We start from the raw sequence: 72089 nt of genomic DNA on the forward strand, positions 1-72089 counted from the left end.
AAAATTTTCAAAAATTTTCAAAAAATTTCAAATTGTGATAAATTTTATAATTTATAAAAATATTTCATATTTTTAATTTTAAAACTTTTTAAAATCATTTACAATTTTTCAAATTTTTTTAGAATTTTCTAGAAATGTTAAAAGTTTTACGAATTTTTTAAATTTTTTTGAAAAAATTTAAAATTTTTTAAAAATTTTTCACAGTTGTTTTAGTATTTTTTATAATTTTATAATTAAATTTTTATAAATTTTAAAAAAATTTAAATATTTTTAAATATTTTTAGATTTTTAAAAAATTTAAAAAAAAAATTTGATTTTTTTTTATTTTTAAAATTTTTCATTTTTAGGATTTTTTTTTTAAAAATGATGTGGTATTAACGATATGGCGCTGACTAGACTATTGTTTTATAGGTGTAAGAATCTTATTGGATACTCATGCTATGTTAGTAAAGTTGAGTAATGACGTTAGTTTTATGTACCAACGTAATAACGGATTTGAACATTAAAGTACTAATGTGATAGAAAAATTATTTAGATAGTAATTGTAGACCATTAGAATAAAGACCTTAGGATAAATTTAAAATAAAATGGTACCATTATTCGAATGGGCATGTGGGGATGCTATAACTTTCTCCATATGTAACCAAACTTCAAACCCTATTCTGATTAGTAGACCAAAACCTATTCTTTTAGGGACCTTAGTCAAACTCAAGAGCTTCTTAAAAGGGTAGATTCCTTTGGTAGCCAATCACACCTAGTTAAAAAAGATTGGTGGCGACTCTATTTGTTAAGTCTAGCTATAGATTTTTGGATCTATATGTTATGATAGTTTGGTGACTCCGCTGAGACGTTATAGAGAGTCAGGCCATAACATTTTAAATTTATCCTATCCTTTAATCTAATGGTTTTAAATTGTAATGATTATGTTATCTGTTTACTAATATTTTTGTCTTTTCTATCTTTTATTTTTGGGGTTTGAAACCAATATGTTCTTTCACACACACATTGTCACATGTAATTGCATTACATGAGCTCTATACCCGAACTCCATCTTTCTTAAGAGAGAGTAAAGTACCTACGCTTTCGTGAGATGATAATCTTCACAATGGCTAATGAAATACTCTCACTCAAATTGAATCTTTTCCATTGGTAGCCTATGATGGGTGAAGATTGGACTACCTTACTAATTTGTGATGGACGATGACATAAGAAATAATTTGGGAACCTTTAGTGGTCAAAATCACCTAACCCTACATATAGTGTATACTTAAGAGGCCAGCCTTAAGATAGAGCCATTCCTACTTGTTAATAGATGTAACCCGAAGATAGGACATAAGAAAGAATGATTTATGATCTAACTATTTTATTTATTTGACTTTTATGCATCTGTATTATCATGTCATGCATCATTTTCATTGTCATATGTAACATTATGCATCTGCATCATTCTCATATTAGATTTCATCCATGAAAATGTACATTCCACTTAGGATGCATCAACATACCAAACATAAAGCATAGCATTTCTAATAATGACATAAATTATGGTACTCAAGGTTCAAAGATAGTTCTACCAAGCAAAAACCTCACTCATCAATACAATACAAAAGCTCAAGCCAAACAGATAGAATAAAAAAATTTCAACCATCTTGAGAGGATAGAAAAAATCTAAGAGAAGCTTAAAAGAGAATTGAGTAAGATTCTAGAAGCTTTGAATAAGTTAAACAAGAGGAAGAATATTGAAGAAAATCTAGCCAATAAGACCATCCGTTACAAAAGGTGACTGACCTTATATATCATTTTGGTTTTGGGTCACACCAAGCCCAATCCACTCAGGATGCACCATCCTAGTAGTTTATATATCTAGTAGGTATACATATCCTGAAATGCCATCAACTTCAAATTTAGAGCAGTACTAGAGCTATGTAAATCTTAATTTTACTGAAAAAGTAGTAGAACCAATACCACTCCCTAACTTGGATGATTTAGAAGAGAAAGATAAGTTAAAGCCTAAGGAGAAAGAGACTTTAAAGGGCTAAAAAACTGAACAAAAAATGAGCTTGTTAGAAAAAAGGTTGTAGGCCATAAAAGGCATTAGTTTTTATGGTTCAGTGGATGCTACTGGGCTCTGTTTAGTCGTAGATGTGGTTATTCTTTTGAAGTTCAAAGTTTCAGAGTTTGAAAAATATGATGGTACAAAATGCGCAAAGACTCATATTACCATATATTGTAAAAAGATGACTACCCATACTCATAATGAGAAGTTATTGATGCATGTATTTTAAAATAGCCTTACAAGCTTTGCTGCTAGGTGGTATGTTCAGCTGGACAGGACTCGCATTCGTTCTTAAAATGATATGGCCTATGACTTCATTAATCCGTATTGAGATATAATAGATTTAGCTCTTGATCATTTTTTTTTGTAAAATATGAAAAACAAAGTGACTAAATCATTTCAAGAGTATGCCCAGAGGTAAAGGGATATAACTACTCGGTGTAGCCCCTTATGATTGAGAAAGAGATCACGATATTGTTTATCAGCACTTTAAAATTTTCCTATTATAAAAAAATGACAAAGAATGCAACAAAAAATTTTGTCGACATGGTGATATCAGGCAAAATCATTGAGAATGCCATTAAAAATGACAAGTTAGAAAGAGGAAAAACTAAAAAGAAGCTAAAGAAAAGAAAGACTAAAACTTAAGTCGTAAGCCTTGATAGACAGTTTAGGGGATATCAACCTTATCCATCAAAAGGTTATTCCTTATACTATCTTGTTGTGAACAATATCTCACCCTACCCATACCAGCCTTCTCTACAACCATTTTATCCATCAACATACTAGTCCATTTTTAGCCCTCAAGCTCCTATATGCAGTCTTAACATTCAATTATCCATAAAGACCTTAGATTCATCTTGCTAACCCAACAAGTGGTTCATGAAAGCTACGAACTACTCGAGAAAACATATATTTGACCCAATCCTCATGACTTATATGGAGTTATATTGAGAGCTCTATAATAACCACTTAATTGCTTCTAGTCGTTTGGAGCTACTCAAGCCACCTTATCCCAAGTGGTATGATCTTACAGCTCATTATGATACCACTATAAAACTACTGATCATTTCATGGAGAATTACACTATCCTAAAGCATAAAGTGTAATGACTGATCAAGGATGGAATGATTAACTTTAACCAAAGAAAAATAACAATGTCTAATGTTAGTGGTAATTCATTGCCCAACCAGAATGTTAATGCTTCAAGTGAAGGTCAATAATGAGTGTGATCTAAAAAGACTTGGAGAGCTACAATGAATTAGGGGGCATGATGTCAATAACAATCCTTTACTTGATCGTGTGGGGCATAATTTTGGAAAAGAAAAGGATGTTAAGGTTAGTTGTATGTTGCTTGCCATTCCAGGTTTTCTTTCAAAGTAATGTTAGGAATTCTTTTATGTAATAAGATTTCATTTTTTATCATTTCAATAAAAGGCAATGATGATGCATTTCATTAAATTTTCTTTTTTTTTCGACCATTATTTCATGCTTAATTTTTTTTCACATGTCTTTTTATTCCTATTTTCAATGAAGAATGTTTAGATAATAATAATAATAATTTTGAGAATTCATTCATATTGATCTAAAGAAACTATTTGAGCAAAAAAAATTAGCTACTAGCAGATGTGAAATTAATGTCTTGAAGATGTGCAGTCTTTTATAAAGATCAATGAGCTTGTTTTTATTTAATTGATGATATTCAAAGAAAGCATTCATGTTTGATATGAAAAATTACCATTTTTCTTTTACCATTTGAAAAACCATTCATTGCTACCCTTTTGAGCTTATTATGATTTTTTTTTTTAAAGAACACCGATCAAATATCATCCTTTACACTAGGAGGTAATTTTTGAAAAAGAAAAAAGGCAAAAGATCACAAAAGGTCTCAAAGATAGAAATCAAAATAAAAAAAAAAAAGAAAGGAAAGCAAAACAAAGGAAAAAAAAAGAAAAGAAATATAAATGCCATATATGATTTGGGGCAAAGTAATGATAGTCCTTGAAAAAGGAAAAAAATAATGAAATGATGTGGAATGGAGCAAAATACCAAGTTGTATCAAGTGATGAGAAGTGGTCATTTGGTTTTGAAGCCTTTAAACACATGTTTTGAGCTTATTTTATCCATTTTTTTCATGACCCCTCACTATAGCCTACATTACAACCTTTAAAAGTCTATTTGGATCAAATGTGAATGTTCAAATTAAATAATCATATGTTAGGTTAAGGTATGCTTGTATAAAATAATGGAATCATGCTACGTTGTTTTAGAGATTGATGTGTGAGAGATATCGTTAATGGATGAAAAAAAAAGAAAAAAAAAGAGAAAAAGTGAAAAAAAAATAAAAGAATGGAAAAGAAAAAATAAAAAAAGAGAGAAAATGAATACTTAAATTGAAAACCTAAAAGGGTGATTTGGGTAGAAAAGTCTCTGAGTTGAGAGTTGGATAAACAATTCACATAAATGAAAGATCAAAGACATCTGAAGATTTCTCAAAGTTAGGGTAAAATTCAATGAGCTCAAAATGACTTCAAAAGTCAATGAAATGAGTTTTTAAGAAAGAATTTTGGATTAATGTTAAGAATTGTCTAAGTATTCATTATTTGGACATTGTCACACCATTCAATACCATCCATATTGATATGCTTTGAGTTTGTCTATTTATTTTTGTACCAGACTCACTCCTTATTGATTACCTTTATTTCAATTCATGTTGTGCTCTCTTATTGTTGCATTCCGAGAATAAATTGAAAAAATGTCTGATTGTATTATAGGTGTCAAAAATTGAAATCATGATGAATAAATGATAATGTGCATAAAAGATTCTTGCATTCCTTTAAAAAGAAATTCAAGATGATAAGAGGTAAAAAAATGAAGAGATGTCTGAAATAAAAAGATAACACATGTATGGTGATGGATTGGTCGACATAATTTGTAAGATGTGGTCAAATGATAAAAATAATATGGATCAATGAACGAATGGCTAGTGCTGAGAAGCCTGTGGATGGTGATCAAGTGATGAACATAATATGGATCAATTGACAGAATTTATTTTGAAATTACTAGTGCTGAGAAGCTTGTGAGTTAGGATTAAATGATATGGGGCAATGGATGAAACTTTTTCTGGAATTGTTAGTGCTAAGAAGCTTATAAATGGTGATCAAGTTATGAAAATAATGAGGATCAGTTGACGAAACTTGTTTTAAAATGCTGAGAAGCTATAAAAAGGAAAAATGTGAGATGGTGGGGTTTTGAGATCCATGTTACCACATTTAATTAAAATTTCATGACATTGACATCCGCATTACATGCAATGTGTTTGCATTTTTGTTTGAAGAATATTTAAAACTTTTGTTTGGCTATGGACATGCATAAACCAACAAACATTTGAATCATAATATATGGCATTTGCATTATTATAAGAATTTAGATCGTTACATTTGCATCATTGATCATAACATTCATTACATATAAAATTTTAACTTTGATCAAAGTTTGAAAATCATCTAGAAAAGAAATTTTGAATATTTTGATGAAGTCTTTTCAGACAAGATTGTGAATCCTTAAATGAGAATCTTTGAGACTTTTTGAATTTCAAATGAGAATTTTTAAATTTTAAATGAGAATCTTTGAGTTTTCAAATGAGAATCTTCGAGTTTTAAATGAAGATCATTGAGATGTGAAACCTTGAAATTTGTCGGATGTGAATCTTCAAATTCGAAAGAGAATCTTTAAGAAGAACTTAAATGAGAACCTTTGAGATTTTATATGTGAAACTTTAAGATTTATTGAATGTGAACCTTTGAACTTGAATGAGAAGCTTTAGACTTTTGGATGTGAATCTCCAAAATTCGAATGAGAATATTTAAATGTTGGATGTGAGCCTTACAATTTGCATGCAAATCCCTGAATTAAAAATTTGGATGAGAATCTCACAAATACGAATCTTGAAATCTTGCAAATCTAAATTCTTGCATATCTAAAATTTTGTGAACCAAATTTTAGTGAATTCTTATGAAGCTGAAAGGTTTTTTCGAAGCAGAAACTTTGAATTTCGAACTCAAATTGTGAGTCTTTGAGTTTTTATTACAATTTCATCAGACTTGATCTATGACTTTCTGGACATAATTGTCGATGAGCTTTATTTTTCAAAGTTGTTAAGCCTTTGTTTAGAAAAGCTTTATTTATTTTCGAAAGTTATTGAACCTTTATTTAGAGGAGCTTTATTTATTTTTTCAAAGTTGTTGGACCTCTGCTTAGAGAAGCTTTATTTATTTTCGAAAGTTATTGAGTCTCTACTTAGCAGAGCTTTATTTATTTTTTCAAAGTTGTTAAGCTTTTACTTAGAGGAGCTTTGTTTATTTTTCAAAGTTATTAAGCTTCTGCTTAGAGGAGCTTTATTTATTTTTCAAAGTCGTTGAGCCTCTGTTTAGAGGAGCTTTATTTTATTTTCCTAAGTTGTAAGCCTCTGCTTAGGGGAGTTTTGTGTCATTTAGCCAGTTTGAGTGTTTGATTTAAAAAAAACTAAAACTAAAACAAAATAAAAATGAATGTGTTGGGATAATCATATGTAGTATGTCTACGTCTTTACACAATTCTTGTTGCATAGGAAATATACAAAGAGGGATGGCTGTAGACACCCTAATTGGTCTGGGCTCAAACCCATTGGATCTAGTTCAACAGGGTCCGAGCCTAAACCTATTGAGCCCGGTTCAATAAGGTCCAGATTCTTAGGCCTAGTCATACATTATTTTACATTTTATATTTATTATTTATCTATTTACTTAGTTATTTATTTATTTTTGGGTTTATCTTTTTACTAGTTTTTATTTGTTTTTTATCTCTAATTTTTCAATTTTTTATTTATCTCTAATTTTTCTAGTGTTAAGATAATTAAAAAAATAACTAAAAATAATAAAATTTTGCTGTGGATTGGTGTTTGAGGAATTGGTGTTGGTTTCAATATGCAATAGGATAAATATAATGGGTTATGATAATGGGAAAATCCAATCAAAGTGGACTTAGAGTTAATTAAAAACTCTTATGATTGCCTTCTATAAAGCCCACTGATTAGAAGCAACAAACATAAAGAAATAGAGAGAGATCAACAATATCATACACAGAAACGTGAATCAGAAGATTACAGCTGAGAAACACAAAAAATAGAAGGAAATCACACAAAAAATGCAAAAAATATACTGCAAAAAGCAAAATGATCAGTAAAAATAAAAAAAAAATTTGAAGATTTTTGGAAAAATTTAGAAAATTCTCAAATTCTGGTGAAAATTCCTAGTTTCGGTGAATTTTTCGACACCGGTTAAATTTTTCAATAAGTTTTTAGGCTTCGGTTAATTTTTCAGTGAACTTTTGATGAACCAACCCAAATTCCAACAAGATTTCTAGAATTCAATGAGGGATTCGATCGAAGTTCATCCTGGTTAGAGAGAGAGGGAGAGAAAAAAAAAGGGAAGAAAGAAAGGGAAAAAGAAAATTTGGTGGAAAAAGACTAGATTCAAGCTTTTATATTGACCCCAAAATGACATCGTTTTGGTGTTTATAAGGCCCTAAGATCCGCGTGTTTTTGTTTAGCTGACTTGACCCGATCGCAACATGATCTGTCGATCCACCTCCCAACCAGACCTTGCTACTGAGTTGAGTCGATTGTCCCTTGAGCCGTGTTTCGAGTCATTGTCTGTGCCTGCAGCCAAGATGATCTCTAGTCGTCCAGTCAAGTCGAGCCAATTTTTTGGTATTTTATTTTATTCTTGTATTTTTATTTATTTATTTTTAGTATATTTATTATTTTTGTATGATTAAATTTTTTTAAAAAAAGGAAAAATTAAAAAAATAAAATATATTTTTTAGAATAAATAATAATTATCCAATGATGAAATTTATAAAAATTTCAAATGGTAAATTTTTATAAAATTCTTAAGTGAGAAATTTTATCTAAATTTGTCCTAAATTATGGAATAATTTAGATAAAATTTTAATAATAACAATTAATATTTATTTTCAATAAAAAAAGAAAAAAATAAAAAATATTAATAAAAATTTTGGAATTAAATACAAATTACCCAAGGATGAGATTCCAAATGGTAAATTTTTAAGAAATCTCTCAGTGAGAAATTTTTTCTAAATTTGTTCCAAATGGTGGAATAATTTAGATGAAATTTCAATAAAAGTAATTATATTTTTTTCTAAATTTGGTTGAAAATATTTAATAATTATCTAATGATGAGATTCTTAGAAATTTTAAATGGTGAATTCCTAAGAAATTTTAGGTGAGAAATTTCTTTAAATTTGTCTCAAATGGATGAAGAATTTAAATGAAATTTCAATAAAAAAAATTGTCATATTATATTCTTTTTGAAAACAAAAAAAAAAGGAAAAGAATTTCTAAATAGGTCCAAATAGTGAAAAATTTAAAAATTTTAAGAGAGAAAATATTTCTAATTTGGCTCAAATGGTAAAATAATTAGATATATTTTCAAAATAAGAAATAAAGATTAAAAAATAATTAAACATTTTTTTCGACGACGGAGCCTTCTCAAGAAATAAATAGGATTCTTGAATACTGTTGAGGTGAGAAAATATTTTTTGAGAGTTCTACCAGATTGATGGAGAATCTTAAGAATTATTTTCAATATTTAAACATAAAAATTTAAGACCATTAGAATAAAGATCTTAGGATAAATTTAAAATAAAATGGTACTATCATTTGGATGGGTATGTGGTGGTGCTATAACTTTTCTCTTATGTAACTAAACTCCTAAACCTTGTTTTACTTAGTTTATTCGATTTTGATAACATTTTTTGGGCTTAAGTTGACTAATTTTTTGTTTTGAATGAGCTTATCATTTCAATGGTGAATTCTTCTACTAAAAGAGCATATCTATGACATAAAGTCTTTTTTTTTTTTTTAATTTCAAACTTTAAAATCTTAATAAATTTCCTTATAATTTCTTTTTATTTTTTTAAAAATCTAAAACATATTTATCAATTTAGAATTTATCTATTACACTCTAATTTAAAAATTATCTATACATGCTAATTGTCATCTAATAATCCTATAAATATGTTGTGTTACATTATTATTAATTTTTAATTTGTAAATTTTTGCACAAATATCTATGTAAGTGTTTTTCTTAACCTTGCTACCATTCACCCTAAATAAAATTTTACAACCCTCTTTTATACATCAATTTATCCATCATTTAGAGGTATTATCAAATTATGGTCCATCACATTGATTCATCTATAAAAAACCAAAAGTCTTCATTCAAATTTTCTAATGAATTTTTTTTTTTGACATTTAGTTTTGTTTTCTTTTTTTCTTTTTTAATCTAGAATAGCATTATGTTATCTTTGAACGAAAGTTTAAAGCCTTTCATTCAAGTTCCTTCGTAATGGCCTTTTTCAATTATAAGGAAAAAAAATTGTCCAAATATTTAGTAAATCTTAAAAGTGGGTGAGAATTGTGATGCTTGAACTTAACTCATTGGTTTATACATAAACATGACGTCTAACAAGTTTGAAATTTAAGTATGAAATTTAAAATTTAACATTTAAAATCATTTTTCCTACCTCAAATTGCTTCTTCGTAAAAAAAAAAAAAGGTGGGTGAGAATCATGGGATGAGAAAGACTTGTTTGGTAATGTAATTCAATATTCAATGACTCTTCTTATGTATAAAAATTAAAACTAAAATCTTTAAAGTAGTATTTGATATGTGGTGATAACTCCAAAAATTATAATAATTTACACGTGGTGATTACATTATTATGTTTGATAAGTATTTGATGATCTTACATGGTAATGATTTTGGATTACTGGGAATAATTAGATTATTGTCTTAAAATGTGATCTAATTTTCATATAAAAAGATGAGAAACTTTTATTATCAAGATGAAATGATGTATAAAATTAACAATAATCAATAATAATAATTTAATATGTAAATAAAAAACTTGCTTCTTCTTAAAATTGTAATTATTTTATATTTTTAAATTGATATTTATTGCAACAAGTTCAAAAATACTTTTTTATTTTTAATATTTTATATATAATTTAATTTTTTTGTTTTTCTTTTATTATTAATTTAATATTCCTTTTATTTTCTAATTTAAATATTCTTTACATAATTTATATTATAAAAATTAATTTACCTATTAATAAATATTTTTATTAATTTAATAATTTAATTATATTATTTTATAGAATAAATAGAATATTACTAATAGTTTATAAATTATTATCTTTAAATAATATTAAAATTATTAATTTATGAAATATTACAATATGCATGATTATTTTTGTATTTTAAACAGAATAATATTTGATTTTTAATAATACCAAATACATAGATATTTAATTCTTAAGAATTAATGATTGTTAACCAAAGAAAATAATTTCAAATCATGAGTGATAAGATCAACTTAATAATAAAATCACCTTAGTGATTACATTGCCATGGTAATTTTATAAAAGAACCCAAACCCTACCTAAATGATTTAACAGAATAGATTTTGATCAAAACTTGCAAATCCAATCTGAAAATAATAAGGATTTTCATCTTACTTTGTACAAAATTGAATAGGCCACTCTTCCTAAAACCACCCAGTCACAACCACCTCTACTCTCAACATCTGCTTGAATATATTGCCAAGGATCCCAAAATACACCAACAACAAAGCCTACAAGAAAATTATATTCCACACTATAACTTTGATTAACAATAAAATGCTAGTGAAACCTTCCCTGCCATAAAAATTTCGACCAGGTGAATCTGAGCTCGTAGAATTCATCGATGGTGCTGTGATATTTACCATGGTTCCATTCCTACCAATGCTGCATCATACATCAACAAATAAATCAAATGAGTTTTTGACTATTAGATTATGAGAAGGATAAGCTTTTAACATATTCATTTTATGCAACAACTAAAAAATCTAAGCCAAATGGGTAAATTTTTACCTCCCTGGAAAAATACAAGAGCCATGACCTGCAATAATCAAAATTGATATTAGATTTCTTCCAATGTAAGCTTTCAATCTAGAAAAGAAGGTTGCATTAATGTAGTAAATACAAGCTTTTAATATATTAGTATCTATGCATGCTATCTGTTCATCTTACTTGGATCTGTTGTTGTAATATCTGCAACGCCATTGAAGTCACATGAATCAGAAGTCTTCCCCATCCGGTGATAGTAAGTGTCAAATGCATAAGTTGCATGTGCAATCACATTGTCTGGCTCATAACATGGTTTTCCTTGCAACAATGGTAAGCAATCCACTTTGCCAGGCCCACAAGCCCAATCTAAAGCAGCCTGCAACATCTTTGGATCAGCACCATCCTTTGCAGTACAATAAGTTTGGTTAGTAGTATCATTTGCTAACAGCGATCCTGACCCCGTCAAGCGTAATATATAAATAGGGTCACCATTTGCATCAAACAATCCCCAATTCTTCTCCGAGGTTGGCCCTGTTTTCATGTCCTCGTTATAGAGTTCATAGATGTAAGTACTAACAGCAATTCCAGGGCGCTTAGGAGTTCCAGTTTTATTTATCACATGGCGGATCAAGTTGCTGTTGTAAGTGTTGGCATTCTCCATTGTTGCATCTGGTTCATTGGAATCACCTTTTGATGGCCAGCCAGTTTCAGTCACTATAACAGGAATGTTGGTGAAGTTCAGAAAAGCCATGGCAAAGTATGCAGCATCAACCACAGCATCAAAGACATTCGAGTAGTGGACAAGTGTGTTAGAGTCGACAGCTTCCTTGGTTGGAGATAGAGGCTTGAAAAGTGCATAGTCTAGTGGAATCACACCATTTGATTGCATATAGTCATAGTAAGGGTATATATTAAGCATGACAAATGAGCCTGAAGACTGCAAGAAATTGAGCATAGGGACCAAAACTGGATTCCATGAGCGATTGAAGAAGGCTTGGGAAGGTGGGAAAGAATCAAGGATTATGGAGGAAGAAAGAGGTGATGAAACTTTGATTTGGTTGTCTAAATTGGATGCTACGAGGGCCGAGTAAATGAACTTCATGGCATTCACAAGGACTGGTGCTGCATTAGGAAGAGTAGTTAAAACTTCAGAACCTACACAAATCGCTGTGATGTTGGTTGCAGGATAATGTGCTACAACGTTCCGTGCGACCCAATTAGCTGCAGTGGCATTTGATTGTCCAATGCCAAGAAGTTGCTCATTGGGGATTGAGACCATAACTCGAATGCCTGTGTTTGCAAGAGCAACTAGCATGCCTCGGTCAGCATCGTATAGCCTAACATGTCGGATTTGCTGAGCTTTTAGGAGAGCAACTACTTGAGTTGGGTGTGGCATGTCTGATAGGTCTGTTCCTATATTCACTCCAATATATGGATCTGCAACAACATTAAACTAAAATAATTGCTACACATTCAAATTTTTTAACACATTTTCCACTAGTACATTGATTGGGCAGCTAGTTATTGTACATTTAAGTTCCCCCAAAAGATTTGTTAAAGAGCAATGCATCTTCGTGATGCAATTAGACTGTTATTGTCAATCCTTTACAATCATTAAGCATGTTCCTTGGGTTAAATTCTCCCAAGTAACGATAAAATAAGGTAAGGATGTCTGATTCTGACATCATTTTAAGGACAGTGCGGCAACCATCTGAACTGTTCTTTTCTCACAAGATAGTCCTTCACCACAATAGAAAAACCCTCATGTTCACTATAATTCCAACAAAGAAACTTCTCCATCTAAACTTCCCTCAGGAAAAAAAAAATTATACTGAAACATGGGTTCTTGCTAGCTACATCAAAAAGATAAAAGGAAAAAGATAATGAAGCATGGTATGTTCCCTATTCCAATGCCAACAACATGCCTAGATCCTGTAGCCTTTTGACCATTTTCACTACCAAGACAAACGGTAATGCCACTGCCAGAGATTTTTTTTTTTTAAGATTAAAAAAAAAAACAGTAAAGGACTAGAATTAACCAATGAAATCACCTCTAGAATCTAGCTGGAAGACAATATTAGAGGCACCTTGGTTTTGGGTTTTCAGTTTCCTTTTCCTTATCTAAATTCAAAAAAAGAATGAAGTAGTACTAGTAGAAAATATGTAAAATGTCAGGGGCAAATATTCCTCAAGTCCCCCCAGCATGAAAGCTGGCTTCCACAATATGCACAGAAAAATCTCTGGCCCGCATTAAAATAATTGAGTCCCCCTTCTATACTACCTTTCTTTCCAGTAGAGTTATCAGTTATGTATATGTTTTGATTAGCTGACAAGTAGGGCATACATATATTATTTGTTTTTCTTTAACACCCCCAACCTCCTTCTGTCCTTAGTTATAGTTATTCTGTAATTTAATGCTTCCAACATGCTAAATTCCCAAGGCAAAATCAAAAAGAAAAAAAAAATCATAGACAGATAAAACACATTTTCTAAGACCTTTTTAACTCTTTTAAGTTACTTTAGTTCATGTTCATCAGATTTCTAGCACTAAAATGACAGAAAAAAATCCAGACAATGCGAACCCCTTTCAAAGGACATTTGTTAAAGAATCAAAGTCTTAGAAGAAAGTATCAGAATACTGACTAGACGCTTAGTTGCCAAACCCCTTTTAAGAAACTTGTCAAACAAACATTAATGAGGAAGGGAGAAGAAAAATATAAAGCCTTACCTTCATCAGCTGTTGCTTGAGAAACTGCCAAAAGAAGAAGAAGAATTAGCAAAGCCATACAGAAGACACCCTCAAAAGATTCTGATTTCTGATCAAACAAACAAGACTCTAACACGGAGAAAGAAGACAAGAGCAAGGGATCTGGAATATGGCAACTACTAGAAACAAGTAGAAAGGAAGTGGGGCAAAGGTGTAAGAAAATAAGAGAAAAAGAGAGAGAGTTAGGTTGAGGAGGAAGAGCTAAACTATAAAGCTGTGATTTCTAAATGTGAAACTGGTAAAACCAAAGTAAAGAAATGGGGTAAAAGCTAGGAGAAACAAAAGACATAAATAAACTCAGAACTGTCATAAAACATGTAATAAAATGAACAGCAGATGAACGGTTAAGATATCATCTGCAACATGTTTGACAGTTGCAGCAAACAATGGACAGTATCTTAAAAGGACTTTTTGTTATGAAAAAACCCAAACCCAAAACGCCAAGGCAACTTTTTCTTTTTATTATTAGGATTTTATTTCATTTTGTTGGATTTAGGCATTTAGCCGTTGCAGCTTATATTGCATTTACAGGCCTTTTTTCAGGTTTTGGGTACCAATAGATTTTAGGGGCCTGAGACAAGGCGTATAGTTTTGGGTTTGTGGCGTACCCCTTGCTTAGATACAAACAAAGGACAGTGGCTATGGCTATAGCTCTAATGGTCGCGGTAAATCCCATCAGTTGGTCTCAACGGTCATATTTTTTCCGTATTTTGAAAATGGTTATTATTATTATTATCATTACCTATAATAATTCGAGATTCTTTACCTCGATAATGAATGATTATTTAAGGATATAATCAAATCAAGTTAAATTAATAAATAAAAAATTTAAATTCAAACTTGACTCTTAATTTTCGATTCGATATTTTATTCGTATTTGATTGAATTTTATTTTTTCAATTCAAATTTGATTTATGATCGAAATCGAGCAATTCGAGTTTGTTTGATTAAGTTCGATTAATATATAAAAATAAATTTTATTTTATTTTTTAAGTTCAAATTCGATTTGTGATCAAAATCGAATTACTCAAACTTGTTCAATTAGACTTAATTAATATATAAAAATAAACTCAATTTTTATACTCAACAAAAACTTGATTATTTGTGCTCAAGTTCAAAATAAAGATCTTTTATAATTATTTTTTATCAAATTTAATAAATATTATATTTTTAAAATAATAACAATAATAATAATAATAACAACAACAACAACAACAATAATAATAAAAACTTACACAACAAATTATTGGAAGAGTATGCAAGAAAGATATTCTAGTGACACGTAGGATATGTTACGTATTCCACAAAAAGGAAGCACAATCAGAACTACCATTCTGTGAACTCTCCATGAAACTCTGCACCATCATTGCCAAATTAAACAGGTAATAAACCAGTCTCTTCACTCTTGATGACAGTAGCAGCAGCAATGCCAACCTCATTTACCAACTAGACATTAGTTGACTGGTCTATTCATGATAGCAACAGCAATGACATAAATATAAACTCATCTATTGAAACTATCCTAATGCATCTAAAAATTCAACAACATTAAATTCAGAATCCACAGTAAGACTCGTGAAAGACATTATACTCACACAACTAGGACGTTTTCATGAAGGAAAAAGGTACCAAGCTCAAGTTTAAAACCAGAATAGAACTGAGAATTTCAAATAAGAAGCTCCACAATATATTGCATTTTAAGTTGCTCAGCCAAACCTACAGAATAGGACAGTATAGGCCACCAAACCTATCAATTCTATGCGTAGCAGAAGTTTTGACATCAAAGAGCAAATAAGTACAAGTAACATATTGATCAAAATCCTTTTTTTTTTTTTTTAAAAAAGGATATTTATCTTGGAAACCGATCTTTAAAGCTCCAGTCAACCTATTTGCGTGCTTACATATCTAAAATTACCACAAGGAAACATTAGATTACACATATATTCATTTACAGGAAAAAAAAGATAGGAACTTGCAAAGACCACATTGACAAAAAGAATTTAAACATGCATATTTAAGAGTCCTACATATGCCTTGAAAAAAGACAAGCAACAAACAACAAACAACATAGACCACGAAATGCCAAATTGATTCAGATTTAGATGCTCCCACCAAGTAATGCCCTATCAACAATGTTCAATACAACAAACGTTCCCAGAAACTAGGAGCAATTGGGGCGCAGTATGTATTATATCCAATGACTTATTACCAAACTTATTATATACTTGAGAAATAAAATAATATGGCAAGACGAGAATTATTTGCATGACAGTTGGGAAATTGAAATTTTAAATGAAAGGGTAATAGAAGCATATAGTTAATTATTTAATTACTAACGGAAGAAGTAAACTGCACTCCTACTCATAAAGACAACAATTGCACCATATCCTAAAACTCCAGACAATTATTGGGACCACTTGTACAACAAAAAAAAAAAAAGGAAAAGAAAAGAAAAGACTCGAAAAAAAAATGAAACTGCATTTCCAAAATCCATAAGATCAATCAACAGAAAAACTTCTATTTCTTCCCTCCCAAATTACCAGAAAGAAGAAAATATATCTTTAACATTTCATTATTAGATTTGAAAGAGAAATCAAAAGACAAGAATCCTAAAGTGCAAAACATCAAAGTGCACCACCTTTACAATGCCTTAACGGGTAATTTGGTGAAAGAATAGGCCTCATCAAATCACTGTTTCTTTTAGTATCAAATAATACATGACTACCACAATGCTAAATGTGCCTCTTTGAGACACAACTTCCATTTTTATTCATTGGTTTAAGAAAACCAACATCAATCTATTATGAAAACAACAGGCATACCCAATTAAGCACCTGTTTGTCTTGAAACTCTCAAATCTATAAATATCCAGCACTCCAATTAAGAACTTTGAGTCAGGATCCTGACCAATTGAACTATTGATCTTATCGACGATCCTGTGAGAATTAAAAAAGGAAACCCACAGTCTCAAATAAAAGTCCAAAAAAACTGAAATAATAAGCACTGTCAACTCCAAAATACTAAGGCAGCAAGAGTGAACCATACCCGTCAAACAACCTTAAGTACACAATTTTAGCCAAGGCATCTCCATTAAGAGCAGTAGATTCTGGATCCAGACTTTTTGGAATGGCTACAACTGTAAAGTTCACTTACTATGAAAAATCCTTTTGTAATTGTGCAAAAAGGCAGCACGCAGCAGCCTGCTCCAACTTTGATTTGTCTTGAATTTTTCAACTTGATTTGTTTAGGATTTGAGTTGGCTTTGGTCTAAACTAGCTTCGAAATATTGGAAGAGAGTGGGACTCGGGAGGAAAGGATGCTGCAAGGTTTTTTGATGAGATGAAAGAGACGGGAAGAAAGAAGGAAAGAAAAAAGGGTAAGAAGAAAATAAAATTTTAAGGTTTTTTTTTTTTTGTTAAGGGTAAAATAATAATTTTATAAATAAAATAATAAATATATAATAAAAAATTTTGATTAGGCTTGTGTACTGTTAGAATAGGATATTGATACGCTTGAATTTGACTCACTCAATAAGTTGAGCTGTTTCGAGCTCGATTCGATAATTATTGAATCGAATTTAAGTTTTAATTGAATCGAATCTGAATAATTTACGAGTATTAATGTATCATTTACATCGTTATAATTATATATTTTAAATGTGAATAATTATATCTTTTGATATATATATATATATATATATATATATATATATACACTTTGATTTCTAATTAGATCAAGAAAAAAAGGAGAATTTTTTTCGGGGTTTATTGAAAATGATTTTGATCTAGCTCATGACTTATTAAAACTAAAAGACATTCTAATGGGATTCTCACGAAAAGAAAAATTGCAATCAATTTAAAATTCTTTTATATATATAATACAAATGAATCTTTGAAAATATTAAATATTGAACTTTAATTATTGAAAAAAAATTCAGCATTCTATTAACTGTTAGTGATACCTACTAAAATATTATATATCTATATAATTATTTATAACTATAAATAAAAATTAGGTAGATGATAATTTACTATAATTCCGTATTGCTTTATTTGACATTTGGATACAAGGATTTGACATGTATATTTAAATTAATCAAACCATTTTGTCAAAAATAGAGAAAAAATGTGAAATAAGAAAGATATAATAATTTAAAATAAAACACTTCAGTGCTTGGTAATTTAAATGAAAATTTTTTGAATATTTATAAGGTGTAAGGGAAAATAAAAAATGGTGTAATCGAATAAAACATAATCACATTGGCAATAAATAAATTAATAAATTAATAAATATCAATAATAATATCATTAGTGGATTAACATATAAAAATATGTAGTTATTTTTAACTATTGATATGTAAATGTTGTGAATGATTTTTAAATTTATATTTTTTTTATAATTACATTACAAGTAAAATATTTTTACATATAATTGTTTAAATAAAATTATATAATATGACATAAATAATTATATGATTTATTAATAATTTTTATAGAAATTTAATCAAAACTTTTAATTTCATTTTAATATTATCTTTAATAATAGTTTTATTTTATGATTACGTGTCATTCTTAAAAGAATTTAACAGCATAACATTAATATACTTGTTTTTGTTATGTGAACATTAATGCAGATTAAGTTTCATAATAAAATATAAATATTTTTAAAAAAGATTTTATTAAATCTAAGGGATCAAAATAAAATAAATATCTTTTCATTAATATTTACTTTATTTTTTTCTTTCTATCTATTATTATCTCTAATAACTATACATTGTTTCTTTCACTCTTGCCCATTTTACTCTCTCATTCCTTGCTACATGTTTCGTCTCACAATTTTTTATTTTAGGTTTTATTTGGATAAATAGTAAAATTAATTTTAATAAGATTGAAAATAACAGTGAAATTAAGATTAATTATTATAATGATATGATTAAAATCAATGATAAAATATATATTTGAATACAAAAGATAGGTGAGATGAGAATAAATTAACTATTAAGAACTTTATTTTAAAAATTTATTGATAAATTATTTATATATATATTTTAATGTTATTTTAACATTTTAAATCTTTAATTTTTATTTTCAATTAAAATATTAATACATATTATTTATTTACTATATAATAAAATTTATTTATTTATTTATTATATAATAAAAAAATTGTTTATTATATTAAATCACCAAAGTTATTTTAATATTGTAAATAAAAAAATCAAATGTAAAACAAAGTCATGGAACTATAATTGTAATGGCAAAATTAAAAAAAAGGAAGAGAATCATGGGCAAAATTAAAAAATAAAGGTGCGGTGGGTGCAATTTTTTCCACTAGACCTAAAAGGTCCGGTGCAAAACTAAAGGCAAACATGTCTTGGTTTTATCTTCCAAGCATCAAAATGGTGAGATTGAACATAAAAAAAAAAAAAAAAAATCAATTGCAATTAATTGGTACTCTAGTGGGATCCAACTGATCCCTTAGTTCACCCAGCTTATAAGGTTTTTTTTAAATAATGAGAGGTAGTCGATCAAGCTAGACTTCTATTTTTTTTTTTTTAATTTAATTGCTATGAAAATATTCAAAAAGCATTACTCTCCGGACTTTATGTTTTTAGGTGCATTTCTTGTATCTCGTATAAATAATTAATAGATAAAGCCACAAGTCTAGTAATTATTAATGAAGTGAAATGGATTTTAGGAATTTTATAAACGATCAATATTTTAGTTTTTTTTTTTTCTAAATTCTTTGCAAGATGAGAAATTTTGTATTAAAAGAAAAAAGTATGTCCCTTGGCTTAATGGCTAAAAAGTTTTAAAAAGAACATGAAGTTTTAATTACGAGTTAGGACCTCCCCCATCTCCCTAAGGGCTATGCCCTCCTATAAATAATAATAAAAAAAACCTTAAAATATGGAAATCAAAGAAGTAAAAAGCTAGAATATGAGTAAAGAGAAGAGAAAAAGAGAATATTCCAAACTCAACCAAAAGGAAAAAAATAATAATGGTGATGAATTTATATTTAAACAATGATTTTTAGCTGCCATTAGATTAAATCATCAATGGTTATAAATTGATATAAAATTAAAAAGTTTTATATTAGTGTAAGTGTAACCATTGTCATATAGACACCATTTTTTATCTGGATAGATAAAGATAATGCTTATAGGAAAATTATCAATTACAGTGACAATGAATTTTTTAACTTTACAAATAGAATTAAGATGGTAATGCATGTCTTTAAGTATATATTTAAAAAATAAAAAAAAAACTAATTTAAAAAAAAGGGACATGTGTCATCATTTTAATCTTACTTGTAGTGTTAAAAAACTTTACTATTAGTGTATAAAATAATTTTTCATATTTAAGATAGAACGTAATCAATATTATGTAATTAATCTCCCTTTTATTTTTGAATGAAACATGATTTATTTGGGTTTTATTTTGAATGAGTTGGACATGTTTAAATTGAGCCCAATTAAGCTTATCTTGATTAAACTAAATTCATCTTACATAGAGATGTCAAATGGGTCGTACTGGATCGTCATAGACCATTGAAATATTAGCCTATATGTTAATCGATCGTGTCAACCTAGCACTATTTTTTAACGTTCTGTATTGGTATAAACCATGAAGGTTAATGGTATAATCCAACACGACACATGACTGGTAACCTTATGGGTTGTGCCATGTCAGGCACAGTACTATTTTTGTATTGAGTGACACCAAGCACAGCCTATTAATACTTTTTCAAAATTTTAATTATTTTTTTAAAAATTCATCTAGTATTATTAAAAATAATATATGATAGATAAATAATTACATAATGAAATAAAAAAGGATACATAATTTATGTTGTTCGACAAAATGTCTATATTCACGGAGAAGGATAATAGAATTCACTAAATAAAGATATTGAAATTACAATTCTAATATTTAAAAACAAAACACATACACACACACATATCATCTATTCATTGCCTAGTAATACATATATAACTAAGGTTTCACCGACTGGTCCATATATCAGAAGTAAGTGAAATTCTAGAGGAAATTTTTTGTAAACTAGATATTAAATTTTCTTTATAAGAAAAAATATTTTAAAAGTATTTGATCTAATAGTATTTTTTGAAACTGTTATATAAGTGGGTAGTATACCATTTCTAATTAAATTATTAAAACATTCATCATCTATAAAAATAAATGGTTACTCAGACTACACTATAAATTTAGCTAATTGATTATGCCAATTATCTTGTGAAAAATGAAATGCACCTAAAGACCCATTAGGATGTTAATTAAGTGTAGTTTATATGGGATCATTAGAAATGACAGATGCAACCTCATGTTTTTTTTTTTTATATCTTTTCAGATGACCAATCTTTGCTTTTGTTTTACAATTAAATCATCAAAGGATAGACTAGGAATGGCTCCCTCGAACACCTTCTTCGAGTGATGAACAGTCAACTCAGAACTGCTATGAACAAGGGAAATCCAACTATTTAATTAAAACAAAGCATTACGATGGTCCCTGTGGATGCTCATGCAATGTGATTTCTTTCTAGTGCTTTGAATGTCAAAGTGAAGATATTCAACCAAGCACGGGTAAACGGTGGGAGTAAATATGACTCTCTTATGGTAGCCAAATGCCTTGTCATCTAATTAGTGATGCACATGAATTTGTTTATCGAGCAAGTTCAAACAGTTATGACTGTTTGAATAAATATTTATTTCAAATATTTATGATATTTTCTTTTGTCATAAAATAATTTTTTCTATTCATACAAGTTTATTCATAATAAAATAATATTAATTTATTAATATTTTAAAAATTAATAGGTAGGAGATTTAAAAAATAAATTTGTTTACCAAATAAGTTGAAATAATCATGACCATTTGAATAATTATTTACTTTAAATCATTATGATCTTCTGTTTTGTCATAAAACAATTGTTTTAGTTCATAAAAACTTATCCAAAATAAAATAATACTACTTTATTAATATTTTGAAAAGTAATAAGCAAGAGATTTAAAAACTAAAGTTGTTTTCTAAGCCAGTTTAAATAGTTATGACTATTTAAATAATTATCAAACTCAAATCGTTATGATATTTGCTTTGTGATAAAACAATTGTTTCTAATCATGCAAACTTATTCAGATAAAAATAATACTAATTTAATAATATTTCCAAAATTAATAAGTAAGAGATATAAAAAATAAATTTGTTTACCAAAGTAGTTCAAATAGTTAAGAGTATTAGAATAATTATTTATTTCAAACCATCATAATCTTTTGTTTCGTCATAAAATAATTGTTTCAGTTTATACAAGTTTATTCAGAATAAAATAATACTAATTTTATTAACATTCAAAAACTAATAAGCAAGAGATTTGAAAAAATAAATTTGTTTACCAAGCAAGTTCAAATAATTATGACATTGGAACAATTATCTATTTTAAATTGTTATGACCTTTTGTTTTGTTATAAAACAAATGTTTTTGTTCATATAAGTTTGTTCGAAATAAATAATATTAATTTATTAATATTTTAAAAATTAATAAGAGATTAATTAGCTATTTCAAATTGTTATGATCTTTTGTTTTGTCATAAACCAATTGTTTCTGTTTGTACAAGCTAATTTGAAATAACAAAATTCTAATTTATTAATATTCCAAAAAATTAATAAGAGATTTAAAAAATAAATTTATTTTCCAAACAAATTCAAATAGTTATGACTATTTGAACAATTATTTATTTCAAATCGCTATAACTTTTTGTTTTGTTATAAAACAATTGTTTTTGTTCATATAAGCTTATTCAGATTAAAATAATAGTAATTTATCAATATTTTGACAATTAATAAGTAAAAAATTTTAAAAATAAATATGTTTACTGAATAAGTTCAAATAGTCATAACTATTTGAATTATTATTTATTTCAAACCGTTATGACCTTTTGTTTTATCATAAAATAATTGTATTAGTTCATATAGGCATATTTGAAATAAAATACTACTAATTTATTAATATTCCAAAAATTAATGAGTAAGAAATTTAAAAAAAGAATTTGTTTAACGAACCAGTTTAAATAGTTATAACTATTTAAACATTATCTATTTCAAATGGTTATGACATTTTGTTTTGTCATAAAACAATTGTTTGTATCTATACAAGCTTATTCTCAATAAAATAATATAAATTTGTTAATATTTCAAAAATTAATAAGTAAAAAGATTCAAAAAATAAATCTGTTTACTGAGTAAGTTTAAACAGTTATAACTATTTGAACAATTATCTATTTCGATTAGTTATGACCATTTGTTTTGTCATAAATCAATTGTTTCTATTCATGCAAGTTTATTCAAAATAAAATAAGAATAATTTATTAATATTTCAAAAATTAATAAGTAAAAAGATTCAAAAAATAAATCTGTTTACTGAGTAAGTTTAAACAGTTATGACTATTTGAACAATTATTTATTTCAATTAGTTATGATATTTTATTTTTTCATAAAACAATTGTTTCTATTTATACAAATGTTTTTGGAATAAAATAATATTAATTTATTAATATTTTAAAAATTAATAGGTAGGAAATTTAAAATATAAATTTGATTAGCGAATAAGTTCAAATAGTTATAACTATTTGAACAATTATCTATTTTAAATCATTATGACCATTTGTTTGTCATAAAACAATTGTTTCTATTCATAAAAGCTTATCAGAAATAAAATAATACTACTTTATTAATATTTTAAAAATTAATAAGCAAGAGATTTAAAAACTAAAGTTATTTTTCGAGCTAGTTTAAATAGTTATGATATTTTGTTTTGTTGTAAAATAACTATTTCTGTTCATTCAAAATTATTCACAATAAAATAATACTAATTTATTAATATTTTAAAAATTAATAAAATATTTAAAAACTAAATCTGTTTACTGAATCAGTTCAAATGGTTATGACTATTTGAATAAACATCTATCTTAAACTATTATGATCTTTGTTTTTTCATAAAATAATTATTTCTTTTCATACAAACTTATTCGAATTAAAAATAATACTAATTTAATAATATTTCAACATTTCAAATCGTTATGACTTTTTATTTTTTCATAAACAAGTTGTTTCTATTCATACAAGTCTATTCGAAATAAAACATTACTAATTTATTAATATTCCAAAAAATTATAAGTAAAAAATTTAAAAATGAAATATGGTTTTTAAACACATTTAAATAATTATGACTACTTGAACAATTATCTCATTCAACTAGTTATGCCTTTTGTTTTGTCATAAGCCAATTGTTTCTATTCATACAAGTTTATTCAAATTAAAATAATATTAATTTATTAATATTTTAAAAATTAATAGGAAAGAGATTTTAAAAAATAAATCATTTTACCGAACAAGTTAAAATAGTTATGACTATTTGAATAATTGCATATTTCAAGTCGTTATGACTTTTTGTTTTGTCTTAAAAACATTATTTTTATTAATACAAAATTATTCAAAATAAAATAATACTGATTTATTAATATTTTAAAAATTAATAAGAGATTTAAAAATTAAATCTTTTTACAAAATCGGTTTAAATAGTTATAATGTTTTGAACAATTATCTATCTCAAATTGTTATGATCTTTATTTTGTCATAAAATAATTGCTTCTTTTCATACAAGTTTATTTGTATGAAAATAATACTAATTTAATAATATGCCAAAAATTAATAAGAAATTTAAAAAATACATGTGTTTGCCAAACTAGTTCAAATAGTTAAAACTATTAAAACAATTATCTATTTCAAATTGTTCTAATATTTTGTTTAGTTATAAAATAATTATTTCAGTTTATACAAGCTTATTCAAAATAAAATAATACTAATTTATTAACATTCGAAAAATTAATATGCAAGAGATTTAAAAAAATAAATCTGTATACCAAACAAGTTCAAATAGTTATAACTATTTGAACAATTATCTATTTAAAATCATTATGACCTTTTATTTTGTCATAAAATAATTGTTTCAGTTGATAAAAGCTTATTTGAAAGAGGACAATACTACTTTATTAATATTTCAAAAATTAATAAGCAAAACATTTAAAAACTAAAGCTGTTTTCGAGTAATTCAAATAGTAATGACTATTTGAACAATTATCAATCTTAAATCATTATGATATTTGTTTTGTCATAAAACAATTGATTCTAATCATACAAGCTTATTCATATAAAAATAAACTAGTAAGAGATTTAAAAATTAAATATGTTTGCTGAGCTAGTTCAAATAGTTAAGATTATTAGATTATTTATCTATTTCAAATCGTTCTGACCTTTAACTTAATCATAAAATAATTGTTTCAATTCATACAAGTTTATTCGGAATAAAATACTACTAATTTATTAACATGAAAAAAATTAATCAGCAAGAGGGTTGAAAAAATAAATTTATTTACCAAATAAGTTCAAATAATTATAGCTATTTGAACAATTATCTTTTTTAAATCGTTATGATTTTTTGTTTTGTCATAAAACAAATATTTTTTTCTTATAAGTTTGTTCGAAATAAAATAATATTAATTTATTAATATTTTGAAAATTAATAAGTAAGAGATTTAAAAAATAAATTTGTTTACCAAAATAGTTCAATTAGTTATAACTATTTAAACAATTATTTATTTCAAATCGTTATCACCATTTGTTTTGTCATAAAATAATTGTTTCTATTCATATAGTCTTATTCAAAATAAAGTAATGCTAATTTATTAATATTCTGAAAATTAATAAGTAAAGGATTTAAAAAATGAATCTGTTGGCCTGACTAGTGCAAATAGTTATGACTGTTTAAACAATTATCTATTTCAAATCGTTATAACCTTTTGTTTTGTCAGAAAGTAATTGTTTATGTTCGTACAAGCTTATTTGGAATAATATAATTCTAATTTATTAATATTCTAAAAATTAATAAGAGATTTAAAAAATCAATCTGTTTACCGAATGAATTTAAATAGTTATGACTATTTGAACAATTATCCATTTCAAATTACTATAACTTTTTGTTTTGTCATAAAACAATTGTTTTTATTCATACAAACTTATTTAGATTAAAATAATATTAATTTATTAATATTTTGACAAAAAGTAAAAGATTTTAAAAATAAATATGTTTATCGAATAAGTTCAACTAGTTATAACTATTTAAGTAATTATCTATTTAAAATCGTTATAATTTGTATTTTGGTCATAAAATAATTGTATCAGTTCATATAGGCTTATTTAAAATTAAATAATCCTAATTTAGTAATATTCCAAAAATTAATGAGTAAGGGATTTAAAAAATAAATTTGTTTACCAAATAAGTTAAAATAGTTAAGGCAATTTAAATAATTATCAATTTCAAATCGTTATGATATTTTGTTTTATCATAAAACAATTGTTTCTATTCATATAAGCTTATTCTGAAAAAAAAAATAATATAAATTTATTAATATTCAAAAAATTAGTAGGTAAAAGTTTTAAAAATAAATTTGTTTTCTAAGTACGTTCAAATAGTTATGACTATTTTAACAATTATGTTTTTCAAATAGTTATGACTTTTTGTTTTGTCATAAACCAATTGTGTATTCAAAACCAATTATGTATTTGAAATAAAATAATACTAATTTATTATGATTCCAAAAATTAATAAGTAAAAGATTTAAAAAATAAATCTATTTACCAAGCAAATTCAAATAGTTCTGACTGTTTGAACAATTATTTATTTCAAAACGTTATGACCTTTTGTTTTGTTATAAAACAATTATTTCTATTCATACAAGCTTATTTTGAATAAAATAATATAAATGCATTAGTATTCTAAAAATTAATAAGTAAACATTTTAAAAAATAAATATGTTTTCTGAACACATTCAAATAGTTATGACTATTTGAGCCATTACCTATTCAAAATACTTATGACCTTTTGTTTTATCATAAACCAATTGTTTATATTCATACAAGTTTATTCATAATAAAATAATATTAATTTATTAATATTCTAAAAATTAATAGGAAGGATATTTAAAAAATAAATATATTTATCATAAATAATCATGATCATTTGAACCTAATCTATTTCAAATCGTTATGACTGTTTGTTTTGTAGTAAAACAATTGTTTCTGTTCATACAAAATTATTCAAAATAAAATAATACTAATTTATTAATATTTTGAAAATTAATGAGATTTAAAAACTAAATTTGCTTACAAAACGAGTTCAAATAATTATGATTATTTAAACGACTATCTATCTTAAATTATTATGATTTTTTTTTATCATAAAATAATTATTTCTTTTCATATGAGCTTATTCGTATTAAAATAATAGTAATTTAATGTTCTAAAAATTAATGCGTAAGAGATTTAAAAAGTAAATGTGTTTACTAAACCAGTTCAAATAGTTAAGACTATTAAAACAATTATTTATTTTAAATCATTCTAACCTTTTGTTGAGTTATAAAACAATTATTTCAGTTTATACAAGCTTATTCGAAATAAAATAATACTAATTTATTAACATTCAAAAAATTGATAAGTAAGAAATTTTAAAAAATAAATTTATTTACCGAATAAGTTCAAATAATTATGACTATTTGAACAATTATATATTTAAAATCATTATGACCTTTTGTTTTGTCATAAAATAATTGTTTTAGTTCATAAAAGCTTATCCAAAATAAAATAATACTATTTTATGAATATTTCAAAAATTAATAAGTAAGAGGTTTAAAAACTAAAGTTATTTTTCGAACCAATTCAAATAGTTATGACCGTTTAAACATTTATTAATCTCAACTCATTACGATCATTGTTTTATCATAAAACAATTTTTTTTTATCATACAAGCTTAGTTAGATCAAAATAATACTAATTTAATAATATTCCAAAATTATTAAGTAAGAGATTTAAAAAATAAATCTATTTACCAAACCAATTCAAATAGTTAAGACTATTAGAATAATTGTTTATTTGAAATTGTTTTGATATTTTGTCTAGTCATAAAATAATTGTTTCGGTTCATATAAGCTTATTCGAAATAAAATAATACTAATTTATTAATATTCAAAAAATTAATAAGCAAGAGATTTGAAAAAATAAATCTATTTACCAAACCGGTACAACTAGTTATGACTATTTGAACAATTATCTATTTAAAATCGTTATGACTTTTTGTTTTGTCATAAAACAATCATTTTATCGATAAATAGATTGTTCTATTTAAAATAATTGTTCAAATTGTTATAAGAATTTGAACTGTTCGATAAATAGCTTTATTTTTTAAATCTCTTACTTATTAATTTTTGAGATAGTAATAAATTAATATTATTTTATTTTGAATAAGCTTGTATAAATAGAAATAATTGTTTTATAACAAAAAAAAGGTTATAACGATATGAAATAGATAAGTGTTCAAATAGTTATAATTATTTAAAGTTGTTCGGTAAACAAATTTATTTTTTAAATCTCTTACTAATTTTTGAAACACTAATAAATAAATATTATATTATTCTAAATAGGTTTTTATAAATAGAAATAATTTTTTTGTGACAAAACAAAAGCTAATAACGATTTGAAATAGATAATTATTTAAATAGTCATAAATATTTGAATTTGTTCGATAAACAGATTTATTTTTTAAATCTCTTACTTATCAATTTTTTAAATATTAATAAATTAGTATTACTTTATTTTAAATAATCTTGTATGAACAAAAATAATTCTTATATGACAAAACAAAAGGTAATAACAATTTGAACTAGATAATTGTTTAATTACCTATAACTTTTTCAACTAGTTAGGTGAACATATTTATTTTTTAAATCTCCTACTTATTAATTTTTAGAATATTAATAAATTAGTTTGACTTTATTTGAAAGAAGATTGTATGAACAAAAACAATTATTTTATAACAAAATAAAAGGTCACAACGATTTAAAATAGATAATTATTTAAATAGCCATAACTATTTAAACTGTTTCAGTAAATAAATTTATTATTTAAATCCCTTATTAATTTTCAAAATATTAATAAATTAGTTTTATTTTATTGAAAAAAAGCTTAGATAAATAGAAACAATTGTTTTATGACAAAACAAAAGGTCATAATGAATTGAAATAGATAATTGTTTAAATAGTCGTAACTATTTGAACATGTTCGATAACTAAAGTTATTTTTAAAATTTTTTATTTATTAATTTTCTAAATATTAAAAAAATTAGTATTATTTTATTTCAAATAAGTTTGTATGAATATAAACAATTGTTCTATGAAAAAAATGTTATAACGGTTTGAAATAGATAATTGTTCAAATAACCATAACTACTTAAACCTATTCGATAAATGGATTTATTTCTTAAATCTCACTTATTAATTTTCGTAATCTTAAAAAATTAGTAGCCTTTCCCCCTACATTCCTCTATAACCCAGCCTTGACTTAGACCACCCCAGCACCACCCAACAGCTTTCCCATTTCACCCACTAGAAAAACCCACAATACCCCAAACAAAAAAAACACATACAAAATCGAAGCAACAACAATATCATTACACAACCCCTAGGAACAGGTACACAATGTTGGCACTGGCACAAAAAAAAACACAAAAAATTTTGGAAAAGAAAATTTTTAGTTTGGGGGTTTTTGAAAAGGATTCAGGGCTGGATTTTTAGAAGAGAGAGGCATTATAGCTAGAGGAGAAACATAGTAAAAGGAAAAGGAGTTTGAACTAGCAGCGGTGATAGGTTTGGAGATTGACAATCGTAGCTTGTGGCCCAGATCTAGAAGAATCCATAAGGTTTTTAGAGAATTCGAGTTGAAAGAGAGGAAGAGAATTGAAAAAGGAGTAAAAGGACAAGTTTTAGGGTTAAATCAACACTAGCGAGTGGCAGTTGATGATAGTGTCGACAAATGGTACGATGATTGGCAATGAAATCTGGGTTGGGAGTTTGAATGGCTGATTATCTGTCTTAGAGCTTTGGAACTTGTTTTTAAAGAAAAGGTAAAATGAAGTTTCAAAAAAAGGGTAAGTTTTATAGCCTTTGAAAAAGAAAACACTAGTGACTCGTACATGGACCCAACTTGACCTAAGGTCTGTACACTTGACCCGATTCCCACTCTCTTTCAACAACCTTGGACCAATCCAATCAGACCATTCCTAAACCAACATGAACCACCTGAATCGCCCCTGGACCAACAATTTTCCTTCTAATTCGAATCCAATTCACTTGATCAGACCAAACTCCAGCAAATTGTTCCCAGACCAATCGGGTCAAGTAATTTTTATATTTTTTTAATTTTATTTATTATTATAGTTCTTTAATTATTTATTTTCTCATTTATACATGTTTTAGTTTAAATTTTCAAAAAAAATACAAATTATTTTTTTAAATAATAATAATATATTAAAAAATAAAGATAATTTCTAGGCTTTCAATAATTATAAATGTAAGAAGTATAAAAATATATATATTTTAAACAAAATAAATAAAAATAAAAAAAATGAGAATTTTTAGTGATGGGACTCCGAGAAGTCTGAGTAGTGATTCCCGAGAACTTCCTAGGTGAGAAAGACTTCTAAAAATTGCCAAAGTATTGGACTATTTAGAAACTCTTTTCAATAAAAAGATTTTATTTTTTCTTTAATTTGAATAATTTTCTTGAAAAAAAAGATAAAAAATATTTATAAAATATTTATAAGAGTATGCTTTTTTTAGAAGATAAACTTATTTATAAATAATTATATTATGACATGATTTTTAAAATTTAATAATTATAATTATAAAAAAGTGAAATCTTTAAGGATGAGAGCATAAAGAAATTCGAGTAGTGATTCTTTAGGAATCTTTATGTAAGAGAATTTATCTAAAATATTGCTAACATATTAGAGCATTTAGAATAATTTTCGGTAATGATTTGTCATTTTAGTATAAAAAATTTTAGAAAATATTATTTGATTTTAAATTATAGATATCATGTTCTACAAACTACTTATTAAATATAAATTTTGATGACAAATATGAACCACTGAGGATACGATTTTTAAGAATTCCAAGTAGAGATTCTTAAGAATTCCTTAGGTGAGAAAGTTCCTCTTAATATTGCAAAAGTATTAGAGTATTGGTATTTAATTTTCTTGATTTTGATTTATTGTTTTAAAAATAACAATGATGCATTTCATTTAAATGATGTCATTTGTCCATTATTTAATTTATATATATTATTCTTAATAAATTATGGGGTATGTAGGATAGAAATTATGATGTCATTTTCTCTCACACAAACGATGACACATTTCATTTCATGCAGGAGCTTTATACCTGGGCTCCATCTCTTTTAAGAGGGAGTAAAGTATCAATGCTCTCGTGAGATGTTAAACTTTGCAATGATAAGTAGAATACTCCCACTCGAATTGAACCTTTTTTATTCGTAATCTATAATGGATGAGGATGGAGGTGCCTTACTAGTCATGTGTAGATGCCAATAAGGAACAATTTGAGAACCTTTAGACATATAAATCTTCACTTAGCATATAATGAACTTTAGGGACTAGCCTTCGATAGAGTGTTGATAACCTTTTTGTAGAAATAACCCAAATACACATTAAAATTTTGAAAAAAAGAAATAAATGATAAAAGAAAAGCATTTTCTTGAAAAAAAGAAAAGAAAATTTTCTTTTGATATGTAATTCATTCATTTGGTAGTTATCCAAACTTTGCATTTTTAGAAAAAGGTTTTAAAATGAAAGAATTTTTTTAGTATTATCCAACAAGCAAAAAAAAAAAAATTCAAGCAAAAATAAAGTTTTTTCTTGAATTCTTTGTTTATTTGCTAAATAAAAATTAATGAAAAAGAGAAAAATCTTTGAATCCAATTATTCTGTGTGATAAAAAAATGTGTGTTCTTGAATTTTTCCTTTTTCTAAGAAAAAGAGAAAATAAGGAAAAAAAGATAATTTGAAATATGAATGTTGTTTCATCTTTCACATTTTCATTTGATTTTTTACATACATTTTTATCATGTTAAAAAAAAAAGAAATAATTGGATAGTATATACACCCCATCCCATCAATCTTAATAGATAGTACATGCATCACATTTTAGTCATCTTAATAAGTAGTTCATATATCTCATCTTATGCACATCATAATAAGATAATACATGCATTCCATCATATCCACATCAATGACAGTAACACATTCCATTTCATGCACATGCATCCCATGCACATCTTAATAGGTAATGCATGCACTCCATCTCATTACATATTTTAAGGCTATGTCAACCTCATTAGGCCAACACAACACATGTATTGCATTCCATGTAGACATATCTCATGCACATGATAGGTCAATGCATTTCATACAAGTATGTTGCATTAGTTATAAGAATATATCTCATTAGTCATTTAGTATGTTGTTGTATTTCATGCACATGGATTCATGAATGGTAAGGTTTTATAGAACATGCATTGCATTTCATATCTCACCATCCTTGTATTAAAACATTACATTCCTTACATACACATTCAAGGATGATGAGATTTTTATCATTTGGGGCATGTACATGTGAAATTCATTATCTTAGGTATTTTTATGTTTCATGACATTTTTTAGGCATCATCATCATATTTATGAACATGCTCCTTGTGCCATATAAGTTAGAAATTATTATTGTGGCATTCATTTGATAAGGGCAATAATATAGAACTTTTGGTCTGAATCCTGAAATAAAATGTTTGTCTTGGTGGGAATCAAAATGACAAAAATGAAAGATCAATTGGAAGGAAGAATTAGTTCATTGGAGTTGAATCATGAGGAATTTTGGCATGAGCTTTGGGAGATGAAACAATAGATTACCTGATTGATAAAAATGGTAAAAGGTAGTGGTATGGTTAAGTTTGTTGCTCCTTATGGACTGTTATCACTTTTGATTCCATCAACTCAAGATCAACTAGCTCCTATTGGTTCCAACACTATTTTCAAGCATACTAAGGTATTGGGTGTTTCGAACAATGACTAAAGTTTGGGCAAGCTCAAGAGAGGACTGGGTGAATTGACCACACAAATGATTGAACTCAAAAGTCTAATTTCCAAGATGGAATCACCATGCTTCAAACAGTCTTTATCACCTATCTTGAGTCCAAACTTGCACTTAAATCCTTCTCATGATTACTTTTTAACCTCTTTTCCAAGCATTTAGGATTAGGCCCTCAAATTTCATGCAACCTCCTAGAATTCCACACTTGATTTCATGCCCACCACCTCACATTTTACAACTAGTTGTTCAACATGCTATCCCATCACCACCTTTTCAACCCAATTTCTGACCTAGAGTTTCTCGATTCACTCCAACACCAACTATTCCACCATTTTTCTACCAAAGCAACCCAACTATAAGATAAAAAAACTCTCGCACCACCAACACCAAAGGAAAACCCCCTACTGACCCAATATCATTGTCTTACACAGATTTATACCCACTACTCTTGGAAAACTACCTCATTACCTCTATCCCTATTGAACTTTTCAAACCACTTTATCGTAAATGGTATGACCCCAATGCCTAATGTGAATACCATTTTGGCGTTATGGGCAATTCTCTAAAAGACTACACATATTTGAAATATAGAGTACCGGGATTGATGAAAGTTGGATATTTACGTTTTGATGCCTAAATGAGGCCAATTATTTATAAGAATCCCTCATTGATCCATGCCAAGATAGCAAGTAGTGCTATAGCCAATAATTAAGTTAGCCAAGATAATGAATAAAAAGTAAAAGCTTTAAAGCAAAGGGTTGTCCCCATCAGTAATCATAATCAACTTATTTTAGATTTCTTAGGTAAGGTAAAGGGAGTAAGAGCGAGTCTAGCACTTTTTGGCCCTAGTCCTAGGATGGTTCATGATGTGTAAACTTTAAACTTTTAAGAATAAATGAAAACTTCTTTTGACTTAAATTTTCTATGAATGGATATTTTTATTTACATTTCATTTTTTTAAATAATGTTATCCCTAAAGAAGCCCGTGAAAAAGAAGAATGGTTGTAAATATACTTTCATTGAATTTTTGAGGTAGAATGAATGTTTATAATAACTCAGCTTGAATATATGATAGAGTTTGAGCTCATTCTCAATAATAATAAAATTTGACTTGCATATCATGCATCATTTGTTTGAATTCATTACTTTTCATACCAGCTAAGGACAAGGAATAATAATTACGAGTATGCTTTCGCCAAACCTTCAAAGTAAAAAGATATTTTTGAAAGTTTTAATAGTAGAATGCATGTCATGCATTTATGACTTTTGGTAACTAATAAAAGGTTTAAGGATAGCGCGTCCTAGGAAATAAGATAAGTTTGCCCATTTACAACACTCGACCCTTTACCAAAGTCATGGAAAATGAAAATGTAAGTTGGATGGATAGAATGGAAAGGGCCAAAAGAGAGATCAAGGAAACAATTACAAAAATACAATAGAATATGGACAGACAATTAGCAGAATTAAAATAGATGTTAGCAGGTTTAATAAAAAAAAAAAGATTGTTGAAACACACGGGGCAAGAGAGGAAATAGCTATTGAAAAACCATTGTATCAACCTGGGTTCACATATCCACATGTTCAAAACCCCCATTAGAACTAAAAAGACTATTAGATCCATCAGGAGATATAGTGATGAAGGATAAATATGACCTATTAAACGAAAGGCTGAAGGTAATTGAAGGCCATGATATATATGGGAGTGTTAATGCTAGCAAACTCAATCTAGTGCATGATCTTATCATTCCATCAAAATTTAATGCTTCAGATTTCAAGAAGTATGATGGAACAAAATGCCTTTCAACACACATCACCATGTACTGTTAAAAGATGACAGGCCATAGTCATGATGATAAGTTGCTAATCCATTACTTTCAAGATAGTCTCATTAGGTCTGTAGCAAAGTGGTATGCCTAGCTAGACCAAAGTGAGATTTGTCATGAAATGATTTGGCAAGGCCTTTATAGCACAATACAAGCATGTTAAAGATATGGCACCAGATAGGTTATCCCTACAGAACAAGGACAAAAAGGTAACTGAAACTTTCAAAGAATATGCATATAGATAAAGAGACATAGTAGCCGAAGTACAACCATCCTTATTAGAGAAAAAAATCACAATTTTGTTTGTCAATTCCTTAAACAGTTCTTATTATGAAAGAATGATTGTGAATACATCCAAAAACTTTGCTAACATGGTGATTATTGGGGAAATGATAGAAAATGTAATCAAGAATAGTAAGATTAAGTTAAAAGATGCAATTGATGTTGATATGGGAAATACATCAGAAAAGAATGAAGGGGAGGTGCAAGCAATCACACTTGAAGGGCATATACCTAAAAATTTTATCCCATTCAATTCTTATCTTTTTCATCAACCTTACTCCCTAGTTATAGGTAGTATCTCTCAAAGCCCATATCCTTATCAACCAAGCTAGCATTTAGGCTTTTCGGTGAATTCTTAGCCTCAAATTACCATTCATGATCTTGTTCCCACACTTAAGTCTACCACCTAACCAACAAGGAATAAGAAAAGACCAAGAAATGATTGAAAAAAATTTCTAATCCCTATTTCTAACCTTTTGCCTTTGCTAATAGAGGGTAGATTCCTTACTCCTATGCCTCAAAAAACAACACTAAATCCATAAGCAAAGAATTATGATCCTAATAGCAAGTGTGATTATTATAAGGGGTAATTGGCCACTCAACTAGAAAATGCAAACAGCTGAAGGAAAAGGTTGAAAATCTCATAAAGAGTGGTGTTTTGACTCAAGAACTAATGAAACAATGAAAGTTGATTCTATCCAATTGCAAAATATGAATAGTTGAAATAAGAAAGAAAGTCTCGAGGTCTGAAAGATGAAGATAGGATGATTTTCTTTTGAAACTTTGACCTTTTGTGTATGACATGTGTATGGTGTTATTAGGAGTTATTTAAATTTATCTTGTTGAACTTTATTTTGAAAGAAATGAATGCCTTCAATTTTTCTATGAAATTTTGTTTTTATGTAATTGTTTGAATAAAAGTCCCACCTAATTAATTTCCAAAATCATAAAATGAAAAATGCTTTGCAAAAAAAAGTATTGAATTGATTCACAATTGTTTAAAGTCTCATATCAGTAGTTTTCAAGATCATTACAAAGTTTTTAGAAAGAAATAGGTTTTTCCAAAAAGAAATATACATTTTTAAATGGAGAGAATTTTGAAATAATTGGTGATTACTATTATAAAATAAACTCATCCAATACTTCACACATTTCTTTAATCACTCTCATGTTTCAATCCTTTTGAATAACTTCATTCACCAGTCATAATCCTTTAAGGGGCATGAATTTCAACTTGCAAACCTTGTCATCATTTGATATATTGAGACAATAATCTTTTCTTGGGCAATGAACAAAATAGGCCAATTTTGAAAATTCATTTTCAAAAATTGAGAAAGATCCTCTTTCAAATTTTTAATTGGTAATTCAATGTGTGTCAAATTTTGCAATATGATTGAACCATCTAAATTCTTTAGATGACCATAGACATTAAAAATGCCAGAACTTTCTTTCTCAAGTAGCTTTATTTCACATCTTAAGGCATATTGGCTAAAAGAAGCAAAATTCCTTATTGCCTAAGAAAATTTGTTTCATGCATTAAAACAATTTGGAACCAAAATTAGGCTTTTTATGAACTATGAGATCAAATTTAGGACATCCCATAGAACCTAATTTTCTCTATCATAAGAACCTTGAGTGGAAAACAAGATGGGTCATTAGTCAAGCAAAAATAATTGATGGTTATAACACAAAAATAAAGAAAAATGCCTTTTGTTTCTTTCTTCAAATAATTTACTCTTCCAACTAAGTGATTGTGTTTGAAATGATGAATGGCCATCTTTCTCTATCCTTTGCATATAGAAAAATTATCCACTTGTTACCCATTTGAGCCTATTAAATTTTTTGTTCCCAAAATGAACCCTGATCAAGGATCATCTTTTACATCGAGAAAAATAAGACTATCTTCAAGGGCCTAAATTTAAGGAAAGTGTCTAATATTGATAACATCTAACATGCACCTTGAAGATGAGAGTCTAGGGTAAAAAGTGAATAAGGCTTCAGTTGGAATCTAAAGAATTCAAGAAAGTAGTTTGCTAAAGATGAAGTCAAATATTTCAAAAAAAAAAAAAAGAAAAAAAAGAAAAAAAAAGAGTAAAGAAAGAAAGGCATACGCCTCAAAGAAGAGAGTCTGAGATAAAAAGTGAATGAAGCTTCAAGAAAATAGAATTCAAGAAAGTAGATTACTAAAGATGAAGTCAAATGTTCAAAGAAAAAGAAAAAAAATAGCAAAAAAAAAAAAGACATGCACTTCAAAGATAACAGTCTAAGATAAAAAATGAATAAAGCTTTAGGAAAATATAATTTAAGAAAGTAGAATGCTAAAGTTGAAGTTAAATATTTCTTAAAAAAAAAAAAAAAGTAAAGAAAAAAACATACACCTTGCAAAATGAGAGTCTAAGACAAAAAGTAAATAAGGCTTCAATTGGAATCTCAAGTAAAAAAGGGAGATAGAATTCAAGAAAGTAGAATGGTAAAGTTTAAGTTAAATGTTTCCAAAATAGGAAGAGTAAAGAAAGAAAGACACATGGCTTTTCATCCAAAGAATACTTCATAAGATCTTTGGCTTAATTACCTCGAATAACATATTTTGAGCCTATTTATTCATTCTTTTAGAACCTTGAACTTTAGCCTACATTAAATATCTTGAAAAGTCCATTTTGATCAAATGTGAACACTTGAATTAAAGAGCTATGTCCTTGAAAATTTGTATATACCTGTTATTAATTGGCAAGATGTTACCAAGTTCTTCATTGATTAGAAAATATAGCTCTAAGGTGAAAATCCAAAAGGGGTAGTTTAGAGTTAGAGCCACTCTTAAGACCCAAAAAGAATTTTAGAGTTCCAAGGTTCTATTCAGAATAAAAAGTCACGATGCAAAACCTTCTAAAGGATTAGTACCCATTAAAGACTTTGCATTTCACCAAAGTGTGAAGATAAAAAACTAGCCTATTTTTTCCCAAATCTTTTTCAAAAAATAATGATTTATTTTTATGCACATTGAAGTATCATGTTTTCAATAAAAGAAAAGTGTTTTAGAAGAATTATCTCTTTTATGAGCTCAAGAGTAATCCTTGCAACGCTCATCGAGCCTTCCTTGAGATATGCTCACCAGTGAAAATAATAGAATTGTCGATTAGCCCTATCCATAAGCATTCCAAATAGTAAATCAATTTTCAAAAGATTCAAAAGTCATGAATTTTTAACTTTTCTCATTGATTACAAAGATACTTTATGTGGGACAATTTTCTATCACTTTTGAAAAGTTTGAAGATTATTTAAGCATTTTGTATAGAATACTGAGATCATTTTTAGTGAAGAGTAAACATTAAAAATTTGAATAGAGATCCTTAAAAGAAAAAAACAAAAAGAGTATTCACATTTGCATCACTTGCATTCATATTCACATGGACGTCATGAGAAAGACGTTTAACTTGCATGCTACAAAAAAAAAAATCACATTTGCATCAATTACATGTGCATCATCAAAAAAACATTTGATTTGCATGTTGTCAAAACAAAGAAAAAAAGACATTCACATTTGCATCACTTGTATTTATATTCACATGGACACCGTGAGAAAGACATTTGACATGCATGCTATAAAAAAAAAAAGCAAAAAACAAGAATTCACATTTGCATGAATTACATGTGTATCATTAGAAAGATATTTGATTTGCATGTTGCAAAAATAAAAAAAATATTCGAATTTGCATCACTTGCATCTGCATTGACATGTGTATCATGTGAAGGATAATTGATTTGCATGTTGCAAAAACAAAAAAGACATTGGCATTTGCATCACTTGCATTTGCACTGACATGTGCATCATGAGAAAGACATTCATATTAGCATCTACATCATGAAAAAGACATTTGCATTTGCATCACTTGCATCTGTATCAAGAGAAAGACATTTGCATTTACATCATCTATATCATAACCAAGGCATTCGTACTTGCATCATAAAAAAGACATTTGCATTTGCATCATTGCATCTGCATCATAGAAAAAACATTTTTAAGGGTATTTACATGAAAAGAACATTAGTATTTTCATTACAAAAAAAAACCTATATTTGCATCAAGCATTTGTATTCTTGTATTCATATAGACATTTGCATTTGCATCATTTGATGGAAATAGACATTTGTATCATGATTGCGTTTGTCAACATTGTAAATATTAGAAAAAAAAAGAAATAAAAACATTTTAAGTAGTAAAAAAAAAAGAAAAAAAAAGAAAAAAAACATAGAAAGTTTTTTAGAAAAAGTTAAAAAAAAAGTTTCTTAGTTCGAAAGACAATAAAAGAATAGTTTACAAAAAAAGAATGGAAGGAAAGAGTTTGAAAAAAAAAAAAAGAAAAAAAAGAGGCAAAAAGAGATACAGAAGTTTATTATGAAAAAGATGAGAGAGAAATAAGAAAAAAAAGAGAAAAAAATCGTTTGACAAGAATCCAAAATGTCAAAAATGATTAAAAAGTTGAAAGAAAAGTGGTCTACAAAAGTGGAGGGGTTTTGAAAAAATGAACGAAAAAAGATGAGATACGATACAAGATAAGACTTAAGCACAGTCTAACTAGCATCCAAACCAAACTAGGCCTAGTTTAGCTGACACTTAAGCCTATATCAGCTGACACTTTAAGCCCAAATTAGCTGGCACTTTAAGCTTATATTTGCTAGCACTTAAGTCCATATTAGTTGGCACCTAAGGCCAATCAAGCTGGTACCTAAGATAATCTTTAAGACCTCCGGCATAATCTGTAAGACTTTCGGGCAAAACATGTTAAATTTTTAAAGTTTCAAAACCTTTGATACGAAGAGCATTCGAAGATGTCGAGATTCGTAAAACTTCTAGGCATAATCTCTAAAACCTTCAAGCATAATCTTTAAGACCTTTGGGCATAAGCTGTAAGACCTTTAGGTAAAACATTTTAAATTTTAAAAGTTTAAATGCTTCTAATATGAAGAGCATTCAAAGATGTTGAGATTTGTAAGACCTTTGGGCATAATCTTTGAAACTTTTGAGCATACTTTTTAAGACCTCTAGGCATAATCTCTAAGACCTCTGGGTAGATTTTTTAAGACCTCTAGGCATAATCTATAAAACTTCCTAGTTAAACATTTTAAATTTTCAAAGTTTCAATGCCTTTGATATGATGAGCATTCAAAGATGTTGAGATTTGTAAGCCCTTCAGGCATAATTTTTAAGACCTTTTGGCATATTTTGTAAGGCCTTCGAGCAAAACATTTTAAAATTTCAAAGTTTCAGTGCTTTTGATGGAGGATCATTCAAAGTTATTGAGATTTGTAAGACCTTTGGGTATAATCTCTAAGTCCTCTGGACAAAATTCATAAGTTTTTTTAGTTAAATCTATTTTAGTTTCTAGATTTGTAAGACTTTTAGGCATGATCTCTTGTTTTATTTTCAAAAGTTGTTGAGTTTTTGCTTAAAAGGGTTTTTAAATTTGTTTTCAAATGTACTTATTTATTAATTAAAAAAATAAAAACAAAGAAAACAAAATAAAATAAAATAAACAATAAAATAAAATGAAAAAAAAGAAGAGAAAACTTTTGAAAAACTTTGAACCATTAACTTTGGACAAAATTGTTGTCATATCTTTGTCCTATTCCTAATTCTTAGTAATATGCAAAGAGGGACATCTATAGACACTCAATTTTATTCAGGTTAATTTGAATTTGTTTTATTTTTAATGCTCAGTTTGCATGTTCTTATTTGGGCTGGTTTAAACATTAAATCGAATTAAACTTGTTTGAACTTGTTTTGAATTAGTCATTTTTAATTTTATTGTTATTATTATTATTTATAATTTATCAAATTAATTGAAAAATAAAAAAATAAATAATAAATAATTAATTAAGATTAAATTATAAAAAAGGGGGCAGAAAAACAAAACAACAATAAATGGTAATGGTTGGTAGTATTAAGGGCCTCTTTTGCTCCACTACCTTACACACTACCAACAACCACCAAACTTTACAATTTTGTCCATTATAGGGAAATACATAGATAAAAAAAATTGAAGAAGGTACAATAATTTTTGGGGAAGAAGATCTAGAAATTTTTTCCCAAGTTCCAACCTCCCATTTCCTAGAACTTTTCCTCAGAGCTCAACACCAAGTCCTTTCACCCACACGACTGGCTTTCCCAAGATTGGCCCTTGCCAGCACCTATTTCCCTAGACCCATCCATCCACCACACCAACATCAATGCCAACCTAACAACACTAAAAACCAGTTTAAGCTTCACCCAGCACACACACATCAGCCCTTCCCCTAAGTACCATGCCTCCTAACCTCTAAAATGCCCAACAAAAAAGTAAAAAACAAAAAAACCCGTTACTAGAAGACCTAGACTCAATCACCCTTACAGGCACCAGTCTTCACCCATACCTTTACCAGTGTATACCCTTGCCCATCCCAAAACCTTAGGTTTCAACATCCATTTTCTTGCCACAAAAACTAACAACCCCTTATCTGTACTAGCCTTCATCCATACCTTTATTGGCCTACACCCTTGCCCATCCTAAAACCCCCAAACCCCCCAATATATATAAAAAAAAAATAGCCTTCTATTCAGCCCTATACAACCTTCCATTCACCTTTTGGAATACCAACATCAGCCCCAATCCTTCCTCACCTAAATCATAACCTCGACTTAAACCACCCTAGCACCATCTTAACAACTTTTCCATTCCACCCATTAGAAAAACCCATAATACATACACACAAAACCAAAGCAACAACAATCTCACCACACAACCTTTGGGAACAAAGTACCCAGTGCCAGTGCAAAAAAAATTTAAAGAAGAAAAATTTTGATTTAGGGGGTTTTTGAAGGGTATTCAGAGCTAGATTTTTAAAGGAGAGAGAGGCTATAGCTAGAGGAGAAACATAGTAAAAGGAAAAAGAGTTTAGACCAACGGTGATGATACGTTTAGAGTTTGACAACCACAGCTTCCAGCCCAAATCTAGAAGAATCTATAAGATTTATAGTGAATCCAAGTTGAAAAAAAGGAAGAGAATGAAAAAAAGAGTTGAAGGACAAGTTTTGGAGTTAAACTAGTGCCGAAGAACGACGGCCAGTGATGATGACAATGAACGACATGCTAGCTGGGACTGGAATCTAGGTTAGGAGTTTGAATGGCTGGTTATCTCTCTTAGAGCTTTGGAATTTTTTTTTGAAGAGGTAAAATAAAGTTTCAAAAAAAAAGTATGTTTTATAGTCTTTGAAAAAAAAATTAATAACCTGTGCATACACTTGACCCAACTTAAGATCCGAGCGCTTAACTCGATTCCCATTTTCTTTTAGCAACCTTGGACTGGTCTAGTCAGACCACACATGAACTGATGTGAACCACTTGAACTACCCTTGGACTGTTAGTTTTCCTTGTAATTCGAGGTTGGTTCACTTGAACCAAACAAAACCTCAACAAATCGCTCTCAGACCGATCAAGTTAGGTAATTTTTATATATTTTTTTTATTTTTTTGTTTATTTATTATTATAGTTAATTAATTATTTATTTTCTCATTTATACATGTTTTAATATAAATTTTCAAAAATAAATATAGATTATTTTAAAAAAAATAATAAAATACTAAAAATCAAGATGATTTCTAGATTTTCGATAATTATAAATGTAAGAAGTATAAAAAATATATATTTTAAAAAACATAAATAAAAAATAAAAATTTCAGATGATGGGACTTTGGGACGTCCAAGTAATGATTCTTGAGAATTTTTTAGGTGAGAAAGACTTCTAAAAATTACCAAAGTATTAGAATATTCACAAACTCTTTCCAATAAAAAGATTTATTTTTTTCTTTAATTTGAATAATTTTCTTTAAAAAAAATAAGATAAAAAATATTTATAAAATATTTATAAGAGTATGCTTATTTTTAGGAAATAAACTTATTTATAAATAATTATATTATTACATGATTTTGAAATTTTAATAATTATAATTATAAAAGAAAAAATCTCTCAGGATGAGATATTAAAGAAATCTAAATAATGATTCTTTAGGAATATCTAAGTAAAAAAATTTATCTAAAATGCTGCCAATATATTGAAGCATTTAGAATAATTTTCGATAAAGATTTTTTGTTTTAGTATAAAAATAAATTTTAGAAAAATTATTTGATTTTAAATTATAGATATCATGTTCTATAATTTGCTTATTAAATATAAATTTGGATGACAAATATGAACCATCGAGAATAGGATTTTTGAGAATTCTGAGGGGAGATTCTTAAGAATTCCTTAGATGAGAAAATTCCTCTTAATATTGCTAGAGTATTGGAATATCTTTAGGGATTTTTCATTATGCAAGGTTATTATTTATTTGTCAAGTAAACAACTAAAAATAAAAATAAAATATGTTTTTTTACAATAAAGAAAATTAAGAAAATTAAATTTTAAATACCCAAATTAAGACCTTTTTGTCAAAATTAAAGGATAACACATAATTAATTGGTATCGTTTTAAATGGATGTTGTAGGGATGCTAATCCTTTCTCACATCTAACCAACTCTCGAACCCAAACTATTTACGCAGACTCAAAATTATCTTTTTACTAAGTTTTAATTAATTTTAAAATTTGATTAAAAGGATAAGTTTTAATAGGTGGCCAATCACACCTAGCCAAAAAAGATTTGTGGCGACTCTTTTTTATTTTCAAATTCATCTAACGGCCCTCAAAACTATTATGACAAACAGAAATAATTATTTTTTTATGACTAAACCAAGGTGATAACAATTTAAAATAAATAATTATTCAAATAGTCATAGCTATTTGAACTTATTCGATACATAAAATTATTTTTAAATCTCTTACTTATTGATTTTTAAAAGATGAATAAATCAGCATTATTTTATTTCAAATAAGCTTGTATAAACAGACACAATTGTTGTGTGAGACAACAAAAGGTCATAACAATTTGAAATAGATAATTGTTAAAATAGTTACAAATATTTAAACTGATTTAGTAAATAAATTTATTTTTTAAATCTCTTACTTATTAATTTTTGAAATATTAATAAATTAATATTATTTTATTTCGAATAAGCATGTTTGAACAGAGATAATTGTTTTATAACAAAAGAAAATATCCTAATTATTTGAAATAAATAATTATTCAAATAGTCATAACTATTTCAACTGGTTCAATAAATAAATTTATTTTTTAAATCTCTTACTTATTAATTTTCAGAATATTAATAAAGTTGTATTATTTATTCCAAATAAGCTTGTATGAACAAAAACACTTGTTTTATGACAAAACAGAAGCACATAATGATTTGCAATGTATAATTGTCAAATAGTCATAACTATATGAACTACTTTGGTAAACAAATTTATTTTTTAATTATTTTACTTATTAATTTTTGAAATATAAATAAATTAGTATTATTTTATTTCTGTTAAGCTTGTATGAATAGAAAAAATTATTTTATGACAAAACAAAGGCTCATAATGATTTGAAAAAAAATAATTATTTAAATAGTCAAAACTATCTGAACTTGTTTGGTAAGTGTATTTATTTTTTAAATTTGTTACTTACTAAGTTTTGGAATGTTAAAAAATTAGTGTTATTTTATTCCGAATAAGCTTGTATGAACAGAAACAATTGTTTTATGACAAAATAAAAGCTCATAACGATTTGAAATCAATAATTATTCGATTAGCCAAAACTATTTAAACCAGTTTGGTAAACAAATTTATTTTTTAAATCTTTTACTAATTTTTGAAATATTAATAAATTTAAATTAGTTTATTTTGAAAAAGCTTGTATTAATAATAACAATTAGTTTATGACTTAAAAAAGGTCATAACTATTTGAAATAGATAGTTATATAAATAGTCATAACTAGTTGAAGTTGTTTGATAAATAGAATTATTTTTTAAATCTCTCGCTTTGATTTTAATAATATTAATAAATTAGTTTTATTTTATTTCAAATAAGCTTGTATGAACAAAAATAGTTGTTTTATGACAAAACAAAAGGTTATAACAATTTGAAATTAATAATTATTAAAATAGTTATAGGTATTTAAATTGGTTCAGTAAACAAATTTATTTTGTAAATCTCTTATTAATTTTCAGGATATTAATAAAGAACTATTATTTTATTCCAAATAAGTTTGTATTAAAAGAAACATTTATTTTAAGATTATGAAAATTAATAAGAGATTCAAAAAAATAAATCCGTTTACCGAATGGGTTCAAATAGTTATTTGAACAATTATCTATTTCAAATTGTTACGACCTTTTTCTTTATCATAAAACAATTGTTTTTATTAATATAAGCTTACTCGAAATAAAATAATACTATTTTTTTAATATTTAGACAATTAATGTGTAAAAGATTTAAAAAATAAATTCGGTTACCAAACATATTCAAATAGTTAGGACTATTTGAACAATTATCTATTTCAGTTCATTACAACCTTTTGTTTTGTCATAAAACAATTGTTTTTGTTTATATAAGCTTCTTTGGAATAAAATAATACTAATTTATTATTATTTTAAAAATTAATAAATAAAAAATTTAAAAAATAAATTTATTTACCAAAGCAGTTCGAATAGTTATGGTTATTTAAATAATTATCTATTTCAAATCGTTGTGACCTTTTGTTTTGTTATAAAAGAATTATTTTTATTCATACAAGCTTATTTCAAATTAAGTAAAACTATTTTATTAATATTCTAAAAATTAATAAGTAGGAGATTTAAAAAATAAATTTGTTCACCGAATCAATTCAAAGAGTTAGAACTAATTAAATAGTTATCTATTTTAAATCGTTATTTTTATTTCGTCATACAACAATTGTTTCTGTTCATTCAAGATTATTCAGAATAAAAAAATACTAATTTATTAATATTTCAAAATTTAATAAGTAAGAGATTTAAAAAATAAATCTGTTTACTGAATAAATTCAAATAATTATGAGTATCTAAACAATTATCTATTTTAAATTGTTATGACATTTTGTTTTGTCATAAAATAATTATTTCTATTTATACAACTTATTCAGAATAATATAATATTTATTTATTAGTATTTAAAAAATTAATAAGAAATTTAAAAAATAAATTTATTTACCAAACAAGCTCAAATAGTTATAATTATTTGAATAATTATCTATTTTATATCGTTATGACCTTTTTTTAGTCATAAAATAATTATTTCTATTTGTACAAGTTTATTTGAAATAAAATAATATTAATTTATAACTCTTTCGAAAATTAATAAGAAAGAGATTTAAAAAATAAATCTGTTTATTGAATAGTTTAAATTGTTATAATGATTTGGACAATTATTTTAAATAGAACAATTGTTAATTGTTTTAATTAAAACAATTTGTTTATTGATAAAACAATTATTTTATGACAAAACAAAAAGTCATAACAATTGTAAATAGATAATTTTTCAAATAGTCATAACTATTTAAATTTGTTTAGTAAATTGATTTATTTTTTCAAATTTCTTGCTTATTATTTTTTGAATGTTAATAAATTAATATTATTTTATTCCGAATAAGCTTATATGAGCTAAAACAATTATTTTATTAGTAAAAAAATGGTTAGAATGATTTGAAATAGATAATTATTCTAATAGTCTTAACTATTTGAAATGGTTCGGCAAATAGATTTTTTTAAAATCTTTTACTTATTAATTTTTAGAATATTATTAAATTAGTATTATTTTTATTTGATTAATTTTTGGAATACTATTTGAACTTATTTTGTAAACATATTTATTTTTAAAATCTTTTATTTATTAAATGTCAAAATATGAATAAATTATCAATTAGTTTAATCTGAATAAGCTTGTATGAATAAAAATAATTGTTTTATGACAACAAAAAGTTATAGTGATTTGAAATTGATAATTATTCAAATGGTGATAATTATGTGACTTGTTTGATAAACAGTTTTATTTTTTAAATCTCTTGCTTGCTAATTTTTTGAATGTTAATAAATTTATATTATTTTATTTCGAATAAGCTTGTATGAACTGAAACAATTATTTTATGATTAAACAAAAGGCCAGAACAATTTGAAATAGATAATTATTCTAATAGTCTTAACTATTTGAACTGGTTCGACAAATAGATTTATTTTTAAATTTCATAAATATTAATTTTTAAAATATTATTAAATATTTTTTTATCTGATTAAGCTTTTATGTTTAGAAACAATTATTTTATGACAAAACAAATATCATAATGATTTAAGATTGATAATTGTTCAAATAGTTATAACTATTTGAACTAGCTTGGAAAATAGCTTTAGTTTTTAAATCTCTCTCTTATTAATTTTCAAAATACAAATAAAGTATTATTATTTTATTTCGGTTAAGCTTTTATGGATAGAAACAATTATTTTATGACAAAACAAAAGGCCATAACAATTTTAAATAGATAATTGTTCAAATAGTCATAACTATTTGAATTTATTTGGTGAACATATTTATTTCTTTTAAATATCTTACTTATTAATTTTTTGAATATTAGTAAAGTACTATTATTTTATTTTAAATAAGCTTCTATGAACTGAAATAATTATTTTATTACTAAACAAAAGGTTAGAACGATTTGAATTATATAATTGTTATAATAGTATTAACTATTTGAACTGGTCAATAAATAGATTTATTTTTTATTATTTTAATATATTATTAAATTAATATTATTTTAATCTGAATAAGAATGTATGAAAAGAAACAATTGTTTTATGACAAAACAAATATCATAACAATTTAAGATAGATAATTGTTCAAATAGTCATAACTATTTGTACTAGTTTGGTAAACATATTTAGTTTTTAAACCTCTTATTAATTTTTAAAATATTAATAAATCAAGATTATTTTATTATGAATAATCTTATATGAACATAAACAATTGTATTACGATAAAACCAAAAGTCATAATGATTTGAAATAGATAATTGTTCAAATAGTCATGATTATTTGAATTTATTTGGTAAATAGATTTATTTTTTTAAATCTCCTACATATTAATTTTTAGAATATTAAGAAATTAATATTATTTTATTCTAAATAAACTTGTATGAATAGCAACAATTATTTTATGAAAAAAAAAGATCATAACTATTTAAAATAAATAATTATTTAAATAGTCATAATTGTTTGAATTTGCTTAGCAAAAAGATTTTTTAAAAAATATTTTACTTATTAATTTTTGAAATTTTAATAAATTAATATTATTTTATTTCGAATAAGTGTGTATTAACAGAAACAATTGGTTTATGACAAAACAAAAAGGTCATAACTATTTGAAATAGATGACTATTTGAATATGTTTAAAAAATAGATTTATTGTTAAAATTTTTACTTATTATTCTTTGGAATATTAATAAATTTATATTATTTTATTTGAAAGAACCTTGGATGAACATAAATAATTATTTTATGACAAAACAAAATGTCATAATGATTTGAAATAAATAATTATTTAAATAGGCTTAACTATTGGAACTTGTTTGGTAAATATATTCATTTTTTAAATCTTTTACTCGTAAATTTTTGGAATATTAGTAAATTAGTATTATTTTATTTCAAATAAGCCTATATGAATTGATACAATTGTTTTATGACAAAACAAAAGGTGATAACGACTTGAAATTTATAATTTTTAAATAGTTATGACTATTTGAACTTATTCGGTAAACATATTTATTTTTAAAATATTTTACTTATTAATTATCAAAATATTAATAAATTAATATTATTTTCATCCAAATAAGCTTGTATGAACAAAAACAATTGTTTTATGACAAAACAAAAAGTTATAGCGATTTCAAAAATATAATTATTCAAATAATCGTAACTATTTGAACTTGATTAGTAAACAAATTCATTTATTAAATCTCTTATTAATTTTTAGAATATTAATAAATTAGAATTATATTATTCCAAAAAAGCTTCTATGAATGGAAACAATTCTTTTATGACAAAACAAAAGGTCATAAGGATTTGAAATAGATAATTGTTCAAACTATCATAACTATTTACACTAGTCGGGCCAATAGATTCATTTTTTAAATTTGTTGCTTATTAATGTTCAAAATATTAATAAATTAGCTTTATTTATTCTAAATAAAACTGTATGAATAGAAACAATTGTTTTCTGACAAAACAAATGGTGATAACGATTTGAAATAAATAATTATTCAAATAGTTATAACTAATTGAACTAGTTTGGCAAACAAATTTATTTTTTAAATCTTATACTTATTATTTTTTAGAATATTAATAAAATAATATTACTTTATTCTGAACAAACTTATATGAGTAAAAACATATTTTTTATGACAAGACAAAAAGGTCATAATGATTTAAAATAGATAATTATTCAAATAGCCATAACTATTTAAATTGGTTTGGCAAACATATTTATTTTTTAAATCTCTTATTTATTAATTTTTGAAATATTATTAAATTAGTATTATTTTTATCTAAATAAGCTTGTATAATTAGAAACAATTGTTTTGTGACAAAAAAAAGATTATAATAATTTGAGATTGATAATTGTTTAAATAGTCATAACTATTTTAATTGGTTTGGAAAACAACTTTAATTTTTAAATCTATTACTTATTAATTTTCAAAATATTAATAAAGTAGCATTATTTTATTTTGGATAAGCTTTTATGAACTAAAATAATTATGTTATAACAAAACAAAAGCTCATTATGATTTTAGATAGTCATAAGTATTTAAACTTATTCGATAAATAGATTTATTTTTTTAAATCTCTTATTAAGTTTTTGAATGTTAATAAATTAGTATTATTTTATTCTGAATAAGCTTGTATGAATTGAAATAATTATTTTATAACTAAACAAAATGTTAGAATGATTTGAAATAGATAATTGTTCTAATAGTCTTAACTATTTGAACTGGTTCGGGAAACATAATTTCTTTTAAATCTCTTAAAAATTAATTTTTAGAATATTATTAAATTATTATTATTTTAATCCAAATAAGCTTGTATATAAAGAAACAATTATTTTATGAAAAAAAAGATCATAACGATTGTTCAAACAGTCATAATATTTCAACTAGTTCGGTAAATTGAATTAGTTTTTAAATCTCTTATTAATTTTCAAAAGATTAATAAATCTGTATTATTTTATTCTGAATAATTTTTTATGAACAAAAAGAATTGTTTTATGACAAAACAAAAAGTCGTAACGATTTGAAATAGATAATTGTTTAATGGTCATGACTATTTAAACTTGTTCGGTAGACATGTTTATTTTTTAAATCTTTTTTAAATCTACTATCTATTAATTTTTAAAAAATTAAAAAATTAAAAATATTTTATTCTGAATAAAAATGACAAAAGAAAAGATCATATCTATTTTAAATAAATAATTGTTCAAATAGTCATAACTGTTTGAACTTGCTTGGTAAACATATTTATTTTTTAAATATTTTACTTATTATTTTTTAAAATATTAATAAATTAATATTATTTTATTTCAAATAAACTTGTGTGAACAAAAACAATTTGTTTATGACGAAACAAAGGTCATAACTATTTTTATCTGAATAAACTTGTATGAACAAAACTAATTATTTTATAACAAAACAAAAAATTATAGCGATTTAAAATAGATAATTGTTCAAATAGTCATAACTATTTGAACTTGCTTGGTAAGCAGATTCTTTTTTTAAATCTCTTATTAATTTTTTGAATATTAATAATTTAGAATTATATTATTTTGAATAAGCTTGTATGAACAAAAACAATTGTTTTGTGACAAAATAAAAGGTCATCACAATTTGAAGTAGATAATTGTTCAAACAGTCTTAACTATTTGCATTGGCCAAGCCAACAAATTCATTTTCTAAATCCGTTACTTACTAATTTTTTGAATATTAATAAATTAGCATTACTTTATTCTAAAGAAGACTGTATGAATAAAAACAATTATTTTATAACAAAACAAATTGTGATAACAATTTGAAATAAATAATTGTTCAAATAGATATAACTAGTTGAACTGGTTTGGTAAATAGATTTATTTTTTAAATCTCTTACTTATTAATTTTTAAAATAATAATAAATTAATATTTATTTTATTTCGAACAAACTCATAAGAATAAAAACTTTTGTTTTATGACAAAATAAAAAATCATAAAGATTTGAAATAGATAATTATTTAAATAGTCATAATTATCTAAACTTTTTTTCAAATCTCTTACTTATTAATTTTTTGAATGTTAATAAATTAATATTATTTTACTTCGAATAAGCTTGTATGAGCTAAAACAATTATTTTATAACTAAACAAAAAGTTAGAACGATTTGAAATAGGTAATTATTCTAATAGTTTTAACTATTTGAATTGGTTTAGCGAACAAATTTATTTTTTAAATATCTTACTTATTAAATTTTGGAATATTTTTAAATTAGTATTATTTTTATCTAAATAAGCTTGTAAGATTAGAAACAATTGTTTTATGATAAAACAAAGATCATAATGATTTAAGATTGATAATTGTATAGATAGTCATAACTATTTGAATTAGTTTCTAAAATAGCTGTAGTTTTTAATTCTCTTATTTATTAATTTTTGAAATATTAATAAAGTAGTATTATTTTTTTTGGATAAGCTTTTATGAACTAAAACAATTGTTTTATGACAAAATAAAAGGTCATAATAATTTTAAATATACAATTATTCAAATAATCATCACTATTTGAACTTAATCGATAAACATATTTTTTTTAATCTTTTGCTTATTAATTTTTCTAATGTTAATAAATTAGTATTATTTTCTTTCGAATAACTTGTATGAACTGAAAAAATTGCTTTATAACGAAACAAATGGTCAGAATGATATGAAAAAGATAATTACTCTAATAGTCTTAACTTTTTGAACTTGTTTGATAAACACATTTATTTTTTAAATATCTTACTTATTAATTTTTTGAATATTATTAAATTATTATTATTTTAATTTGAATAAGCTTGTATGAAAAGAAACAATTGCTTTAAGACAAAACAAAGATCATAACGATTTGAGATAGATAATTGTTCAAATAGTCATAACTATTTGAATTGGTTTGATAAACATATTTAGTTTTTAAATCTCTTATTAATTTTCAAAATATTAATAAATTAACATTATTTTCTTTTGAATAATTTTGTATGGATAGAAACAATTGTTTATGATAAAACAAAAGGTTATAATGATTTGAAATGGATAATTGTTCAAATGGCCATGACTATTTGAACTTGTTTGGTAAACAAATTTATGTTTTAAATCTCCTACCTATTAATTTTCAAAATATTAATAAATTAATATTATCTTATTTCGAATAAACTTGTATAAATAGAAACAATTGTTTTATGATAAAAGAGAAAATCATAACTATTTCAAATAAATAATTGTTCAAACAATCATAACTATTTGACCTTGCTTGGTAACCATATTTATTTTTTAAATATTTTACCTATTAATTTTTGAAATATTAATAAATTAATATTATTTTATTTCGAATAAGATTATATGAATAGAAAAAATCATTTATGATAAAACAAAAGGTCATAAGTATTTGAAATAGATAATTGTTCAAATAGCCATAACTATTTGAACGGGTTTGATAAATATATTTATTTCTTAAATCTCCTACTAATTAATTTTTAAAATATTAATAAATTAATATTAATTTATGTTAAATAAGCTTGGATGATAAAAAATAATTGTTTTATGACAAAACAAAAAGTCGTAACAATTTGAAACAAATATTTGTTCAAATAGTCATAACTATTTGAACTTATTCGGTAAACAAATTCATTTTTTAAATCTCTTACTCATTATTTTTTGGAATATTAATAAATTAGTATTATTTTATGTTGAATACGCCTATATGAATTGATATAATTGTCTTATCATGAAACAAAAGGTGATAACGATTTGAAATAGATAATTATTCAAATAGTTTTGACTATTTAAACTTATTTGGTAAACGTATTTATTTTTAAAATATTTTACTTATTAATTGTTGAAATATTAATAAATTACTATTATTTTAATTTGAATAAGCTTGTATGAATAAAAACAATTATTTTATGATAGAACAAAAACAATTGTTTTATAATAAAATTATAGTGATTTGAAATTAATAATTATTCAAATAGTGATAATTATTTGACTTGTTCAATAAACAGTTTTATTTATTCAAATATCTTGCTTATTAATTTTTTGAATGTTAATAAATTTGTATTATTTTATTTCGAATAAGCTTCTATGAACTAAAACAATTTTGTTACAACTAAACAAAAGGTTAGAACAATTAGAAATAGATAATTATTCTAATAATTTTAACTATTTGAACTGGTTTGATAAATAGATTTATTTTTTAAATCTCTTCCTTATTAATTGTTGAAATATTATTAAATTAGTATTATTTTTTTTTGAATAAGCTTTTATAATTAGAAACAATTCTTTTATGACAAAATAAAGATAATAACGATTTGAGATTGATAATTATTCAAATAGTTATAACTATTTGAACTAGTATGGAAAACTTTAGTTTTTAAATTTCTTGTTTATTAATTTTCAAAATACAAATAAAGTAGTATTATTTTATTTGGGTTAAGCTTTTATGCACTGAAACAATTATTTTATGACAAGACAAAAGGTCATAATATTTTTAAATAAATAATAATTCAAAAAGTCATAGCTATTTGAACTTATTTAGTAAACAGATTTATTTTTTTAAATCTCTTATTAAATTTTTTAATGTTAATAATTTAGTATTATTTTATTTTGAATAAGCTTGTATGAACTGAAATAATTGTTTTATGACTAAATAAAATGTTAAAACAATTTGAAATATATAATTGTTGTAACAGTCTTAACTATTTAAACTAGTCGGTAAACATATTTATTTTTTAAATCTTTTACTTATTAATTTTTAGAATATTAATAAATTAGCATTATTTTAATCCAAATAAAGATTGTATGAAAATCAACAATTGTTCTATGACAAAACAAAGATCATAACAATTTAAGATAGATAATTATTCAAATAGTCATAACTATTTGTACTAGTTTGGTAAACATATTTAGTTTTTAAATCTCTTATTAATTTTTAAAATATTAGTGAATCAGTGTACTTTATTATGAATAATTTTGTATGAACATAAACAATTGTTTTATGAAAAAACAAAATGTTATAATGATTTGAAATAGATAATTGTTCAAATGGTCATGATTTGAACTTATTCGGTAAACAAATTTATTTTTTAAATCTCTTACCTATTAATTTTAAGAATATTAAAAAATTAATATTATTTTATTCTAAATAAACTTGTATGAATAGAAACAATTATTTTATGATAAAAGAAAAGATTATAACTATTTGAAATAAATAATTGTTCAAATAGTCATAACTGTTTGAATTTGCTCAGTAAATAGATTTATTTTTTAAATTTTTTACTTATTAATTTTTGGAATATTAATAAATTACTATTATTTTATTTCGAATAAACTTATATTAACAAAAACAATTGGTTTGTGATAAAACAAAAGGTCATAACTATTTGAAATAGATAATTGTTCAAATAGTCAAAACTATATGAACGTGTTCAGAAAATAGAATTGTTTTTAAAATTTTTACTTATTAATTTTTTAAATATTAATAAATTTATATTATTTTATTCAAAATAAGCTTGTATGAACAGAAATAATTATTTTATAACAAAACAAAAGGTCATAATGATTTGAAATAGGTAATTATTTAAATAATCTTAACTATTTGAAGTAATTTGGTAAACAGATTTATTTTTTAAATCTCTTACTTATTAATTTTTGAAATATTAATAAATTAGTATTATTTTATTTCAAATAAGCCTAGATGAATTGATAGAATTGTTTTATGATAAAATAAAACGTCATAACGATTTAAAATAGATAATTATTTAAATAGTTATAACTATTGGAACTTATTTGGTAAACATATTTATTTTTAAAATCTTTTACTTGTTAATTGTCGAAATATTAATAAATTAATATTATTTTAATCCAAATAAGCTTGTATGAATAAAAATAATTGTTTTATTGTAAAACAAAAAGTTATAGCAATTTCAAAAAGATAATTGTTCAAATAGTCATAACTATTTAAACTTGTTCAGTAAACAGATGCATTTTGTAAATCTCTTATAATTTTTAAAATATTAATAAATTAGAATTATGTTATCACGAATAAGCTTCTACGAACAGAAACAATTCTTTTGTAACAAAACATAAGGTTTTAATGATTTGAAATAGATAATTGTTTAAACAGTCATAACTATTTGTACTGATCAGGCCAACAGATTCATTTTTTAAATCCGTTACTTATGAATTTTTAGAATATTAATAAGTTAGCTTTATTTTATTTTGAATAAGTTTGTATGAACAGAAACAATTATTTTATGACAAAACAAATGGTGATAATGATTTGAAATAAATAATTGTTCTAATAATTATAACTAATTGAACTAGTTTGGTAAACAAATTTATTTTTTTAATCTCGTACTTATTAATTTTCAAAATATTAATAAAATAATATTATTTTATTTCGAATAAACTTATATGAACAAAAACATTTCTTTTATGACAAAATAAAAAGGTCATAACAATTTAAAAAAGATAATTGTTCAAATAGTCATAACTATTTAAACTGGTTCGATAAATAGATTTATTTTTTAAGTCTCTTACTTATTAATTTTTGATATATTATTAAATTAATATTATTTTTATCTAAATACGTATTTATAATCGGAAACAATTGTTCTATGATAAAACAAAGATCATAATGATTTGAGATTGATAATTGTTCAAATAATCATAACTATTTGAATTGGATCGGAAAATAACTTTAGTTTTCAAATCTCTTGCTTATTAATTTTTGAAATATTAATAAAGTAGCATTATTTTATTTTGGATAAGCTTTTATGAACTAAAATAATTATTTTATGACAAAACAAAAGCTTATAACTATTTTAAATAGATAATTGTTCAAATAATCATAACTATTTCAACTTGTTTGGTAAACAATTATATTTTTTAAAATCTCTTACTGATTAATTTTTTGAATGTTAATAAATTAGTATTATTTTGTTTTGAACAAGCTTGTATGATTATAACTAAACAAAAAGTCAGAACAATTTGAAATAGATAATTATTCCAATACTCTTAACTATTTGAACTGGTTCATAGTCTTTAAATCTCTTAGTAATTTTCAAAATATTAATAAATCTATATTATTTTATTTTAAATAATTTTCAATGAACAAAAGCAATTGTTTTATGACAAAACAAAAAGTCATAATGATTTGAAATAGATAATTTTTCAAATGGTCATGACTATTTGAACTTGTTTAGTAAATAGATTTATTTTTTAAATCTCTTACCTATTAATTTTCAAAAAATTAATAAACTAATATTATTTTATTTCCAAATAAACTTGTATGAATTGAAACAATTATTTTACGACAATAGAAAGGATCATATCTATTTCAAATAAATAATTGTTCAAATAGTCATAACTGTTTGAACTTATTCAGTAAACAGATTTATTTTTTGAAATCTTTTACTTATTAATTTTTGGAATATTAATTAATTTATACTATTTTATTTCAAATAAACTTGTGTGAACAGAAACAATTTGTTTATGACGAAATAAAGGTCATAACTATTTTTATTCGAATAAGCTTATATGAACAAAAATAATTGTTTTATGACAAAACAAAACATTATAATGATTTCAAATAGATAATTGTTCAAATAGTCATAACTATTTAAACTTTTTTTTATAAATAGATTCATTTTTTAAATCTTTTATTAATTTTTAAAATATTAATAAATTAGAATTATGTTATCATGAGAAGTTTGTACAAACAAAAACAATTGTTTTGTGATAAAACAAAATGTCATAATGATTTGAAATAGATAATTGTTCAAGCAATCATAACTTTTTGCACTGGTCGGGCCAACAGATTCATTTTTTTAAATCCGTTACTTATTAATTTTTAAAATATTAATAAATTAACATTACATTATTTAGAATAAGACTGTATGAACAGAAAAAATTATTTTACGACAAAACAAATGGTGATAATGATTTGAAATAAATAATTATTCAAATAGTTATAACTAATTAAATTGGTTTAGTAAACATATTTATTTTTTTAATCTCTTACTTGTTAATTTTTAAAATATTAATAAATTAATATTATTTTATTTCGAATAAATTTATATGAACAAAAACATTTCTTTTATCACAAAACAAACGGTTATAACGATTTAAGGTAGATAATTGTTCAAATAGTCATAATTATTTAAATTTATTCGGTAAATAGACTTATTTTTTCAAATCTCTTGCTTGTTAATTTTTCAAATCTTAATAAATGAGTATTGTTTTATTCCAAATAAACTTGTATGAACTGAAACAATTATTTTATGACCAAACAAAAAATAAAACAATTTGCAATAAATATTTATTCTAAGAGTCTTAACTATTTGAACTAGTTTGACAAACAGATTTATTTTTTAAATCTCTTAGTTATTAATTTTTGAAATATTATTAAATTAGTATTATTTTTATCTAAATAAGCTTGTATGATAAAAAAATAATTGTTTTATGACAAACAAAGATCATAACTATTTGAGATTGATAATTGTTTAAATAGTCATAACTATTTGAACTGGTTTAAAAAATAGCTTTAGTTTTTAAATCTCTTGTTTATTAATTTTTGAAATATTAATAAAGTAGTTTTATTTTATTTCAGATAAGCTTTTATGAACTAAAATAATTGTTTTATGACAAAACAAAAGGTCATAACGATTTTAAATATATAGTTGTTCAAATAGTTATAACTATTTGAACTTTTTTTATAAACAGATTTATTTTTTTAAATCTCTTGCTTTTTAATTTTTCTAATGTTAATAAATTATTATTATTTTATTCCAAATAAGTTTATATGAACTGAAATAATTGTTTTAAGACTAAACAAAGGCTTATAACAATTTGAAATAGATAATTATTCTAATAGTCTTAACTATTTGAACTGGTTCAGCAAACAGATTTTATTTTTTAAATCTCTTGCTTATTAATTTTTGCAATATTATTAAATTAGTATTATTTTTATCTAGATAAGCTTGTATGATTAGAAACAATTGTTTTATGACAAAACAAAGATCATAACATTTTAGATTGATAATTGTTCAAATAATAATAACTATTTGAACTGGTTCAAAAAATAGCTTTAACTTTTAAATCTCTTACTTATTAATTTTTAAAATATTAATAAAATAGTATTATTTTAATTTGGATAAACTTGTATAAATTGAAACAATTTTTTTATAACAAAACAAAAGGTCATAATGAATTTAAATAGATAATTATTCAAATAGTTATGATTATTTGAACTTATTCCGTAAACATATTCATTTTTTAAAATCTCTTGCTAATTAATTTTTGAAGTATTAATAAAGTAGTATTATTTTGTTTCAAATAAGCTTTTATGAACTGAAACAATTTTTTTATGCGAAAACAAAGGTCAAAATGATTTTAAATAGATAATTGTTTGAATAGTCATAACTATTTGAACTTTTTCTGTAAACAGATTTATTTTTTTAAATCTCTTGCTTATTAGTTTTTTGAATATTAGTAAATTAATATTATTTTATTTCAAATAAGCTTGTATGAATTGAAATAATTATTTTATGACTAAACAAAATGTCAAAATGATTTTAAATAGATAATTGTTTTAATAGTTTTGACTATTTGAACAGGTTCAGTAAACACATTTATTTTTTCAAGCTCTTAATAATTAATTTTTGGAATATTATTAATTTAGTATTTTTTTAATTTAAATAAGCTTGTATGAAAAAAATAATTATTTTATGACAAAACAAAGATCATAATGATTTGATATAGATAGTTGTTCAAATAGTCATAACTATTTGAACAGGTTTGGTAAACATATTTAGTTTTTAAATCTCTTATTAATTTTTAAAATATTAACAAATCAATATTATTTTATTGTGAATAATTTTGGATGAACATAAACAATTGTTTTACAACAGAACAAAAGGTCATAAATATTTGAAATAGATAATTGTTCAAATGGTCATGAATATTTGAACTTGCTTGGTAAACGGATTTATTTTTTAAATCTCTTATTTATTAATTTTTAGAATATTAATAAATTAATATTATTTTATTCTAAATAAGCTTATATAAATAGAAATAATTGTTTTTATGACAAAAGAAAAGATCATAACCATTTGAAATAAATAATTATTCAAACAACCATAATTGTTTGAACTTGCTCGGTAAATAGATTTATTTTCTAAATCTTTTACTTATTAATTTTTGGAATATTAATAAATTAGCATGATTTTATTTCGAAAAGCTTATATGAACAAAAACAATTGTTTTATGACAAAACAGAAAGTCATAACTAATTGAAATAGATAATTGTTCAAATAGTCATAACTATTTGAATTTGTTTAGAAAACAAATTTATTTTTAAAATTTTTACTTATTAATTTTTGGAATATTAATAGATTTATATTATTTTATTAAGAATAATCTTGTATGAACTGAAATAATTGTTTCATAACAAAACAAAAGGTCATAATGATTTGAAACAAATAATCGTTAAAATAGTCATAACTATTTAAACTTGTTCGATAAACAAATTCATTCTTTAAATATCTTACTTATTAATTTTTGGAATATTAACAAATTAGTATTATTTTTTTCTAATAAGCCTATATGATCTGATACAATTGTTTTATAATGAAACAAAAGGTCATAATTGTTTGGAATAAATAATTATTCAAATAGTTATGATAATTTGAATTTATTCAGTAAACATATTTATTTTAAAAATCTTTTACTTATTAATTGTGAAATATTAATAAATTAATATTATTTTAATCCTAATAAGGTTGTATGACAAAAAACAATCTTTTTACGATAAAACAAAAAGTTAAAGTAATTTCAAATAGATAATTATTCTAATAGTCGTAACTATTTGAACTTGTTTAGTAAACAAATTCATTTTTTAAATCTCTTATTAATTTTTAAAATATTAATAAATTAGAATTATGCTATTTTGAATAAGCTTGTACGAACAAAAACAATTGCTTTGTAACAAAATAAAAGATCATAACGATTTGAAATATATAATTATTCAAATAGTCATAACTATCTGCACTTGTCGGGCTAACAGATTCATTTTTTAAATCCGTTACTTATTAATTTTTAGAATATTATTAAATGAGCATTACTTTATTTCGAATAAGACTGTATGAACAAAAATAGTTGTTTTATGATAAAACAAATGGTTATAACAGTCTGAAATAAATAATTATTCAAATAATTATAATTAATTGAACTAATTTGGTAAACAGATTTATTTTTTAAACTCTTATTTTTTAATTTTTAAAATATTAATAAATTAATATTATTTCATTTTGAACAAACATATATGAACAAAAACATTTGTTTTATGAAAAAACAAAAAGTCATAATGATTTGAAATAGATAATTGTTCAAATAGTCATAATTATTTGAACTTGTTTGGTAAACAAATTTATTTTTTTAAATCTCATGCTTATTAGTTTTTAGAATGTTAATAAATTATATTATTTTATTCTGACTAAGCTTGTATGAACTGAAATAATTATTTTATGACTAAACAAAAGATTAGAATGATTTTAAATAGATAATTATTTTAATAGTCATAACTATTTGAACTAATTCAGCAAATAGATTTATTTTTTAAACCTCTTACTTATTAATTTTTGAAATATTATTAAATTAGTATTATTTTTATTTGAATAAGCTTGTATGATCCAAAACAATTGTTTTATCACAAAACAAAGATCATAACTATTTGAGATTGATAATTGTTCAAGTAGTCATAACTATTTGAACTAGTTCAGAAAAATAGCTTTAGTTTTTAAACTTCTTGCTTACTAATTTTTGAAATATTAAGAAAGTAGTGTTATTTTGTTTTGGATATAGTTTTACAGAATGAAATAATTGTTTTATAAAACGATTTTAAATAGATAATTATTCAAATAGTCATAACTATTTGAATTTATTTAGTAAACAGATTTATTTTTTTAAAATCTTTTGCTTATTAATTTTTTATATATTAATAAATTATTATTTTTTTATTTCGAATAACCTTATATGAATTGAAATAATTATTTTATGACTAAATAAAAGATCAAAATGATTTAAAATGGATAACTATTCTAATAGTCTTAACTATTTAAGCTGGTTCGACAAGCATATTTATTTATTAATTCTCTTACTTATTAATTTTTGAAATATTATTAAATTAGTTTTATTTTAATTTGAAAAATTATGTATGAAAAGAAACAATTATTTTATGACAAAACAAATATCATAATAATTTGAGATAAATAATTATTCAAATAGTCATAACTATTTGAATTAGTTCAATAAATGGATTTAGTTTGTAAATCTCTTATTTGTTTTCCAATTATTAATAAATCAATGTTATTTTATTATGAATAATTTTGTATGAATAGAAACAATTATTTTACAACAAAATAAAAGATGATAATGATTTGAAATAGATAATTGTTAAAATGGTCATGACTATTTGAACTTGCTCTGTAAACAGATTTATTTTTTAAATCTCCTATCTATTAAATTTCAAAATAATAATAAATTAGTATTATTTTATTTTGAATAAACTTGTATGAATAGAAACAATTATTTTATGACTAATGAAAAGATTTTAACTGTTTGAAATAAATAATTATTCAAATAGTCATAACTGTTTGAATTTGTTCGGTAAACATATTTATTTTTTAAATCTTTTACTTATTAATTTTTGGAATATTAATAAATTAGAATTATTTTATTTCATATAAGCTTGTATGAATAGAATCAATTAGTTTATGAGAAAACAAAAGATCATAACTATATGAAATAGATAATTATTCGAATAGTCATTACTATTTAAATTAATTCAGTAAGTAGATTTAATTTTTTAAATCTCTTACAAATTAATTTTTGAAATATTAATAAATTTATATTATTTTATTTTGAATAAGTTTGTATGATAAAAAAACAATTGTTTTATGATAAAACAAAATGTCATAACGATTTGAAATAGATAATTGTTCTAATAATCATAACTATTTGAAGTTGTTCGATAAATTAATTTATTTTTTAAATCTCTTACTCAATAATTTTCATAATATTAATAAATTAGTATTATTTTTATTTTGAATAAGCCTATTTGAACTAATACAATTGTTTTATGGTGAAACAAAAGATCATAACGATTTGAAATAGATAATTACACAAAAAATTATAACTATTTGAACCTATTCGGTAAACATATTTATTTTTAAAATCTTTTACTTATTAATTATCGAAATATTAACAAACTAATATTATTTTAATTTGAAAAAGTTTGTATAAACAAAAACAATTGTTTTATGATAAAATAAAAAGTTATAGCAATTTGAAAAAGATAATTGTTTAAGTAATCATAATTATTTGAACTTGTTTGGTAAACATATTTATTTTTTCAAATCTCTTGCTTATTAGTTTTTTAAATGTTAATAAATTTGTATTATTTTATTTCGAATAAGTTTGTATGAACTGAAACAATTATTTTATGAGTAAATAAAAGGTCAGAATGATTTGAAATAGATAATTATTCTAATAGTCTTAATAATTTGAGATAGTTTGGCACATAAATTTATCTTTTAAATCTCATATTAATTTTTAGAATATTATTAAATTAGTATTATTTTTATCTAAATAAGCTTGTATGGTTAAAAACAATTGTTTTATCACAGAACAAAGATCATAATGATTTGAGATTCTTAATTGTTCAAATAGTCGTAATTATTTAAACTAGTTCAGAAAATAGCTTTAGTTTTAAATCTTTTATTAATTTTTGAAATGCTAATAAAGTAGTATTATTTTATTTCGGATAAGGTTTTATGAACTAAAATAATTGTTTTATGGTAAAACAAAAGGTTATAACAATTTTAAATAGATAATTGTTCAAATAGTCAAACTTTTTGAACTTGTTTAGTAAACATATTTATTTTTTTTAAATATCTTACTTATTAATTTTTTGAATGTTAATAAATTAGTATTAGGTTATTTCGAATAACCTTGTACGAACAGAAATAATTGTTTTATGATTTAACAAAAGGTCAGAACAATTTGAAATAAATAATTGTTCTAATAGTCTTAACTATTTGAATTGATTTGACAAATATATTTATTTTTAAAATTTTTTACTTATTAATTTTTGAAATATTATTAAATTAGTATTATTTTAATCCGAATAAGCTTGTATGAAAAGAAACAATTGTTTTATGACAAAACAAAGATCATAATGATTTGAGATAGATAATTGTTCAAACAACCATTACTATTTGAACTTGTTCTATAAGCGAATTTAGTTTTAAATCTCTTATTATTTTTCAAAATATTAATAAATCAGTATTGTTTTATTTTGAATAATTTTATATGAACATAAACAATTATTTTATGATAAAACAAATGGTTATAATGATTTGAAATAGATAATTGTTTGAATGGTCATGGCTATTTGAACTTGTTTAGTAAGCAGATTTATTTTTTAATTCTCCTACCTATTAATTTTCAGAATATTAATAAATTAATATTATTTTATTAAAAATAAACTTGTATGAATAGAAAAAATTGTTTTATGACAAAAGAAAAAAATCATAACTATTTGAAATAAATAATTGTTCAAACTATCATAACTGTTTGAACTTATTCGGTAAATAAATTTATTTTAAAAATTTTTAACTTATTAATTTTTAGAATATTAATAAATTAGTAATATTTTATTTCAAATAAGCTTGTATCAATAGAAGCAATTGGTTTATCACAAAACAAAAGGTCATAACTATTTGAAATGGATAACTGTTCAAATAGTCATAATTATTTGAATGTGTTTAGAAAACATATTTATTTTTAAAATTTTTACTTATTAATTTTTTGAATATTAATAAATTTATATTATTTTATTCGAAATAAGCTTGTATGAACAAAAACAATTGTTTGATGACAAAACAAAATATCATAACTATTTAAAATAGATAATTATTCAAATAGTCATAACTATTTGAACTTGTTCAGTAAACAAATTCATTTTTTAAATCTCTTACTCATTAATTTTTGACATATTAAAAAATTAATATTATTTTGTTTCGAGTAAACTTGTATGAATTGATACCATTGTTTTATGATAAAACAAAAGATCATAACTATTTGAAATAGATAATTATTCAAATAGTTTTGACTATTTGAATTATTCGATAAGCATATTTATTTTTAAAATCTTTTACTTATTAATTGTAGTAATATTCATAAATTAATATTATTTTAATTTGAAGAAACTTGTCTAAACAAAAACAATTGTTTTATGACAAAATAAAAAGTTATAACAATTTGAAATAAATAATCGTTCATATAGTTATAACCATTTGAACTTATTCAGTAAATAGATTCATTTTTTAAATCTCTTATTAATTTTTAAAATATTAATAAATTATAATTATGTTATTCCGAATAAGCTTGTATGAACAGAAACAATTATTTTGTGATAAAACAAAAGGTTATAACGATTTAAAATAGATAATTGTTCAAATAATCATAACTATTTGCACTGGTCAGGCCAACAGATTCATTTTTTAAATCCATTACTTATTAATTTTAAAAATATTGATAAATTAGCATTACTTTATTCTAGGAGTGTAATCGAGTCGAGTTGAGCCGATACAGTGAAAAGCTCGAGCTCGACTCCTAAGTTGCGACTCGATACTCGACTCGAACTCGATTGAGTTTCATTTTCCTAGCTCGAGCTCAATTTGTGATCGAAATTGAGCTACTTGAGCTCACTCAATTAAGTTTGATTAATATATAAAAATAAACTCAATTTTTATACTTAACAAAAGCTCGATTATTTGTGCTCGAGCTCGAGATCGAGATCTTTTACAACTATTTTTTATCAAATCTAATAAATATTATATTTTTAAGATAATAACAATAATAATAACAACAACAAAAATAATAATAATAAAAATTTACACAACAAATTATTGGAAGAGTATTTAAGGAAGATATTCTAGTGATATGTAGGATATGTTACAGATTCCACAAAAAGGAAGGACAATCAGAACTACTATTCTGTGAACTCTCAATGAAACTCTGCACTATCACTGCCAAATTAAACAAGTAATAAACCAGTCTCTTCATTCTTGATGACTGCAGCAGCAACAATGCCAACCTCATTTACCAACCAGACATTAGTTGATTGGTCTATTTATGATAGCAAAAACAATGATATAAATATAAACTCATCTATTGAAACTATACTAATGCATCTAAAAATTCAACAACATTAAATTCAGAATCCACAATAAGACTTGTGAAAGACATTATACTCACACAACTAGGACATTTTCATGAGGAAAAAAGATACCAAGCTCAAAGTAAAAACCAGAATAGAACTAAGAATTTCAAATAAGAAGCTCCAAAATATATTTCATTTCAAGTAGCTCAGCGAAACCTACAGAATAGGACAGTATAGGCTACCAAACCTATCAATTCTGTGCGTAGCAGAAGTTTTAACATCAAAGAGCAAATAAGTACAAGTAACATATTGATCAAAATCCTTTTTATTTAAAAAAAAAAAGATATTTATCTTGGAAATCGATCTTTAAAACTCCAGTCAACCTATTTGTGTGCTTACATGTCTAAAATTACCACAAGGAAACATTAGATTACACATATATTCATTTATGGGAAAAAAAAAAGATAGATAGGCACTTGCAAAGACCACATTGACAAAAAGAATTTAAACATGCATATGTAAGAGTCCTACATATGCCTTAAAAAAAGACAAGCAACAAACAACATAGACCACGAAATGCCAAATTGATTCAGATTTAGATGCTCTCACCAAGTAATGCCCTATCAACAATGTTCAATACAACAACTGTTCCCAGAAACTAGGAGCAATTGGTGCGCAGTATGTATTATATCCAATAACTTATTACCAAACTTATTATATACTTGAGAAATAAAATAATTTGGCAAGACGAGAATTATTTCTATGACAGTTGGGAAATTGAAATTTTAAATGAAAGGGTAATAGAAGCTTATAGTTAAGTACTTAATTACTAACAAAAAAAGTAAATTGCACTCCTACTCATAAAGACAACAAATGCACCATATCCTAAAACTGTAGACAATTATTTTGACCACTTGTACAACAAAAAAAAAGGACAAGAAAAGAAAAGACTCGAAAAAGAAATGAAACTGCATTTCCAAAATCCATCAGATCAATCAATAGAAAAACTTCTATTTTTTCCTTCCCCAATTTCCAGAAATAAGAAAATATATCTCTAACATTTCATTATTAGATTTGAAAGAGAAATCAAAAGACAAGAATCCTAAAGTGCAAAACATCCAAGTGCACCACCTTTACAATGCCTTAACGGGTAATTTGATGAAAGAATAGGCCTCCTCAAATCACTGTTTCTTTTAGTATCAAATAATACATGACTACCACACTACTAAATGTGCCTCTTTGAGACACAACTTCCATTTTCATTCATTGGTTTAACAAAACCAACATCAATCTGTTATGAAAACAACAGGCATACCAAGTAAGCACCTATTTGTCTTGAAACTCTCAAATCCGCCCCCAATTAAGAACTTCGAGTCAGGATCCTGACCAATTGAACTATTGATCTTATCCACGATCTTGTGAGAATTAAAAAGGAAACCCACAATCTTAAATAAAAGTCCAAAAAAACTGAAATAATAAGCACAATCAACTCCAAAATACTAAGACAATAAGAGTGAACCATACCAGTCAAACAACCTTGAGTACATAATTTTAGCCAAGGCATCTCCACTAAGAGCAGCAGATTCTAGATCCAGCCTTTTTGTAATGGCTACAGCTGTAAAGTTCACTTACTATGAAAAACCCTTTTGTAATTGTGTAAAAAGGTAGCACGCAGTAGCCTGTTCCAACTTTGATTTGTTTTGGATTTTTCAACTTTGATTTGTCTTGGATTTGAGTTGGCTTTGATCTAAATTAGCTTTGAAATATTGGAAGAGAGTGGGACTCAGGAGGAAAGGATGTCGTAAGGGTTTTTTGATGAGATGAGAGAGACGGATAGAAAGATGGAAAGAAGAAAATAAAATTTTAGGCTTTTTTAGGTTAAGGGTAAAATAATAATTTTATAAATAAAATAATAAAAATATATATAATAAAAAAGCTCGATTAGGCTCACGAGATATCCGAGTCGGTTATTAATATACTTGAATTCGGCTTGTTCGATAAGATGAGCTGCTTGAGCTCGAGTTCGGTTCGATAATTATCGAATCGAATTTAAGTTTTAATTGAATCGAATACAAGTAGCTTACGAGTATTAATGTATCATTTACACCCTTACTTTATTCCAAATAAGACTGTCTCAATAGAAACAATATTTTATGACAAAAAATTGGTAATAACGATTTGAAATAAATAATTATTTAAATAGTTATAAATAATTAAACCGGTTTGGTAAATAAATTTATTTTTTAAATCTTTTATTAAATTTTAAAGTATTAATAAATAATATTATTTTATTTTCGAATAAACTTATATGAACAAAAACTTTGTAAAATAAGAAATTGACATGTGGCCAAATTGACAATTATACCCTCATATCATAATTATGAAAATACCCCTTATTTTATAATTAATCACTAAATAATACTGTATGAAATTACCAAAATACCCTTTTAATTATATGATAAGAAATTGACATTTGGTCAACTGGACTATTATGCCATCATACCATAATTACAAAAATGCACTTCTCTTATAATTATTTACTAAATAATGCTTGATGAAATTACCAAAACACATTTTCTATTATATGATAAGAAATTAACATGTGGCCAAATAGTTTGTTATGCCCTCATATCATAATTATGATAATACCCCCCTTATAATTGTTTACTACTTAACCTTTAAGAAATTACTAAAATGCCCTTTCCCTTATATGATAAGAAATTAACATGTGATCGAATGAACTATTATGCCTTCTTACTATAGTTATGAAAATGCCCTTCTCTTATAATTATTTATTATATAATCCCTTATGAAATTACAAAAATACACTTTCCATTTTATAATATGAAATGGACATGTGGTCAAATGGACTATTATGCCATCATACCATAATTGCAAAAATACCCCATCTCTTATAATTATTTACTAATTAATCTCTAAGGAAATAACTAAAATTCCCTTTCCGTTATATGTTAAGAAATTGGCATGTGGCCAAATGAACTATTATGCCCTCGTGCCATAATTACAAAAGAACCCACTTTCTTATAATTAATTACTAAATAATTACCTATTAAATTACAAAAATATCTTTTTCATTATATGATAAGAAATTGACATGTGGCTAAAGGGACTATTATGTCTTCATACCATAATTATGAAAATTCTCTAATTTTATAATTATTTACTAAATAGTCACTTATGAAATTACAAAAATACCCTTTCTATTATATGATAATAAATTGGCTTGTGCTAATTTCACTATTACGCCCTCATACCATAATTACAAAATACCCCTTCTCTTATAACTATTTACTAAATAATCTTTCAAAAAATTACCAAAATGCCCTTTCTATTATATGATAAGAAATTGACATGTGACCAAATTGAGTATTATTCTCTCATGCCATCATTATGAAACTATCATTCTCTTATAATTATTTACTACATAATCTCCTATGAAATTATTAAAATGCTCTTTCCATTATATGATAAGAAATTAACATGTTACCAAATGGATTATTATGCCTTGGTGCCATAATTATGAACATAACCCTTTTCATTTATAATTATTTACTAAATAATTACCTATGAAATTACAAAAATACCACTTTCATTATATGATAAGAAATTGACATGTGGTCAAATGGATTATTACTCTCTCATATTGTAATTACGAAAATCCCTAACTTTTACAATTATTTGCTAAATAATTCTCTAAAAAATTACCAAATGGCCTTTCCATTATATAAAAAAAATTAACATACGGCCAAATTAAATATTATGCCCTTAGATTATAATTATAAAAATACATTTTCTTTTATCATCATTTACTAAATAATCCCTAATGAAATTACCAAAATACCTTTTTCAATATATGATAAGAAATTGATATGTGGCCAAATGGACTATTATGCCCTTATACCATAATTATGAAAAAACCCATCTCTTATAATTATTTATTAAATAATCCCTAGAAGTTACTGAAATGACCTTTTCATTATATGATAAAAAAATGGCATGTGGTCAAATTGACTATTATGCCTCATATCATAATTACAAAAATACCCGTTCTATTATATGATAAGAAATTGGCATGTGGCCAAATTGATTATTATGTCCTCATACCATAATTATGGAAATACCTATTTTCTTATAATTATTTACTAAATAATCCTCAATCAAACTACCAAAACACCGTTTCCATTATATGATAAAAATTTGACTTTTGGTCAAATTAACTACCATGCATACATACCATAATTACAAAATTATGTTTTGTCTGATAATTATTTACTAAATAATATCCTATGAAATTACCAAAATACCTTATCTAATATATGATAGGAAATTGACATGTAGCCAAATGGACTATTATGCTCTCATGCCATAATTATGAACATGCCTTTCTCTTATAATTATTTACTAAACAATCCTTTAAGAAATTACCAAAATCTCTTTTCCATTATATTATAAGAAGTTAACATATGTCCAAATTAACTACTGCACCCTTATACATAATTACAAAAGTACCCATTTTTTTAAATTGTTTACTAAATTATCCCATAAAAAATTACCAAAATACCTTTTCCATTATATGAGATAAATTAAATGAATGGCTTGTGAAATTACAAAACTGCCCATCCATTATTTGATGAGAAAGTGACATGTGTTTGAATGTACTATTATGCCCTCATATAATAATTATCAAAATAACCCTTCTCTTATAATTATTTATTAAATATTCCCTTAAGAAAATACCAAATGCCATTTCCTTTATAAAATAAAAAATTAACATGTGACAAATTTGGCAATTATGCCTTTATATTATAATTACAAAAATATTCCCTGTCTTATAATTATTCGCTAAATAATCTCCTATAAAATTACCAAAATACCCCTTTAATTATATAATAAAAAATTAACATTTGTCCAACTAGACGACTATGCCCTCATACCATAATTATGTAAATGCTCTTATTAGGAAAATGCCCCTTATCTTATAATTATACTAAATAATCCCCTAAAAAATTATCAGAATACCCTTTCCATTATATGAGAATAAGTTAACATGTATCCAAATTGACTATTACACCCTTATACATAATTACAAAAGTACCTCTTATTGTAAATTTTTTACTAAATATCTCATATAAAATTACCAAAATACATTTTCCATTATATATATAAAAGTACCCCTTCTTTCACAATTATTTACTAAATAATCCCTTAAGAAATTACTAAAATGTCATTTTCATTATATGATAAGAATTTGACATGTGGTCGAATAAATTTTTATGCCCACATACTATAATTTTAAAAATGCCCTTCTCTTATAATTATTTACTATATAATCCTCTATGAAATTACGAAAATACCATTTCCATTATATAATTTTGATTTGACATGTGGTCAAATGGACTATTATGCCCTCAAGCTGTAATTATAAAAATACCATATCTCCTATAATTATTTACTAAATAATCGCTAAGGAAATTACTAAAATTCTCTTTCTGTTATATGGTAAGAAATTGACATATGGCCAAATTAACTATTATGCCCTCATATTTTAATTACGAAAGTGCTATCCTACTATAATTATTTACTAAATAGTCGCTTATAAAATTACCAAAATACCATTTCCATTACACAATAAGAAATTGACATGAGGCCAAATGAACAATAATTCTCTCATATCATAATTACAAAAATACCTATCTCTTATAATTATTTACCAAATAAATCTCTAAGAAATTACCAAAATGACCTTTCCATTATATTATAAAAAAATTGACATGTGCCCAAATTGACTATTATGCCCTTATATTATAATTACAAAAAATACCCTTTCTCTTATCATCATTTACCAAAAACTCACAATGAAATTACCAAAATACCCTTTCCAATATATGATAAGAAATTGACATGTGGCCAAATGGATTATTATGCCCTCATACCATAAATATGAAAATACTTTTTCTCTTATAATTATTTTCTAAATAATCCACCATGAAATTACCAAAATACCTTTTCCAACATATGATAAGAAATTAACATGTGGCCAAATGGACTATTATGCCTTCATACCATAATTACAAATATGCCCTTTCTCTTATAATTATTTTCTAAATTATCCCATATGAAATTACTATAATACCCATTCCATTATATGATAAGAAGTTAACATATGTTTAAATTGACTATTACGCTTTCATATCATAATTACGAAAACACCCCCTCTTTTATAATTATTTATTAAAACATCCCTTCTGAAATTACGAAAATACCCTATCCATTATATGATAAAAAATTACCATGTGGCCAAATGGACTATTTTACCCTCATACCATAATTACAGTAATACCCTGTCTCTTATAATTATTTACTAAATAATCTTGCAAGAAATTACAGAAATGGTCTTTCTATTAGATGATAAGAAATTGACATGTGACTAAGTTAACTATTATTCTCTCATACCATCATTACGAAAATATCCAACTATTATAATTATGTACTAAATAATCTCTTATGAAATTACCAAAATGCTCTTTCCATTATATGATAAGAAATTAACATGTTATCAAATTGACTATTATGCCTTCATGCCTTTATTACGAAAATAACCCTTCTTTTTTGATTAATTACTAATAATCTCCTAGGAAATTACTAAAATGTCATTTCTATTATATGAAAAAAATTG

At 24.6% G+C, this 72089-nt stretch overlaps 1 protein-coding gene and 1 long non-coding RNA gene across 2 annotated transcripts; both read right to left on the reverse strand.

Annotated features, from left to right (window-relative positions):
* Positions 1 to 10446: 10446 nt before the first annotated feature.
* LOC111305721 (glucan endo-1,3-beta-glucosidase 2-like) lies at positions 10447 to 14392 on the reverse strand. The gene is made up of 4 exons (XM_089750759.1): positions 13737 to 14392; positions 11192 to 12445; positions 11033 to 11060; positions 10447 to 10906 (listed from the first exon to the last, which is right to left on the reverse strand). The coding sequence occupies exons 1-4, from the start codon at positions 13792 to 13794 to the stop codon at positions 10753 to 10755; spliced, it is 1494 nt and encodes a 497-aa protein (XP_089606885.1). The 5' UTR covers positions 13795 to 14392; the 3' UTR covers positions 10447 to 10752.
* Positions 14393 to 16321: 1929 nt separating this feature from the next.
* On the reverse strand, positions 16322 to 17115 carry LOC149512958 (uncharacterized). The gene is made up of 2 exons (XR_016331448.1): positions 16821 to 17115; positions 16322 to 16711 (listed from the first exon to the last, which is right to left on the reverse strand). It is a non-coding gene; the product is annotated as an uncharacterized LOC149512958 (long non-coding RNA).
* Positions 17116 to 72089: the final 54974 nt, after the last annotated feature.

The sequence above is a fragment of the Durio zibethinus genome, chromosome 21 (genome assembly GCF_047325235.1).
Source record: "Durio zibethinus cultivar Kanyao isolate XHJ-2024 chromosome 21, ASM4732523v1, whole genome shotgun sequence".
Lineage (NCBI taxonomy): Eukaryota > Viridiplantae > Streptophyta > Magnoliopsida > Malvales > Malvaceae > Durio > Durio zibethinus.

Coding starts and splice junctions, on each gene's coding strand:
- LOC111305721 (XM_089750759.1), bottom strand. CDS start 13,794: ATGGCTTTGCTAATTCTTCTTCTTCTTTTGGCAGTTTCTCAAGCAACA. Junction 12,446..13,736: donor TCAAGCAACAGCTGATGAAG/GTAAGGCTTTAT, acceptor ATGTTGTTGCAG/ATCCATATATTGGAGTGAAT. Junction 11,061..11,191: donor TATTACAACAACAGATCCAA/GTAAGATGAACA, acceptor TGATTATTGCAG/GTCATGGCTCTTGTATTTTT.